We start from the raw sequence: 72,089 nt of genomic DNA, 5'->3' as shown, positions 1-72,089 counted from the left end.
TGTTATGTGTGGTTGAAGATCCTGAAATTCAAACATTTTTCATCGAATTCTATCGTACGTTCGGAAAAGTGAAGGCTGTTAAACAGCAGTTCCCATAACTGCGTTAAAAAGGTCAATTAAGAGAAGGTAATCTTCTTTGTTGACCGGCTTCCCTTTTCTTCTTAAAAGGAAAGGGAAGCCGGTCAACAAAGAAGATTTAAGAGAGACTATTGGAGACAATGTGTGAGGTTTTTTGGGAATCTTTTTATTCCAATATTCACTCAGATCTCTCATCTTAGAACTTTCTGTGAAGAAATATACGCAGATTAAAGTCGAAGTCGTGCTCTTTGGCATAAAAAATTTGCCATTCAATGATTTTGCAAAACAATTTTCAAAGCTTTACATGTTACTTGGGTTTAAATAAAAAGAATTTAATTTACCTGAGGTAGAGAAAGCATTTGACACAGAACTGAACCCACTGGATAGCCAACTGCTTTGCTTGAACTGAGGAGGTATTCTCGCTTCTCTCGCCAAACTTCTGCAGTCGTGGTCTTCTGCCAAACGGTGCTTAATGCAAACGGTCATTTGGCAATTTGGACACTTAATTGATGTCAGATCTCGTTTTTTGCAGTTCTTAGCAACGCATCTGTTTAATTTACTTCGTTTTTCCAGTGCTGGATCTGATCGACAATCGTTATCGATGTGTTTTCCAACTTTCAAATCCGGAGATTCTCCAAACGATATTGGAACTGGAACATTGCAAAGGGGACAGACTGGTACTTGGACATTTTTCCGGTGAGCTCCGTCACATTTGTGTTTTTCATATTGCATATGGTTTTCACAAAACACACCCGAACAAGCATCACACCTGATGGGTAGGAAATCGAGCATGTTACACTCTTTGAAATTGCAATGAGTACCGATTTCCATTATGATGAGGTCTGATTATTTCAAGTAAGAAATTAAACTTGGTTTATATATTAGTTTCAGTAGTTAATTGTCATGTATTTTTCAATTTTCAAAATCCGGAAAGTGAACATGTAACTCGTCTGAAAGACAAATTCAATAACTCTAATGAATAAGAAGTTAATTCTATGAACCGCACGATTAAATGAAAATAGGGAAATTGGAAGAAAACGCGCAGCTTTATTTCTGGTTGTATTCAAATAATGAATCTCTCGTACTGGAGTACGTTTATATTCAACTGCGCACACAAGAATTACCACTGAAATAGTGACCGTCACTGTTTGTTGACGTCATGATTATTTTAAGCGCTTCTAGAATATTCATTTCTGCTGAACTGTTCTATGGTATAAATTTGGTATATACAGAAAATTCAATAGACGAATTGAGAGAAAACTGACAAATACTGCCCGGCAAACAATGGCACTGCCTGTTAACTTGATACTGCTCTGGTAAAATATTTAATTTGATCTTATAACAATGAAAGTCTTTTATTTTAAGTAAAGTTTTTGAATTTCAAAGCACGAATATGAAATACAATGTATTGAAAACAAATGAAATCATTGTTAACGTCTATCAACAAACGCTAACCCAGGTCAGGAGAAATTTGAGCTGCAAAAAATTGCCTGGAACAAAAGCATAGTACAAAATCTGGATGTAGCTTCCTATGAATATGAGCAACTCTCCGTGTATAAACCTCCCCAACAAAGCACACGCAGTCCACTCCAGGGATTTGGAAAAATTAATTGTAATTGGAATAATTGGCAATTAATTGCTTGCAATAATTGATTGGTTACTCTATTTTAATTGCAACAATTGATTGGAAGGACAATTAATTGCTCAATAATTGGCGAAAACTGAAGCGCCATTTTGCCAGCTCGCAAACCCGCCAGTAGAGAAAAAGTTACCAGATCACAAAATTCTGTCAGAGATCTTATGTAATTTGGCAGATTTGGGTCGTTGAATATAAATTGAATTCAGATAATCTAAGTATTTGCGTACATTTTTGGGTAAATCAAGGCAAAGTTGTTTTTAAATCTACGAAAAAATAATAATTGATAAAACAAGGAATTCAATTGATCAGTAATTGCAATTATTACAATAATTGATTTTTATTTTTGCCCATTAAATTAATTGATTGCTCTTTTTTTGCCGAGTCAATTAATGACAATTAATTTTTCCAAATTGATGCAACTCCACGATTATTTTTGCAACATCAGTCAACCATAAGGCTATGTACAAATAAAGTTAAATTGCCGCGGAGATTTGATGCAACTGCTGAATCCGAAAAACTCAAAAAATGTTGTTTGTGTTTGGCGAGAAGTGATAAGAAACTTGAGTTCATCCTCGGACAGCCGATCCCAAGAAATTTTTCTTGAAAATTAAAACTAAAAAATTTTTGCTGCCACAATTCTCGTCCGTCACCCCGTCGCATGCCAGTTGTAATTGCAACTAAAACGGGAGAGAGTACTCGACAACAGTTCGCCGATAGAATACGACAGGGACTACAAATCGCCTCTGGCTCCTATTAAGCATCTTCACAAAAATGCACGTCATCCAAGATACGATCACCCAATACCAACGCAATGCACGACTAAAATTGAAAATTGAAAAAATATTATAGCATACCACTGAAACGTTACGTTTTCACGCTGAAAAGAATGGAATTACAAGAATTTTATTCAATTGTGTATAATGCTTGAAAAAATACACTAATTGACTGCCCTACTGGTGAAAAGTTTTCCTTAACACATGCTTTTCACTGTTCAAGGGACAGTGAGATCAAGACCACATGTGGCACAACAAAAAAGACAGGCTCAAAGATAATGCAAAACACAGCGATTCAATAGTCACTTCAGTTGCTAAAAAAGCTAAATCTTTTAAAGCATTAACACTAGCAATGTTGTTGTTGTTGTGACTTTTCGGCATCAAGCCGAGGGGATTGCTCCCATAAGTTTTGGTCTTGATTCAACTATTTTCTGCAATCGGAGCAATCACAGAAAATGGTCCTTGTGCACACTACTCTTTCGTTGTAGTTCAACATCAGACGGTCCCACATGAAAGACAGAATACGTTTTTTGAGTCCCAAAGGCTGGGAAAAGTCTATCTCTTTAGGCAGATTGTTGGCAACTTTGGCAGTTCGAAAGTAAAAGTTCTCTCTGAATTTCTCGGTTCTCAGTTTTGGAAGTTTGAATAATCTGCTTTTAACTCTACCATATTGGTGTTCATAGGTTTCTATCAATGGAAGTGCTTTTTCTTTATCATGGTACAGTTTAGACAATAGAAGTAAATCATTGAGTTGCAGAAACATAGGAAGCGGAAGTAATCTTAGGGATACCATATTTTCAAAGTACGATAACAAGTCTCTAGTTTCAGCTTACAATGAAATTCCGGGTATGTTGGGTGTCCATTCTCTTGAACGATTGCTAAAGACCAACAGTGATACGGTATTGTATATTGGTGCAAACTGCCTGGAAAATTTTCGAAAGCATTAAATCTTTTCTTTGTGGCAAGTTCTTAAATGTCATATATCTGCGTTCGCTGTTCGAGGTCTCAGCAATAACCCAGCTACAACAAACAAGTTGAAAGATTTGGATTTTTTAATTAAACCAGAATCAATTTGTTCTAAGCGAGATATTATTCTCTGGCACGAAGTAATCAGCAATTTTGCCAGCAACCACAAGAGCAACAACGACAGTGCCTGGCTCTAGCCGGCTGATCAACTTGATTGAGCACTTCAAAGGTAAAGTTGCTGCCATTATTTACCTGCAAACAGAAGGAGCAAAAAAAGTTTTCAACTCCTGAAAAACTCAAAGCTTCTACCAATAGAATCAAGAAGTCTCCTTGCACATAGAAAGGAGAAAAATTAACTTGGTCTTCACCAACTGACACTTAGTGAACTTTGAGTCATTCCTATTCAACATAGTGCACCACCACCGCAACAACTTACGGATACTGATTCAGTGAAAAAGATCGAACAATAAGAAGGGCATCAGACAGCGAAAGAAATTGAGAAAGGAGAATTTTGACGGGAGCGAAAAACGTGAGTATTGTATAATTGGGTTTTTCTAAAGCACCTAAGATTGATACGATGTTATTTATACTCGTAAGTATTTGAGGAAATCTCACAGTTTTTTGTTTGTTTGTTTTTCACTGCGCCTAAAGTAGATACTTTGTTGTTTCGTAGTTGCTGGCGAAAACTTAAGTTGCTGGCTTTCCGTATATTCGCCCGTCTAAAATACATTGAGATTCATCATTCTATTTTATGTCAAGAGATAATTCTAACGAGCTTGACAGAATTTAATTGGAATTTCCTGCCGTTAAAATAAACAATAACGTGCTTTCTCATCAGAACAATTAATATGTCTAACGTAGATCTCGCTGCAGAAAAATTACTTGAAACAGAATCGAAGAACTATTATCCCACGATTAATGAATTGATTGAAGAAGATATTAGCACTATCAGTTATCATCTAGACAAAATGCAAGAAAATTTGGTCGTTTCTCTCCTCCGCGATCTATTAGCCGAACGCAAAACCACACGTATCCTAGTCAACGAACTGCCAAACATTGATGACAGCAAGAAAACCGTACATGAGTTTGTTTTAAAACTTATTTGATTGCTCCGAAAAGAATGAGCACCTAAAAAAGTTAGCAATGGAAGGCTTTAGGAATGTTTATACAGAAAACTCATGTATGGTCGAAAAACGGAGTTTTAAGAAGAGGACGCCAGGAGGTCTGGTCATTTTCAACTAAAATTGCATCAATGATATTTCTTAAGCAAGATCCGATTCAACTGAAGACGTGCTCAACGTGGAACACAATCAAATTGATAAAAAATTATTTTCCGTGGTGATCAAACAAATGTACAACACATCAGGAGTTTTCGAAACAGATGCACCACTGGAGGCAGCAAAAAACAATGTTAGTAACTTTGAGCAGTCTGTGGGAAGTGACAAAGGTTCTTGCAAAAGGACAGAGATCGGTTGATTATGAATTTCCTGTCTTTCTGTCGACAGCAGTGATCCAAGAAAAATCCACTTCGAGAAGAATATTCTACACAGAGGGCGAGCCCTAATAACTCATGGAGTTTCAAAACTAGACATACGTATTGAAAACCATCAGCTATAAAATAAAGAACAAAATGTGAAAAACAGGTTTTAACTAGCCGAGAAGAAAATGATTCGAAGCTGCCGCATAATAAAACTCTCGTAGCTGCTTAGTTTTCAATACGAGAGGCCTTCTAGATTTAGTTCGTTAACGAAGGTTTGCTGTCGTTGCTGAAACCTCCAATTATGACATCATCACTTCAAATGAAACCTGATAGACACAAAACTCATCAATACTAAATCATCAGCTTTGCAGAAGAAAATGAGATAGTAATATGAAGAGCAAACACAGAGGTGCAATGATTGGGGAGCAGAACAACATTACTTTCTTCCCAATTGACGATAAAAATCTGACTGACAAACTAACGTCTGCGTTTGCAAGTTCGTTCATATTTGTTAATGATGAAAAGGTTCTTCACTTGTGTTTGTATAACCCTCCTAGTAACAGAAAAAAGCGCTTTTGTCGGTTTTCTGGAAAACGATAATTGGAGAGAGATAATGTTTTTAGTAGTGGGAGATTTTATTCTTTTTTCTGTCAATTGGAAACCTCTAGAGTCAGCCAACTTATATGAGAAACATGTGGTCGATCTATTTGAAATCCAAAATATAACTCCCGCTTTTTTCTCCACTCGTGGTAAAAACACTATCAAAATTTTCTTAAAAATGACAGTATAGTTATCGACGTCAAATGTGTCGAATTTTTGCTCAAAACTTTTAGTTTTTGTGATCACAAATTCTGAGACCTGCTAAAATCAAGAAAGGCAAAAACTGCTTAGAATTTTTAGCCTCGCTAAACGCAATTACGTTGGATTGAGAGACAATTAGAAACGCTTTTAACCCCATTTTTTATGTTAACTGTGATGAGATCCTTCCCGAGTGGTATCAATGGTAACTCCAGGTGATTACAAAATGCACGCCAAGAGAGAGTGAGCAAAGATCAAATTGTCCCCCTCTCTTGACCACGCCTGCGATATCCCATCTATTGACAAAATTTAACAAATTTCAGAGAAAACAGAAATAACTAGCCAACAATGAATCTTTGAGACTCAAGTTCGAGAAACAGTCTAGCCAAAAAAAGACCTGCACCAGAAAAACTATGAACCAAAGCTTTTCAAGTCAGGGAATTCTCAAGCTATGTACAGGTATTTTAAAAGCTTTCGGAATGGACCGTCAGTTCCGCCCCAATTTAAATGGAAAAAGGACCTAACAAGCTGTGAAGATCTTGTTTGATTCCTTGTGCGTTCCCAAGGTTTTCCTTATTTAAAAATTTTAGATCGTCAGCAACAAAAAAGGAGTTGAAAATGGTTTCAGTTAATTAATAAATGGAAATCAGCAGAATTAGGGGCCCAAATTCTGAGTCCTGAGCTACACTCGAGGTGACCGACAAATTTTTGAAGTTTCAGATTTTCAATTTTTACGTATTGCAGGCTGTTGCTGAGGCAACTATTTAAAATTTTGAAGAATCTGCCGCTTCTTTCAATGAAATTCTTTTACGTAAGAGTATTTTATGATCAATTGGGTCAAAAGCTTTGGAAAAATAATTTACGACATCTGCTTTTTATCATTTTTCAGAAAAATGGGCTAACTGCTCCTCTTTTCTTGCACTAGGATTAGTTTCGAGAGGCCTAAAATTCTTTAATAACCCAAAGATAGTTTTCGTAATTTCTTTTGAGAAATTCTTGAGGACAACCGCAGGCAACTTATCAGGCCAACATAACTTTGTTTCGTCTACCGGCACGAGAACTTCAGCTACTGCTTCTTCCATCACAGCAAAATCGTTCAAGTATTTGTTTTCATTCAAAAAGTTATTGAAGACCGATGACACGATGAACCTTTAACATAAATATTTTTTGAGAGGAGAAGTTTTTTAAGCAAAATATTGCGTTGGAGTTACAAAAACACAATTAGCTTCAATTCATTGAAATGCCATCAGATAGATCTTAATTTCAGGTCAAGACTAAGTCCAATTTTGGGTCAATGGTCACTGGAACAACCGAGAACTGTGGAGTTCCTTAGAATCACTATAACAAAACAGCCTCATCTGGAGGGAACACGTAGAATTGCGGACTCGTAAAGCCGAATTTTTTTTTAAACCAAATTGAAAGCAATACATAATATCTTCTAACAGTTGCTACAAAACTAAATATTTATAGTGCTACGCTTATTCAAATCTAATCTACGGATATAATTGTTATAAGCCTTCAAAGTCTGACATCTTCAAAGTGCGACTCTTAGAAAATCCCTAGGAAAAGATTTCGAAATTGGTCCTACCGAGACCTAATTATTGCGAACGACTTAGATCCCTGAACTAATAACCTCTCATCTTTTTCATTGTCCAAACGGATCCTCTCTTAATATCAAATTGCTGAACAATTAATATGCGTTCAGCATCAGCGAGTATGTTAAAATTGAGCTAAGACGGTCAAGTTATCGAAAAGGAATTTATACGGTCAAACATTTTCTATCGAACCAGATGCAGAGTAAACATCATTGATACAAATGTTAAATTCTTTCAACCAGTCGGTCTTATATCTCGACTTCTAAATTTGATGTTGAAGGACTTCAACATTTTTTCAGCGTCGAAATTTTGTGTTTGTTTCATTAGATTTTTCTGTTTCTGCAAAAAATGTCGGTCCTTATATGATTTAAACGCAAAAAATAGTATGATTCATATATATATATATATATATATATATATATATATATATATATATATATATATATATATATTTATATACATATCTTGCGAAGCACTCCGTTACGTCTGTGGAAGTCCTAATAAAAATTGTTATAAACTGGCATGTGGGTTTTAATTCAGTAATTATTTTTCTGACGGCAAAAAATTTTGTCCTTCGTTTATTCAGTTTTCGCCCGAAAAGAACCAATGAAGGCTACAAAATCATTGCATATTTATACGTCTGAATTAACCAGCAACTCTTTGTAAATTTGAAAACAACTTGTTTTTCTGCTTTCGTATTCCTACATGATGGCACATTGCTCTCTAAAGTGAGCGAAAGAAAAAGTAGCAATTCATTTCTCTGAGGATGCCGAGCGTTGTTGCATTGTAAGAATTGTCTGGTCTGACCGTTTAACGGTGTAGTTTTACTTCAACGGTCATATGTGGTTACTAGAGCGTATTTTCTTGCTGTAATTTTAGATTACAAATAGCTTCCACGGTAAATTCAAATGTGCTGCTCTGATCTTTCAAAGTTGGGGCTCAATTTGTTTAATAAAAATTAACCCAAGGGCAAACAATTGGAAATGCTGGAAAAAAAGGTTTCGTAGTTAATTCTTAAGATGCAAAATTTGTTTTCTATAATGTTAATTGCCAATAGTAACAAATTTCTGCTGTGCCACCATCGAACATTAGTGACTTCAAGTGTGAATCCTCAAGGTGACTCGCCATCTGTTACTAGCCATCGAACACTTGGGAATTGAACCTTAGTGACTCGACCCGAAAACTTCGAATATGCTTACTGTCACTCAAATCTAGATTCGAAAGCAATCTGAAGTCTCATATGGTCAACGACCTCAGTTGTTCTGCAAGCAATCCCACTTCTGACACCCAAAGTTGTCGACATAGAAATCTAAGTTGATAATCAAGACAAGTTACTCTATGTATGCAAATCTGGAAACGTCTAACTTTACAAGTTTTTAACTCCTGACGATGCAAATTAGGGCAAAAAATTTCAACTAATTCAACAGCTTTATATCATTTTGACTCTTTCTTCCAACAGCAGCAACTTATAGAACATTTTATTAGATAAAACGAGTGGTGGCTAAAGTAGAGCAGCTACTTTTTTATTCTGATGCCCACGTTGAGTTAAAGAAAAAACAAATTCAACAAGTTAAGTTTTCTTTGTCTGAATCTTTCACTTTTGTTCAAACTAGGCTTGGGATCAGTAAAATATTACTGCTACATTATAATCGATACACCATTGCATTTTGTTCAGTTTGGTGCTTTAACTGATGCAACCTTTTAGTTATAGCAAACCTCAATTGGAGAAATTAATTCATAATTGTCTCCTTTTCAATTTATTAGACAGTGAATCCCAAATTATTTTTATGTTAAGTTTCAATTTAATTGCTAATAAACTAAAAAGGTAACAATCACGATATTAACAGATTATATGGACTTTGCAATTCGCTTTGCTGGAGTTTTGCTGTTTGATACAGTCTTTTATCGTTGTTTGGTGCCTCGGAACACTCTTCATGAGATCTGACGGTAGTTTGCTTGTGTTCGGAAATCAACAAAGCGCCCAGAGATCTGGCAGATGCACTACAGACAACCTTTGCTAACAGAAAAAGCAACAACAAACTTTCAATGGAAAGATGTCACAGCTGCTGCCATTTTCGATGTTGAGCAAGCTTTTGACTCTGTATGGCGCAAATGTATCTTACACAAGCGAATTAAGTTGCATGCATTAACACACCAAGGTGGATCACAAATGGACTAGCAATTTCTTAAGTAACGGAAAAATCAAAGTGAAATACAACCAAGCAGTTTCTAACAATCAAGCATTTTACACCCGAAACAGGAGTCTCCCAAGGGAGCATTATCAAACTAATCTTTTTCAATATGTATTTAAGAAAACCGAAGTGTAAAGACTAATCAAATTCGCAAAATGCTGATGATGTTGCTATATACTACACACATGAAAAACAAGAAATGGCTACTAAACATCTACAAATTGGTACAAATCACTTAGAAAAATGGTGCAAAAATTCTACAACGCGGGAAAAACAATATAAACTCTCTTCAGTAGACAAAAACTGAACTCAAATCTGAGACTAAGACTAGGGTCAGAAATCATTATCGTAAGCAAAGAGGTAAAATTTCTCGGACTTGACCTCACTTATAAATTGACCCCGACAAATCATGTCCAAAAATAGTCACAAATATGAAACATAGGATCAACATGCTAAGACATTTTAAAGAAAAAAATATAAAACCTAATATTATTATGTACCTCTTTAAAACAATGGTAAGACCACTATACATTTATGCAAAGGCAGCTTGGGCAAAGGTAACAAAAACTGATGTCAACAAGATACAAAAAGAATCAAAAAGTATTAGAAATGCATATAAATTGTCAATCTGGACGAGCATAGATGAACTACATCAAAAAAGAAACTAAAAAACATTGAGCAAAAACATCCAAAAATTGAGCTCGGAATACCCTGCCAGGTATACAAAACGATAAAAACATTGAAAACATAGTAGAAAATTATTTGTTAACTTGGAGCCAGATCAAGATATTTCTTTAAATCTAAATAAAGGAAAAAAAGAAGAAGAAAAAAATGTGGATGCAGACATCTTGTGGTATGACTTAAGACGCTGGCTGAAGCTATAAAAAAACCAGCAAACTCTTCCAAAAATCTGAACTAAAGCAAAATAAAGGTAGGTGCGGACGTCTTGGGGTATGACTCGACCAAGCCTAATTTTTGGATGACTAGCTCAGCCATCCAAAAATTAGGCTCGGAATACCCTGCCAGGGCTACAAAACGAAATAAAAACATTAAAAACATAGTAGAAAATCATTTGTTACCTTGGAGCCAGATCAAGATGTGTTAAACTCCATTGCAAAACGTTTTATAAAGTGAAAAAATCATACAACGTTGGATGTGGTAGACTTGGGGCATGGCTCGAGACGTTAGCTGAAGTCATTCAAAATGAAAAAGAATAAAGGGAAAAGAGCAGAAGGAAGAAAAAAACAAAAATTTGGTCATAAGTTTAAAACAAATGTTGATGGTCTTGTGGTATGACTTGAGATCTTAGCTGAAGCCACCAAAAATAGCGGCGAATTTTCTAAAAATCTAAATCAAAGGGAAAAAGAAGGAAAAGAAAAAAGTGGATGCAGACGTCTTGTGGTATGACTTAAGAAGCTAGCTGAAGCTATCAAAAAAACTAGCAAACTCTTTCAAAATTCTGAATCAAAGCAAAATAAACGTGGATGCGGACGTCTTGGGGTGTGACTCAAGACGTTAGCTAAAACCATCCACAAATACACTGCCCGGGCTAAAAATTTTTTGTCATGTAAATGCCTTTTATGCATCCGATATGCCTTTTCAGAATCTGAAAAAACCAAAGAACCGATGAACACCACATCAAAAAGACCAGTGAGGGAGAATAGACTGATAACGGGAATCAGTCTGATGCTTGAAGCTGATCTGAATCAAGGATACCAGTAAGGGAGGGTATCATTAGCGTGGAAATTATGCTGAAGCCTTGACGCTGGCCCCACAATCTGTTCTCGCTTGGGAACAACCACTCATCCCCGCAAAGGCGAAAACACCCGCCTCATTAAGAGGCACAAACCGCACGCCGTTGTACTCTGAATGCACAAGCCTGTTGTTTTCCATCTGAATGGGAGGATGGCTGCCGGTGGTGCTCTGAGGGTGTCCCTCTTTCTCTTTCTCTAGTGAATTTTTTCTGCCTGCCACTCTCAATAAGCATCAACACCAAGGACACGTCGCTGTACTCTCAGTGCACACGCCGGTTGCTTGTCATCTGAAAGGGAACACTGGCTGCCGGTGGTGCACTGTGTGTGCCTTTCTTTCTTTCTTTCTCTCTTTTCTATTTTCTTTCGTCTTCTCTAAAAACTATATTCCTTCGCTCTGTCTCTCTCTCTCTCTCTCTCTCACACACACACACACACACTCAGACATCCTTCCTTTTCTCCCACTACAAGGCTCCCTCTATCCTCCCGTGAATAAACAAGAAAGATCCCTGAAATCCCAAAACCACGAACCCGATCCGACGCCAATCTCACTGCCTCCCTCCTCCAGACGAGCAATCAACATAAACCACCAGAAACAAACGAAATTACCAAAGGCAAATACAGACCAAAAGGTGGCGTAAACTACCACCTGAGCAATTGCAGTTAGCAGTTCACTGCTAATTGAGCACTTAAAAAATCAAATCAATCAGATTTGACGTCAGTTTGCCTTCTACTGTCCAGGTTCGCCGAACAAATGTAACGGCTGCTTTCTTATCAAAAGCAAGGGTAGCTTTACACCACCCGTTTTGTTTCAGCGTTTCAAATTCTGTACTGATGTTACATTTTGCGTTAACTTTTTGAACTGTTTCATACGCTATCTTGTTGATTACCGATGTAATAAAAAGCTTCTCGAAGAAGTTCAGTTTCAGGTCGTTAATGCACCGTAACTCTGTTTTAGTAATAGTTAAGGCGGTTTGAGTTTGACTGTTGGCTCTATAATACTTTTACCTTTTATACTCTTTGACTTTCGGCTGTCGAGAGGGCTGTTGAAGCATTTTAAACTTCTAGTATTTTTATAGAAAATTACTGAAGTTAAAGACTTTACTAAAATTGTGAAATAGAAGTCTTCAAGGGTTTTCACATTGTTAGACCAAGTTAGGGTTTCTGAATGAATATATAGAAAAAATATTAAGCATGCAAAGGTGGAATGTTTTTTCGCTAGAAAAGAGAAATAGTGCGGTTGTATGAGTAAAGTTTTGATTATGGCCGTTGGTTTTGGTCATAACATTGGTTATTTTATCTTAGGTTATATTTTTTCATTTCCCTAATGTGTTTCCTTAAGTTATTTTCAACCGAAAGTTATTTTCAACCGCATGTGCCCCTGTTAGTTAAACTAACAGATAACAAACTTACCTGATTGACGAATCCCGTCATGAACAAACGTTCCTTGATGCATGCAGTCAAGAACAAAATCTAAGTCGATTCAATCGTTACGTTATTTGTGATGCTTTCTTTCTTTTATTAACACTCAAGTTACTCTTGGCTACAATTAATTTTTGTTGTCTTTTTACTGTGATATTTTTGTATTGTGACTTCAGTTTGTATTTTACAAGCAAAACACATATTTTGCTCTAATGCGATACTACAACGTCTTCCGCTTAAAAAAAGTGAGTTTCACTAACTCAGAAGGTTGATTTTCCTAGTTCCTTTTTTGAGTTCAAAGAGCCTTCATCTCTTTAAATTCCATATTTGTCAAATAAAGGGTCTCCTCGTCCTCCCTGATAAATTTGCCTGCAGTATTCTTAAGGAAACATCCTGCCGAACACCCTTGTCCAGATGACACAGCAGTAATAAACTATTGGAAAGCATCTGAATTCTGCTTGTTGCCGCCTCATGATAGAGTTCTCTGTTCATGATTCTTTTTAATCCGTAGTTTATGTTCTCGGCATTTAATTCAGTCGACACATTTGTCTAGTTATTGTGTTCCTGGGATATTTAATTTTGTGTTATAGAAACATGAACGCTTAAATTGAACTGTGTGTTTTGATATCTGCGGCTTTCATTAACGCCTGGACATAAGTCTAGATTTATTTTCCGTTCATTTTCCGTTCGGTATTCTCTATCCATCGCTGGGATTAAAATAAACATAGACGCTTTAAATTTGAGTTTTTTTGTTTTTGTTTCGTTCCATTATGATACGCTTTTAAAGATTCATTTAGAAGATCACATTCTATGTGTCACAGTCCAATAGTCACTATCCTTTTGCGGAGTATATAAAGTAAGAGGTATTACCCAAGCGTTATTCTTTGAGGATGTTGAAAAAAAATTTTTGTCTTTGATTATTTTACACCTTAGTGTATCCTTGTTTAGTTCTAAGAGTGGGTCAATAAACTGTAGTTCAAGCATTCGTTCAAAAGAAAAATCTTTGTGTTTCTGTTTTTTCTAATTGAGTTGATGTGTATTCTGTTTGCTCTTGTTCCAAGCGTGAACTCATGTAGTTTCATTAATGTCTGAGACGGTTTCTTGAGAAGGGATCTTCTAGAACGATTATTGTCTACAGCAACTTGGCAGTTTTGGCTGAGAAATTGAGTTTTCATTGGTGATATTAGATGGTCTTGTGTTGTTTCAAAAATTATGTTGTCCTTTAATACGCGAGGGACTAAAATTCACCTCTGGCTGCTATCGAGCATCTCCACAAAGATGCACACCATACAAGATAGGAGCATCCAAGACAACTCAACGCACGACTAAAATTGACAAAACTAGAAAAAAAGACTCTCCACAAAATTTGGTAGACAAAAGTCTGGCCTCCAGATTTTAAAAAATGTAGAAAAACGAGGAGCACAAAAAAAGAGAAACGAGAAAACAAAGAACCTAAAAAACATACTTCTATTGATACGGTTTCACGAAGAAAAAAATCCATGAACTTCTATATAAGGCTGGAATAAACACACCTAATTACTATCCTACTGGTAGAAAGTTTTCCATCACTCTTGCTATTCACTTTAAAGGAGGGCGGCGAAGTTATAATCTCATGCGGTACAACAAAAAGGACAAGCTTACAAAGATAATGCGAAACACCGTGATTGAGCCGTGACCGCGATTGAGCAACAACAAGAAACCGTCAAGTGGGCCCTATTTCAGTAAATAACTTTTTTGACGGCAGAGTTGTTCATGCGTTGTTATTTCAATTTCTGACATAAAGGAGCCACTGAAGGTTACAAAATTCATGGTGAAAAAATGCAGATCATATAAATAAAGACTTTTATTGAATTTGTGAAAAGCTGTTTTTTTGCTTGTGTCTCATTTTATGATGACACAGCGCCTTCTGAGGGGAACAAAGGAACAAATAGAAAGTCATCCTTATCACAGGATGCCAACAATAGCGAATTGAAAAAATTTTAAGACTTTAATGGAATAAAACGTTTTATAGTTGTTTAATATGATGAAAATAAAAAAGAAATTTTTATGTATGTTTTTATTTGTCAAAAGTAGATAATATTTGCTCCTCTACCTCGATCGATTGTCATGGACTCGGAAAAATATTACTGTTGGTTACTTCAACTTGTTTTCTATCAGTTGCTAAATGAGTGAGATTTAGAACAATTTATTAGAGGAACAGAGCAATAGCTGGCGCTGAGTTTTGACTTAAAGTCTTTTAGTTGTCATTCCCAGGCTGAGGTCAGAGACCGAATGTCAATATGTCCAAACAGAAATGAACGCACAAAGGGTTGTCGTGAGCCCAAAATTACACGGTCTGGAAACACGAATGAACAGACGATAGTCTGGACAATAGGCAATTTTGAACGCACAAAAGTCCGGAAGTAGGCAACTTCGAACGCTTCATAGTCTGGACATATGTAACTTTGAACGCACGATAGTCTGGACATAGGCAACTTTGAAAGCTCGAAAGTCTGGACATATGCAACTTTGAACGAACGAAAGTCTAAACATAGCGATATAGTGACCCTGGAGCGGACGAAAATCTCTTGAATGGAAACAAGAATGCGAAAAAACGCGAGATCATGTTTTACTAAACATTTTTTTCTAGAGTGATCACTCAATTGAAAGTTTTCTACCAAGAAAACCTCAACTCACGTGAGCTCAAAAGTTACCATACGTCGAACGCAGGAAAGGTCGCATCCAGTTTTCTGCTTCTTTTTTTGGACAATTTCACGATTAGAATTATGGGTCCTTGCTGAAGTTGCAAAACAAAATCAAGTTTTAGTTACTTGATGGCTGGCACCCTCTTCAACCAATACTTTTTTCGCGCACTTTTATTGATTTAAAATATAATAACTAAAGGGGCGCTTCATCACAACCATCACCCTAAGATATCTATAATCGAAAGGGCGATAGGGCTCGACATAAACGCACAAAAGTCTGGACATACGGACTTCTGTACGAACGAAGAACGCGCAAAAAGCTTTTAACCTCGCAAAATCTGGACATGGGTGTTATTGAACGTCCGATAGTCTGGGCATGAACGCAAAATTTTGCAAAATTTGACCGCATAAATTTTGGTTTGGAACGCACGAAAGCCTGGTCATATTTGATTTTGAACGCACGAAAATTTGCACATAGAGATTTTTGAATGCACGTAGAACGCACAAAAATTTTTGAACGCACGAAATTCCGGGGAGGCCTAGACATAGGCATCTTTTGTCTGGAACGGTCTGGATATGTACTTTCACTCTGGGACCTCAACCTGGGTTACACGAATATTTCAGTATCGTTCAAACTATGCTTGGGAGCAGCAAATGATGATCGATACAATATATTCAAAATCGGTATAAATCTTCTATGATTGTGTGCTTTAATTGATGCAATTGTATTAGTGGGAGGGGAATTCTTTGGTTTGGAATACTGCTTAACAGTTGACTCCAATTCAAATAGTTCGATAAAGAACCCAAAATCATGTTCTATCTTAATTTTTTCAAATTAATTCTTAAAAAATTCCGAATGAATGAAGCACTATATTTACAAGATCATTTTCAGAGTTCAATTTCTTCTTAAACTTCCAGACTTCAATGCCTAATTTAACGAACACAGGTGTTGGAACACAGGTGTTGGATTTTGTTATGCTGTAATCACCAGGAAGTTCAAAAAGTTTGGAGTCACTCCTTGATTCCATAAGATCATAATCACAAATAAGGAATAGCAGAGCAACCAAAATTGATCCCCGAGGAAGTACTTTAGTTACAAATCTCAGCTTTTCTGTATATTACAAAAGGTCGATGCCTTATGACATAATTAATGGTGACTTCGTTCTAACTTTTTCAAATTTTATGTTCCCCGGGTCGAATGTCCTACCTAAAATCCTCCCATTTTGATGTAAGAGTGGGGGGTAAATTGTCTATTGGGGGGTAAATTGATGTGAGAGTGTGGGGGTAATTTGTTCAGAGGGGGTAAAATGATGTAAGAGTTGGGCTGCAATGGGGGGACTTTTGAGGAATTACCCCCCTGACTGATATTGCCATGTAAGAGTGGGCTGCAATGGGCTGCAATGGAAGGACTTTTCAAGAATTACCCCCTGACTGAAATTTCCATGTAAGAGTGGGCTGCAATGGGCTGCAATGGGAGGACTTTTGAGGAATTAGCCCCCCTGACTGAAATTGCCATGTAAGTGAGGGGGTAATTTGCTCAGAGGGGGTAAAATGATGTAAGTGTTGGGCTGCCAAGGGGGGTAAAATGGTGTAAGAGTGAGAGGGTAATTTGTTCTGAGGGGGTAAAACGATGTAAGAGTGAGGGGGTAATTTGTTGAGACGGGGCAATTCTAACAAGTAATATTCATATATATATATATATATATATATATATATATAGACCGTTAAGAGTTGGACAAGCTTTGATGGTCTGGAGGATAAGGCGACGCAGCTGAGGGTACAGAGGTTGTGGGTTCAAGACTGGCAGTCTTCTGGTATGGGGGCTAAAAAATGTAAGATTGAGGGAGTAAAATGATGTAAAAGTTGGGCTGCCAAAGGGGGTAAAACGATGTAAGAGTTTGGTTGCCAAGGGGGGTAAAATGATGTAAGAGTGGGGCTGCAATGGGAGGATTTTTTAGGAAAGTGCAGCTCAAAACTCTTACATCTTTTTGGGCTGCATTGGGGTTCCAAGGGGGTAAAATGGTGTAAGAGTGAGGGGGTAAAAGACAAATTAATCCCCCACTCTTACATCCTTTTCAGTCTGCCAAGGGGGGTAAATTGGTGTAAGAGTGAGGGGGTAAAAGACAATTTTCCCCCGAACTCTTACATCGTTTTAACCCCCTTGGCAGAACAAAAAAGATGTAAGAGTGGGGGTAATTTGTCTTTTAGCCCCTCACTCTTACACCATTTTACCCCCTTGGAAGCCCAATGCAGCCCAAAAAGACGTAAGAGTTTTGAGCTGCATTTTCCTAAAAAATCCTCCCATTGCAGCCCCACACTTACATCATTTTGGGCGGAAAAATTCAACCCGGTTCTTCTCAATTTGTTCTGATTTGTGTATTGTTTACTGAGAACATTGTCAATTGTACTCAGTAAACTGAGATCCTGCATAATTTAATTCTGATTTTCGTCATCATCACGTTTAGGATAAGATTAGCCCAAAACGCAAAATTTGAAATTTGACTGATCAAATTTTTTGAGAAAAAATCTCCCAGGATGGAGTCCGCGACCCAAGATATGTATTGGCCAGACCGATCATACCCAAAACAGGCATTCGCCAGACCGACAAAACCCAAAGATAGGTATTAGCCAGACCGAGCAGACTTTGGCCACCATGGCTGTTAAGACTTTAATAATGATTTTTTATAATACTTTTTGGACATTAAGCAATCTTAAGCTTATTTTCATGAACTGTAAGTCAGTCTCAGTATTAAAAGGACACACATCTTTTTTTTGCAATTAATAATTAGGTAAGCTGTTTTATCTGCTAACTTTTGCTTCTATGACTTCAATGCCACAAAATTTCAAAAAAAAATTGGTCTTTTTTTGTAATTTTGGTTCCTTTTGAAATCTTATCCCATTATCCCATTATTTATGGTTGCCATTGGCTTAGAGAATACTTCCAATGGATTGTACGTAACGTTTTTCAGAGAGAAGATTTTTGGTTAAAATGGCTTCGAAACTTTCTTCTCGCTTCTCTGCCTTATTTTGGTTTTTGCCTGTATTTGTTGTTTTCTTATTCAAAGGACCTATTAGGACGTCTTTTGATGACATATTGATGACATAGATCTTTGTCTTCCCATTGAGGTATAATCAGGAGTACTTTTTGATTTTCGTTGAAAGCTCTTGAATTTAATGGCTGTTAAGACTTTAATGATAATTTTTTAGAATACTTTTTTGTCATTAAGCAATCTTAAGCATATTTTTGTGAACTGTAAGTCAGTCTAAGTAATGACAGGACTCACATCCTTTTTATTGCAACCAATATTTAGGTAAGCTGTTTTATCCGATAACGTTTGCTTCTATGACTTCGATGCCACAAAATTTCAAAAAAATGGATTTTTTCTTTGTAATTTTGGTTCCTTTTGAAATCTTATCGCATTATCCCAATATTGATGGTTCCCATTGATTTTGGGGATTCTTGATGACTTCTGATTGACAAACATCCTTGCCTTCTCATTGAGGCATAACTAAGCGTATTTTTTTCGCCGTTGAAAGCTATTGAAATTAATGACGTTGATACAACTGGCTTTCTCCAAAAGTTTTTGTTTTTGTTCATACTTGTTGATTTTTTGAAGTGATATTGTTGAAAAGGAAGGACACCATTGCTGCTTAAATACTATATGAGGTTAAAAACTTTTCTACCAATAATTTTTTAAATTGGTTTCGACACTTTCTACGCTCAATTTTTTTTGAACTTGCTGTTTTCGCTTTTTTTCTTCTTCTAGTCGTAAAATGCTAACTGGTCATAGGCTTTTAATTGAGGATTAAATGAAGGATGTTACTCAGTGCAGTCAGTTTATAGGGAAAATTTTTGCAGTTTTTCGTTTTCAAACTTTTTTCAAATGATATCATGTCGTAACTGAAGTTTTGTTTGTTGGACAATAGGCGTTTTCATAAAAATTTTCTGAGTTGTCAATATTTGTGTTTCCTTTTCTTCTTTTATAGCACATTCGCTATTTTTTGTTTTCTTTTATTTTTTTGTTTTTTTTTTCCTCGTAATCTTTCTAATGGCAGATTTTTTAGCGCTGTAATTAAGCATGGTATTATGTAATTCAATTAGTAATTCGGTTGTGTAACTCAAATATCTGTTTTTGACTATTTCATCATTAGGTTTAAAATTAAGTCAAAAATGTAGATGAGCTCGGGTCGGAACATCATGTGCAAACGCACATTAACGAGCATTTTTGTTTAAATTTAAAAAGACACTCGCAGCATTGAAGGCGTCCCGCATTATTTTTGAGAATTCTTTTCGAATATCTGACTGACTATCGCCTTCACTTTTTCAAAACTTCTGAACACTAATCAACCCTGACGCCTACATAGTTAAAAATTTGATAACGTAATTGATCATTGTCGTTGGTCTATTCTCCTTCCGATTATTCAGTGTCTCCAAAGGCACGATAAAAAGCAGTAGGCTACAAACAGGTTCGAAAGTCAAAATTACAGATATTAAGCTTTTCCTCAAAGTAAGTTAAACGTTTACTCGAAATTTAGCTGGTCGGCCAGGCAAGACATAATCACCCAGATGACTCAAAAAATTTATCCATAGCAACTTTCTGACTCCCAGTTACAAATATGATTTACAGTGACATCGCCGAGATGGCGTGATAGCCGAGGATTAAGGTGTGTGATTCGGACGCCCGTGTTTGATGGCTCGCTCCACTACCTCGATAGATTCTGATTGACCATAGCCTTGCCAATCTTGGCTGCAATGATGGTATCACCTGAAAACAATAAGCAAAAAACGTGAACATATAGTTACTAAAAAAGAGCAATGGACATCCTCTAAGTTAAATTTTAACATTCTTTGCTTCAAATATTTCAAAATGATTGAAAACAAAAATTGAATTTTTTTAAAAAAATTTTTAAAACTTTTTATTAACTTAAATTGTTAATGATTTCATTAGTCAAAGCTGATTGCTCAGATTGTGTAGTTGAACTATTCTCTTATGGTCGTCATAGACAAAATGTTACTGGACGAAACCAAGCAGGTTATCATGCTACCGAACATACTTTCACTAACAAAAAATTTTGATGAACTCATTTTGGAAATTGCGTCTCTGAAAGAAAAACCTATAGCAATCTGCCTAACAGATACATGGCTTAAAGATAAGTTTTCATCAAATATTTTTCACATAGATGGTTATGATGAACTGGTTACAAGCAACAGGGAAAAAAGAGGTGGAGGCGTTGCAATTTTTGTACAAAAAAAATTAATGTTAAAATACGTGGGTCTGTAAACCTGGATAATATACAAGTGGTTAGTGTTTACTTCAGTTTTAGAACAAAAAAAGTTATCAATGACTTGTATTTATATACCACCCAATGCCACTACGATTGCTACTTTTGACGTTCTTAGTACCTACTTGGAACAACATATTAGCGATCCGCAAAGCCTGCATGTGCTGTGCGGTGACTTCAATGTGAATTTTCTATCTAAACGGAACAAACAATCATATTTAAGGGAACTGACCCAAACATTTGACATGAAATTGATAAGTGAGATTCTCATTACACGAGAAACAAAAAATTCAAGTTTTTATATTGACAAATTTGTGTTCTTTACAAATTTTGAATCAGAGGTTACCCGGCAAGGAACAAAAATAGCTGATCACTATTCGCTTTTCCTTATATTGAAGAATAAAACAAACTTAGAAACAGAATTTAATTTATTTTCGATCAAGAATTTGGGCAAAACTAGAAAATTCTTTCTACAGGAAAAAATTAGTTTCGTTCTATGGCAACGATTAAAACAAATTGATCTTACCGAAAGGAAAATTATTGATAAATTCAAATGTTCACAAAGAATTGTGCAAGAAGCGTTAGATCACTATTTACCTAAGAAAACAAGAAAACATGCGCAGAAGATCTGGATCGACAACGAAGTCAAAAACGCTGCCGCAAGGAAAAAAAAGTTGTGGAAGAAAGCACTCAAAGGTCAATCAATAACGGCGAATAACGAATACAAACAACAGTGCAAGAAGGTAAAAACTTTGATAAAAAACAAAATGAAGACTTTTTATCAAAATCAAATTGAAAAGGGTGCAGCAAACAAAAACCGAAACTTTTCTAAAGTTTATGGTGACATAACAGGCAAAAAAATTGAAAATCATGGAAAAATACCATATCAAGAAGAAGTCAACCATTTATATGATTTTTTAAATCAATTGGAAGGAAAATGAATGCGAATTTACCAACAAAATCATTTCTAAAAACAACCGATAAAGCAGAACATTCTATGTTTCTTACCGATATTACAGACAATCAAGTTTTTGATATCATAAATAATGCTCCGAATATGTACAGTGAGGACTGTTATGACCTCAATTGCTACTGCATCAAGAAATTTTCTAATGTCCTGAGTCCTTTTCTCTCAAAATGGTTCATTGAATGTTTCAATCTTAGCGTGTTCCCTGATTTTCTTAAATTTGCAAAAGTTTTCCCACCTCACAAATCTGGAGATAAAAGTATATCATCAAATTGTAGGCCTATTTTCTTATTACCAACGATAGGAAGGATCTTCGAGAAATTGCTTCAGAAAAAAATTATCTCTTTTTTTGGGAAATTTAATCTGCTCTCAAGCTCTCAGTTTGTTTTCAGGGCCAAAAGAAGTACAGTTGAAACTGTTTTGTTTCTGATTGAACTCTAGCAACAAAAATTATCTGATAAATCTGTTATGTCTGTCTGCACATTCCTGGATCTCAAAAAAGCTTTCGATACGGTAGACCATACAGTACTATTAGGCAAATGTTATCATATGGTTTTGAGAGGTCATGCTTTCAATATACTTAAATCATACCTAACTAACCGCTCTCAGTTTGTTCAAATTGCAGAAGTTGTTTCAAGTACTGCTTTTGTTGATATTGGAGTTCCCCAGGGATGGGTACTCGGTCCTCTGCTTTTCATAATATACGTGAATGATTTGAGCAATACGCAAGATATTGACAATTTAACAAATCTTGAAGTTAACCTCATACTTTTTGCAGTTGACACAGTGATTGAAACTTCAGCCAGAGCCGAAGAGGTTGTGATGAAACACAAAATTGAATTACAAAAATGTAATCAGTGGTTAACTAAAAAAAATTGGCAATCAATACTGAGAAAACAAAATCAATGTTTTTTGGGAAAATTATAACTTACTCCCAGAAAGAACAGATTAACATCGATAAAGAAAGAATTAAAACGTTCGCTCAATACGTTACCTTGGAATAACAATAGATAATAAATTGTCTTTCAAAAATCATATTGAAGTGGCTAAACAAAAATTAATAAAATTCAGTGAACTGTTCTATAGACTGAGGAAATTTCTTAGTAAAAGTCAAATGATTCAGGTTTTTAAAAATTATGTTCAGCCGGCCGGTAGTGCAATATGGTGTACTGATTTATAGAAATTCTGTTTTGTCAGATATTTCATTTATAGACTCAAAATTAAAGAAAAACTCATTAGGATATTTTTAAAAAAAAACAACGTTCAACTCAGTGAGCGATCTAAGGAGAAAATTTATTCTGTTTTTAGCAAAAGAATTACACATGTACGAAGTACTTAAACTGTTGCTAAAAATGCTAAGGGATGAAAGTGTAGTTAGTCACGTCAAATCCTTCTTGAATGATAACGAATTAAACAGAGTAAAGAAAAGGAGAAAAACAACGATGTGTCTTAATTGCGGTAATCGAAAAAATGTGACAAACCGATTGAGGTTTAAGGTTCGAAAAATGTTGAATTTGTTGGTTTTTCTTGAACCTTCCTTTGTAAATACGGTTTTAAAAATGACAAATCAGCAAATAAAACATTTTTGCCATATGTTTTCAAGAAATTATATAATTGACAAACAAGACTTTTCAAGTTATTTCTTTTAAGTACGTCTAATTGTAGCCCCCTGCACTCAATTATCGGTTTATTTTTTTTTGTTTTAACCATTCATGATTTATAGTTCAATTACTATAGTAATTTTCTTCCGGTTCGTAATCAAAAGTTCTTTGATATTCCTACATTGTGAGGCACCTGAAAACGGATTAACTGATGATTTAATGGTGTTCTCTTTTTTTCTGTTGAATTTCATTGTTCATATTTTTTGTGCACAGTAAATAAACTTCTTTTGTGTTGCTCAATAACAGAAAATGAAGAACTTATTATTATTATTATAATGCTCTTCATGAAAAGAACAGTCTGAAATATGGGGAATAATAACATAAAGTCAACCGAAAACAAGACGCAGGCTGCGGATGCCGTTCCCTTGCGACCATGCAGAAGCTGCAATAATTTTTGTCGTCGTCAAGATGAGATCTTAGCAACATCTGTCATATCTAAACATATGTGAAGACTGCCTTCGGTTTTACATCTCTTCGATTAACTAAATTGTCAGCTTAGCCCAGGATGAAGTCCGCGACCCAACACAGGTATTGGCCAGACTGACAATACCCAAAACAGGAATTCGCCAGACCGACAATATCCAAAGATAGGTATTGGCCAGACCGAGCAGACTTTGGCCACCATGGCTGTTAAGACTTTAATAATAATTTTTTAGAATACTTTTCGGATATTAAGCAATCTTATGCTTTTCTTCGTGAACTGTAAGTCAGTCTCAGTAATGACAGGACTCACATTTTTTTCGCAACCAATTATCAGGTAAGCTGTTTTATCTGCTGTTTTTGAAAAACGATCAATACAGAACGCTTTTATACAATTTGGCTCTTGTTTGGCTGGACCTCTAGGCCTTGAAATTAGGTATTGGCCAGACCGAAATATGGGTATTGTCCAGACCAAACAGACAGACATATGGGTATTCGCCAGACCGAACAGACTAAAATTGCCAGACGGAAGGCGCGACCCAAATTTTTTCCGGAACATTGTGGACGGTCGCACCGGAACCCCCTGTCCACGACCCAAGTTCGTCTGGCCAATACCTGTCTGCCAGACCTCATCCTGGGCTATTCTTTTTTGAATCTAAGTTTGCAATGATCAACGAGAAAACTCTAAAAGGCCTGAAACTTGCAGGAGCGCGACGTGATTGGTATGTTAAATGCAGACTTTTGATTTTTTTGTGAAGTAAGGAGAACTGTTAGATTTGAGAATATATTTGATAAAAATCCTTATTTATGATTCTTTGGAAGAGAATACCTATCAACTTGTATATCGGTTTTATACTCTATTTGAGAACAAAAATTAACAAACTGTCTTGGAACAAGTTTTTTGAATTCTAACAAAATGTGATTATTTTGCTTGATATCAACAAGAAACATGAAAATCAAACAACAACCGAAATATGAAATCAAACAAGAAAAAATGTAGGCATACAATACTGGAGATATATTTTTTGCTGTATCAAGGCTGAATGTTTTTGGAGGCTCAGACTGAAAACGCCGCTAATCACTCCTTCCCAGAAAAAACGGAGTGGGCCAGAATTGCAAACTTCGATTGGAACTTGTATTAAAAAGCTGGAACCGCAAGCGAATCTGCTGGCCACCTGATTGATGTGAGTTACATGTTAAGCTCCGGTAAAGGAAGCTAACAAGGTTTTCAAGCCAACCGACAGCTTTCCCGTCTCGAATGGCTTAACTCTACATTCAAACATACAAGTCTTTTGGAAAAAGCAAAAATGTCATCCTTGAACACACTTGAAACTACGCTGACGGACGAAACTACGTTGCCTCAAGCAGAAACCCAGTAGATGTCGTTATTCTTGGAATGATCGATGAGATTTTGCAATCATTTGGCGGGGTTCTAGGTCCAAATGATTTTTGGAATCAAGCATCTACCCTTTGACTTAAACATTGAAGCAGCTACAAAGAAAACACTTGCTATAGAAGCTAGGGAAATTGAAGAAACCAACACAACACATTACTGTTTGGCAGTACAAAAAATGCCATGGAGACTGATGGAGCCGAGCGTCATTCCAAGCATCTTGTGCAAAGAGAGTCCCTAATGCCGGAAAAAAGATTCCTACACAATTTATCCTTCTTGTCGGACAAAACGGTCTAATCGGATCGGATTGCCGCAACAAGTTGTGTGTTGATGTTGACTTTGATGTCAAACATCCTATCCCTCTAGACGCATGCCATATAATTTTTATGCCGTTTTTGCCGCTCAGCCACCATAAACGTCACCATTTTTGATAATCTCTGTTCATTGATCCAGGAATGCTCAACCACTCTTAGGCCACTATCCCCACTGCTTTCAATAAAGTACCACCACCTTATGTGCTCAACGCTCCACACTGCCACCATTCATCTCATGACAGCTGATTTCCCAGCATAATTCTGCTTTCTAGTCTATTCCATTCTTGAAAAACAGAGATGACTATTTCGATCAATTTTGAAGACCTCGTGCGGTTCATGTTGAAATCAATCCGTTCATAAATGCCATTTCATTTAATGTATAATTGGAGGAGAGCAACTTGTGTCCTGTCCGTCTTCACCTGCCTTGATCTGGATAGACGGTGGTTCTAACATTGTTGGAGCGGAATAAAGGATCAGCGATACTTTTAAAAAACTGAAGTTTTTGCTATAATTGGGACCGAAGTTGACCACAAATGCATTAGTTAAATGTTCAATTCCCCCAGTGCTTCATATACTGGTGGCATCTTGGAGAGGTTGACAGGTAGTTTTACGCGATTAAAAAACTCCATCCCATCCGCGACACTCTTTGCCTCACAGAAAACTTACTGAAATTTGTCCCGTTGGCAGCTTTTCTCGTTGAGTGCGCTCTTAAGGCGTGCCCGTTAAGACGGTCACAGCTCATCTGTCCAAAACTGGTGTTCTCATTTCAAATAAATTTCTTTTAGTCAAATATTCTGACGGTTTTCTGTCAGTTATTGGTACTGACGAGTTTGTTCGTCGAAAGGGGCACTCCCGTGCACTGTCTAACCGCTACAAAAATCTTAGAAAAGATTAAAGACTTAAAATTATCCATATTAAATTCAATTGAGAGAACGTTAAAGAGCACAGTTTCATTAGTTCGAACTGGCAGACTTTGAAAAAACAGGCATACAAGAAACAACTGAACAACTCAACATGGTGTTTGAAAAAAAAACGTTTTTTTTCAAAAAAAAACGTTTGCAAGTTAGCCCTTTCTATTACGTTCATTGAGGACTCAAACAAAAAAAAACTTTAATAATATCACGGGAAGAATTTATAACCAATATTTTTAGAATGATGCCCTTCCATCGCCCTTCTTTGAATGTTAATATAATTTTCTGAAAAAAAAATGAATTACAAAAAAATAATATTCAACGCTTCCTATGAATGAGGTTCTCTTCAAATAACGGATCCAGAAGACACTTCAAAATGCACGACTTCAAAAAATGTGCATTCATAGAGTTTTCAGAGAAAATATTGAACAGCTTTGCTTTTTTTTGGTTCAACTGAATTTTTCCGAAAAAAGGACAAAACTGAATTTCTGTACAATTTTGATCGAAAAAACAGACTATTTTATCTTGAGATATATAGCTTTTTTTGTACAAAAAAGAACAAATCACATCCTCCACTGAGTTTGCCCGAATTTTCGTAACTAAACTTCAAAATCGATCTGCAGAAATGATTAGTGGTGTTTATATACATTTGAGTGACATCGTGTAACAGTCAACCAGAAACATGAAAGTGTTTAAAAGCATTTACAAGCAGCAAAAGTTAGTCTCTGATAGCTCCAGAATCGATTTCGTGAAATAAATGAAAACTAAGAGCAACCATTTTCTCTCATTTATAAAACCTCAAACATTACAAATGCAGAAAACTAGTGACGAAATTGCCAATTTATCACTTATCCCAAATTTTGAAGGCTAGATTACTGAAAATTATGAGTTGGCGGATTTAAGTTTAACATTGGCTTCATAGATAACCAACAAAATGCTTTCAATGAAAAATAAATATCATAAACGGAGAAGACTTATTTAGAAACTGTTATGATGTTTCTGCCATTTTAGCTGCAGTGAAATTGCATAATTTTTTACAGACAAGTGATTAAATTGCCTTAAGAATCACATACCTACTTATCGAAGAATTTCAAAATCTTGCAAGAATTTTGCAAGCAATCGTGGAAGGAAAGACATACTACCTGCAAGCTGCTTGCAAGATTTTTGCAAAATTTGAATCATCTTGCAATTATCTTGCAAGATTATAAATTCATCTTGCAAATTTTTTCAGGGTTTTAAATTCTTCGATATTTTTTTTACCTGGTTCGCTGGCTGCACTCGGCGGTTGATCGATCTGAAATAGTTAGGCTACTGTCGGAAAATCTATCTAAGTCTAGTTAAAAAACCGGCTTTTTCGAGATTTTCCAGTATGATTTTTGTGGTTCATCCCTCCTCCTTTTTCATTCGTTGCCTTATGACAAAATTACTGATAATTTCGTTCTAACTTTTTAAAATTTTATGTTTTTGCCAATTTGTTCTTCATTTGTTTACGGCGCAAATTGCCAGATGTACTCAGTGAACTGAGATCCTGCATGATTTGACACTAGTTTTCATCATCATCAAGTATAGCCTGGTCATCAAAAACATGATGAACGGTGATTTGACTGGTCTTCATCTTCCTTGAACAATTTTTTAAAAAAAAATTGAAATTGGCATTGATCAAAAAGAAAGTTTTAAAATGTTTCTAAAATACCTGGAACTTGCAGGAGCGCAACGTGATTGTTATGTTGACTGCAGACTTTTGATTTTATTGTGAAGTAAGGAGAACTGTTAGATTTGAGATTAATTTCGATAGAAATTCTTCTTTGGAAGAGAACACCTAGAAACTTTTATATCGGTTTTATAATCTATTTGAGAACAAATACTAAAACAAACTGTCTTGACTGGTGTTCACGGTGTTGTTGTTGGGCCACAAATTTTACTAAAAATCCTCCCAGCTGTTTTAGAAAAAGATTTCTTGATCCATTGGCCGCAGAATACATCAAAAAACTTTTTTGCCTGGCATGTTTTTCGTAGAATCAAAATTTTCTCTAGGAAAAAAAATTTAGAAGTGTCTAATATATAAGATCTCAAGTGTTTTCGTTTTTTTTAGTTTAAGCTCCTAAATTTTTGCCATCTATGGGATAGCCTCTCCAGTCAATGTAAAAATACCATAAAATGAGGGGCTGTGAGCTTTCGGACGAGAATCAACCTGCAAAAACTGGTTTTTCTTAGAAAATTTCTATACGTTGTAAAGGAACATGATCAGCAAAAACATTGCAAAAAATTTTTGTATGGCATGTTCTGTTAATAACTACCTCGCAATTGGAATAAGTATTTTGAAGTTTATTAAAAAGTGATTACTTTATTTGATATCATATAAACAACAACCGAAACATGAAATCAAACGGGAAGAAATGTAGGCACACAATCCTGTAGATATATTTTTTCCTGTTTCAAGGTTGAACTTCTTTGGAGTCTCAGACTGAAAACGCTGCTGATCTCACCTTCCTAGAGAAAAAAACGGATTGGGCCAGAATTGCAAATTTCGATTGGGCCGGGCGACAAATGGAACTTGTATTTCAAAGCTGGAATTGCAAGCAAATCTGCTGGCCACTTGATTGATGTGATTTACATGTAGAGCTCCGGCAAAGGAAGCTAACAAGGTTTTCAAGCCAACCGACCCCTAAAACCACAGTCCCCTAAAATATCCCCTAAACACACAGTCTTTCGATATCTTCAGCTTTTCTCAAAATTTGCAAAACAAAAACAGAGTAACCGTTGCAGTTGTTAGCTTACCACAGAATCTACGGTAACGCTGATGGCAGTATATCACTCCAAGCATCTTGTGCAAAGAGAGTCCCTAATGCCGAAAAAAATTGCTACAAAATTTATCCTTCTTGTTGGACAAAATAGTCTAATCGGATCGGATTGCCGCAACAAGTTGTGTGTTGATGTTGACTTTGATGTCAAACATCCTATCCCTCTAGACGCATGCCATATAATTTTTATGCCGTTTTTGCCGCTCAGCCACCATAAACGTCACCATTTTTGATAATCTCTGTTCATTGATCCAGGAATGCTCAACCACTCTTAGGCCACTATCCCCACTGCTTTCAATAAAGTACCACCACCTTATGTGCTCAACGCTCCACACTGCCACCATTCATCTCATGACAGCTGATTTCCCAGCATAATTCTGCTTTCTAGTCTATTCCATTCTTGAAAAACAGAGATGACTATTTCAATCAATTTTGAAGACCTCGTGCGGTTCATGTTAAAATCAATTCGTTCATAAATGCCATTTCATTTAATCTATAATTGGAGGAGAGCAACTTGTGTCCTGTCCGTCTTCACCTGCCTTGATCTGGATAGACGGTGGTTCTAACATTGTTGGAGCGGAATAAAAGATCAGCGATACTTTTAAAAAACTGAAGTCTTTGCTAAAATTGCGACCGAAATTGGCCACAAACGCATTAGTTAAATGTTCAATTCCCCCAGTGCTTCATACACTGGTGGCATCTTGGAGAGGTTGACATGTAGTTTTACGCGATCACAAATCTCCATCCGCGACACTCTTTGCCTCACAGAAAACTTACTGAAATATGTCCCGTTGGGCAATTTTTCTCGTTGAGCGCGCTCTTAAGGCATGCACGTTAAGATCATCAGCGCTCATTTGTCCGATCCTGGTGGTCTCAATTCAAATAAATTTCTACTAGGCAAATATTCTGACGGTTTTCCGTCAGTTATTGCTACTCACGAGTTTGATCGTCGAAAGGGGCACTCCCGCTACAAAAATCTTAGAAAAAGACTTAAAGTTATCCAAATTAAATTTATTAGAAAGAACGTTAAAGAGCACAGTTTCAGTAGTTCGAACTGACAGACTTTGAGTAAACAGGCATACAAAAAACAACTAGTGTTTAAAAAACGTTTCTTTTTTCAAAAAAACGTTTGCAAGTTAGCCCTTTCTATTACGTTCATTGATCACTCAAACAAATAAAAAAGCTTTAATGATATCACGGGAAGATTTAAGAACCAATATTTTTAGAATGATGCACTTCCGTCGCCCTTCTCTGAATGTTAATATATTTTTCTGCAATAAGTTTTAATTACAAAATAATAATATTCAACGCTTCCTATTAATGAAGTTCTCTTCAAATAACTGATCCACGAGACACTTCAAAATGCACGACTTCAAAAAATGTGCCTTGATGTAGTTTTCAGAGAAAATATTGAACAGCTTTGCTTTTTTTTGGTTCAACTGAATTTTTCAGAACAAAGGACAAAACTGAATTTCTGTACAATTTTGATCGAAAAACAAGCTATTTTATCTTGAGATACATAGCTTTTTTTTGTTCAAAAAAGAACAAATCAGATCCTTCACTGAGTTTGCCCGAATTTTCGTAACTAAACTTCAAAATGGATCTGCAGAAATGATTAGAGGAGGTCATTTACATTTGAGGAACATCGTGCAACAGTCAACCAGAAATATTGAGGTCTTTAAAAGTGTTTACAAACAGAAAAAGTTAGTCGCTGATAGCTCCAGAATCGATTTCGTGAAATAAATGAAAACTAAGAGCGAAAATTTTCTCTCACCTATAAAACGTCAAACATCAAAATGCAGAAAAACTAGTGATGTAACGAAATTGCCATTTTCTCACTTATCCCAAATTTTGAAGGCTAGATTACTGAAAATTATGAGATGGCAGATCTAAGTTTAATATTGGCTTTATAGATAACCAAAAAATTGCTTTCAATTGAAGTTAAGTATCATTAATGGAGAAGAGTTAGCGAGAAACTGTTATGATCTTTCTGTCGTTTTAGCTGCAGTGAAACCACATATTCTTTTACCCGCAGTTGATTAACTTTCCCTAAGAATCGCTTAAATTAGCTAACTTGTGGAAAAAATCTATTACGCTATCCAGTAAAACAGAATACTTTTAAAAACCTTATCTGGTATATCGGATAATGGCCCAGAATTTAATAAGTCAAGAAGCTTTAAACAGCATTAAACAAATTCAAAGAAAATGGCACCAAATTAAAAGCGTGAAATCTGCTCAATAAATTAAGAATATATATTAAAATTATTACTATTATTAGTACAATTATTACAACGTCGAAAGTTAGCATTTCTTCAGTTTAATTTTCTATTGGCAATCAATCCTTTAATTTTCTATTGGCAATATTCACAAGCAATTATGAGAAATTTATTGTAGCGCACTAGTTCTGAAGAAAACAATGACTACAATGCCGTTTTTCTACGTTGTTTTACACTTTTTTCCGGTTTTACTTTTCCCTCTCTTCCTTGCACCGAAATATTTGGTCGCAGAGACTTTGGACAAGAACTTAATATTCTCGAAGTTGTTAAAAACTTTGAATTGCTCACATTATTTTTTGTGAGCAATTAGAGCAGACAAATTTTGAGGGACAGTTGACTATAAAATTTTGTTAAGGGCATTTGAAGTTTTGATTTTAAGAGTCTTCGTTCGAGTTCCCCAATTTTTTCTGCTTTACCTGAATTGAAGATTTTCCCCAATGTCTACAACTCTTTTCGCCTAATCCAGCTTTTACCTAATATACTACACCACATGACACAACTTCTGTTCTGTTCTCAAGTCTAATTAGAAAAAGTAAATTGTGCTATATAAGGAGGTATTTAAGGAGTTTTTGCACCCAGTTTTACGATTGCAAAATTTCTAAACCATTCATTCAAAGTTTTAAAAAATTGGGATGAGAGCCCGAAGCAGCATGTCCTTCTGATAGGAGTAGGTTTTAAATCCCAGCAACCCATTTAACGATTAAAATTTAGAATCATATAAATCAAAACACCTCAATTGAACTTTCTTTCAATATGTTCTAAGTTGCTTCTCAATTTGGTTTAATTTTTTCCTGCTGTTTTCAAGTCCTACATGGGTACAAAGATTTACTCCAATGCATGGAATTCTAAATCCCTCCATTGCGGAAATGAATAAAAGAGAGAGCATATAAATTGGACAGTAGTTCTATTTATATTTACACATACAAATCCTACGCTCGCCGCTTCACTAAACTCACTTCAAAACTGGAAGTTATGTATAGCAAACTCTTCAGTTTCGATCTGCGCCATTATTAAACAAAATGGTACAAACTGGAAATGCAATACTATAATATATACACATATCCAAAACCACAGTTGTGTAGCTCAATTTATCCTGAATATAATTTCCATGTATTTTAGTTCAATTTTCGTTCACTTATTGTTGTCCTTTTGCTTTTAAAAAGACGTGAAGCACTCTTAGCAGTCGAGAGAAGAACAATCCAATATTAGCAAGTTGCGCATCTGTTTGAGTTACAAAAGATTTCAATTTAATATTTATTTCGTTCATTGCGATAAACGGGACTTTACTGACGCTCTACAAAAATTACTCCCCCAAAAAAAGGTAGGAAAATATGAAAAGCTTGTTAAGTTAAAGTTTGGTGATCGGTTTTTTGACAGGTTAAGCAGCATTAGCTCATGCATTTTTTGTCAGTCAGTTGCACTGAAAACAAAAAAAATGATTAGTTGGTTGCCAAATTGTACATATACCTGCAGAACATGCATAGCATTGTTAAAAAATCATTGGCGATTTTGATCTTTTCCGCTGGCACCCCCCGTCCTATATAGCTGAAATTTGGAAACCCCCCAAACAAAAATTAATGATTTGCTCCCTTCTGAAAAGGTTTTTTTAATCTTCATAATATCGTTCCTAATTTACTAGGGGGTGGGGTGCTAGCGGAAAAGATCCGACAATTTATATGAGGTAACCTTAACGTCGGTGTTTTTTTGTATTCTTCTCTCTGTAATGTAAAAAAATTTTCGTGTTGATAATTAATAAATGTTCCATTTTTTTCATAAATCTCTAGGGCAGGCAAGCATTTTCAATCAGATTAAATACTTACACATCAAGCATAAAAGGGCTTAGGTCCAAGATTGAGCAGCTCAATTTTGATTGGGCAATTATTATGTAGCGCGGTATTTGATAGATTTTGAGCGATACATTGAAAAAAAACTTCAAGTTCTCAAATTTTATTCAAGAATAATTGAAATCTACTGCGATTGCAATTATAAAATCATATGACCGAAAAAAACTACAAAAACTTTAAGACGAAAAATAACATCAATTGAATCCAGTTCAATTATTTTTTGATTTCAATTGTTTCTATAAATATGTTTAGAGCAGGCATTTTTTTCTATATTATCAGCGTTTGATTCAACAAAAACAACACAAAACCAAAAGTTTTGCTCTACAGAACAAAATATAGAACTAATGTAGAGAACTGTTAGTAATTATGTATTGATTTCAAACTTTTCTCTGCATATTACAATTATCATCATAAAACTGTTCTTATTTAGTCGAGAGATTAGGTTTTGTAGTTTATTATTGTTGGGGTTTAATATAGAATGAGTGTAGGAGGTAAAAAGAAAAGATGAGACGAAACAACGATATTACACAGCATTAGAATATCAATAAGTTTAACATATGAATTTAGGAGTTCATCATTTTAATGCTTAACTTTTTCTTTGATCAAAACTCGAAATTGCTGCAATTGCAGGTAATTAAACCGGAATCTTCACATTAAAAATTAACAAATTTTATAAATTAATCATTTTTAATATCCCATTTCATCAAGTTTTTTCATTTTCTGACTTTAGTTTTTGTCAAACAACGAAAGAACGTTTCAACAAATATAGGTAAGCAATCCAACATATACAAGAACCAAACACAGGAGTATTTGACGTCACATTTTTGCAGCAAATATTAAAATTCTGAAAACTGTAAGCTCCATTTTTTTTAAATTCCTGCGCAAAACATAGGCTTGCTTTAGTATAAATTATTTTGTTTTTTCATATGCAGTAAAGAAAATGGTGAAAAAATCCTTTACCTTGTTTAAAATTTCCAAGCGATATCTCAAAAATTCCTCAAAGTTTCGAAATTTAGAAAAAAATTTTATTAAAAAAACTCATATGTTGTTTTGTAAAGAAAAATCAACCTAAAATCTCTAATTAGTTTGCAAAATATTTTTAGTAGCAATTTACTACATATTGTTCAATTGCTTCTTGGTTCCAAATTGACGAACTTGGTTTCCACAAAGTGCTTTGACGCTAAAAAATTGTAATTTTCGGAAATCCCATAAACAAACTGTTGGCATGACTATTTTTCATATCGCCAGATCATTTGCTCAGCAAATTTATTTGAAAAAAACAGATGATTGAAACAAAAAAATTGAACAATATATTTCGAATTTGATAGTTTTAATTAGTAAAACATATGAAACAGGAAAAGAGACCACTTTCGGTTTGATTCTCAAAAGTTTTACAGGATCAAAACAAGAACAACTGTTAACCTGATTGTCAAATTCGCTCAAGAATTACAATAACAATCAACAAATACACATCGATTTTTGTTCTCTTTATGAACTCTGGCGCAGGTTGTTTGATTAATGTTTTTTGCCAAAAAGTTTCAAAACCGCTGGTTTTGTACTCTTCGCCAGTTTTTACTTTGTTCTGCAGAAGTGACATCATTTTGAATTCAAGTAAGTATTGGAACTTTTTTGATCGCATGAAACATCAGAGGCATCTTCTGGGATCGGCCAGAAATATCCAGTCGGTTCATAATTACCTTAGTTTTATTTCAAAAAAAAATCCTTGTTTTCAGATGGTGATTTCGATTCTATTACATTTTAATTTCCAACATAAAGTGCGGTCACCTGTAATTTTTTAAACTATGTCATAGTTTTGCGTTATAGAGCAATATGGATTTAAATTTCTTTTTTTTGCAAATTATGTTGGCCTGCAGAGGTTACGTTTTGCCAAACGTTCCTTTAACAAGACAACGTTTTCCGTACCACCATGATATGATATTGTGTAATTTGACTTTTATTTAAACTAACAGAATCTAATTTTTCTCAGTTCTGAGAAATTAGAAAGGAAAATTCAAAGCCTTTTCTTTAGCGAATTCGAAGTTTATGCCAAAGTTTTGCAATGCTAAGGCCATTTATTGAACTTAAGCAACTATCTCAAAGTTATTCCAACATTCGAATGGTTACAGATTTGCCATCTTGAGGATTTGATGATTTTTGGAGAACAAAAATGAGTGAGTGGAAGTGATCGTATGATAAATTTAAAAAATGAGCGATTGCTAAGAAATTTAAAATGGAGGACAACTTGTATTGCTTTTCGTAAAATATATGATCTATACTCGTTTGTTTGGTTGCACTCAGAATCTTAAAACTATCCATATTTTGCATCATCCTTCATGTGTCTTTTTGAAAGAGATTGATTCTTTGTAGATTCTTTTGATGGAACTCATTTCTACTCTTTCAAAGTATAGTGCCTTACGAACTTAATGTACAAAAAGTTTCCAATTTTTAGCACACTTTTATAGCACATCTCTTGCGTTAGAGGCATAGAAACAGACAATTTGGTTGAACAACGCATCCTTGCAGATTATTAAAGGAGATTATTAAAGAATTAGTAAAGTTATTAAAACTGTGTGCAAATTTTGGGTACCGATTGTTGTGTCATTAAATGTTAATAGCACACAATTTATTTCATAATTGTTCTTTCCTCATTTTGATAGGTTTGTTCCGTCTGTTGAAAGTCTCAAGCCGAAAATTATAAGATATATAGGATATTATGAAAAAAGAGAGTTTGGTCATGTTCAATGCGCGGGTTACATCTGAACAGCGATTTTTTGCTCTCCCCCCAGCCCTATATAGCCGTTAATAGCACCCCCAAAATCTAAGTTTTTGTGAATTGTAAGAGTCATACTTGCATTTCATTGAAACAAGAGTGTCTAGGTAGATTGAAGGCACTTTTAGAATAGCTTCCTAATTTTTTTTTAAAAAAATCGAGCCCTTATTGTAACCGATTACACTTTATATGCATCAAATTTCCGTTGAGAAACGTAAAACTTTCAAACCATAGCTGTGCTAGCTTTTAATAAATGCATATTGTTCATATATGCATATGTATAAACTTACTTAAATTCAACAGTATGTTTAAACATGTATAAAAGGGGGTGCAAAACTAAGGGGGGGGGGGGCTAGCAGAAAAGATCCTTGAACTGAATGTACGTTGTAACATTTATTTGGTCAACTTTATGAGCAAAAACAATGCAGCTGTTTACCATATTAAAAAGCCAGTTCTGATAAGATTCATAATGAACATATATGATCACTGATCATCATAATATCACGTTTAAACAGCACAGCTGAGAAACTTACAGATATACTAGAGAACCACAGCTGTGTGTAATTTTCTGGCATAGTTGCTTTACAGTTTATAAAGAGATACTTTTATATCAATCTCAGTTTTGAATTCTTGAGTTTGATATCCTCGATTTTCGGTTAATGTTATTGTTCCTATCTGAAAGTTGTCTTTGACTGAGAATAAAGGTAAGCTAAACGGTAAGCTAGAAAGTCAGCTGGAAGAAGGTGACTATAATACTATGCTTTAACGTCATTTCCGGGCTGCTCTGCGTCTGTTTTCCAAACTAAAAATCGCGAGACCTAAAAATCGCTCCCAAACAAAGTCTTCAAATTGTTGGCATCGCCTAAAATAGTTACCAGGCGAACTTGGATTGGAAGCAAAAACTCTTACATATTTCCTAATTAAGTTAATAACTATAAATTTAACTGAGTAAATTCTCACGAACTGACCGATATTATTACAGAAATAACTTAAGGAGATAGATCATGAAATTTCCTTACGTTTGCTATTTTGAAAATCATTTTTGAAACAAAACGTGGATTGTTATAGTGCGCAGCTTCCCATCCCGCTCATTTTAAAATTAGTCATGGACAGAAATCAGAGCACAACAGGTTTGCGATAGCAGGATTCTGTCCTATCACACTTTGCAGGGATTAATAAGAAGTGAACGAAAATCTAACGTCAGTTCTAATGACAGTGAAGTTATTTGATTAAAAGAACTATGTAATTTTGAAAGTCGTTTTAACCATTTCATCAATTTTTCTCTCTTTTCATAACCTAGCATTTTTAATGACAATTCCTTTTTACCTTCTTTTGTACAAATTATTTTTTTCTTTTGGTTTTGTTTCAACCGATGCTTTTATGACTTTGACAGTATGTCTCTTTAAAAAGTGGTTTTTTATTCTTTTTTTATATTGCCCCTGCTATAAACTGGCCCTGTTCGTGTGTAAATAGGGCAAATGAGCAGACAAATAGACTTTTGTTGGTCATAAGCTTACGCTTTTTATGGCTTCAAAACCTTGTATTTTTTAAAAAAAAATTTAGTTCTGATTTTTTTAGTCTTCTCTATATTGGTTGTCAATTTCTAGTCTAAAGAGTCTCAAAAAAACGAAATACCATTGGCTTCTCAAGGAGTACATGTGAATCTGTCTAAAAGATAGTTGATGTCTAAAAAGTGATAGTTGTTTTGCTCGTTAATTTTCTGTTGTTTTATTTTGCTGTATGTCTTGAATGGCAGTCTCATTAATGATAGGTTTCTGATGCAGCATCATATAATAAATACAATTAGTGGTTTGGGTTCATAACAATTTTTTACTCATACACCAACTCTTTTCTTACAGTATGTGAAATTTTGAATTTTGTTTTTTTTTTCCTATCTGGTAGACAATTAAGTCAAAATGTCGATGAGCGGGGTTGGAACATTTTCTGCGAGCACCTATAACCGAGCCTCTTTTTCTAGAACCTATTCTTCCATTGAAATTTTGATGTTCATGCCATATTTGATCACTTCTGATGATTTCTTGCGAAAAGTGAAAGAAAATAATACTATGAAAAAATTTTTTTTTTCTGTTTTTTCTGTATATAATTATAGGTAAGTATAGAAATTGCATAGTTTTAACCGATAATTCAAAAAAATGAAATTTTATCATCTTGAAAAGCTCCTAAAAAAATTTAGTACCTACCTGTTTAAAATAACATGAAACGCAATAAAATTTCAAACAACCTAATTCTCTTGCTACACAGTAAGATCATTCCAAAGAACGAATTTTTTTTCCAGCTCAACAAATTGTTTTGTAATGGTCATTTCATATAAGATTGTTTGGTTAGAACTTGATAAACCGAATTTCAAACAATTAACAAAACGAAAAAGAAGATATTTTTCCCGCCTAAAATTTTCATCTGGTCCCCCGTATTGAGCAATTATATAATTGGAGTTACTCGATGTCCCACATTATGTCCTAATTACATTGCTTGATGATAAATGTACGTAAAGTACCTGAAATGAAGGACAAATTGGTATTTTGATCTTAAATAGCTATTATATTAGAGGAAAATATGATTGTGATGAAAGATGGGAATGAATTAGAAAAATGGCCCAAATATCAAGAATTTCCTTCCAATAAGTTCGTATGCCGAATACAGTTTATCTTTTAAAAAATTAGAAAGAGGCTAGGTAATGTGCGTTCGCACATATTGTTCCGTACCCGCTCATCCACATTTTCCACTTAGTTGTCTACCAAATGAGCAAGACATCGAAAATAAAAACACATATATTGTTCGAAAAGGATTCGCGTCTCACTTTTAAAAACCACTTTCAACTAAAACCACTAAACGAAATGATAAAGACCTCCATAGAGGGCCGATTATACCAGCCGTTATTGAAATTAAGCGACACGGCAAATAAAAAAGTGAAAAAGAATTAATTGGGACCAAAATTAAATATCTATATATTTAAAAAGAAGTGATAAGGGAATCAAGTAAAATCTTAACTAAATAAAAGGGCTTTTATTTCATCCTAAATTTTACAAATACACAAATCATAACACACAAATACAGGCAAAAATCACAAAATCAATAAACTTTTGTGAGAAAACGGCGTCAAAGCAGTAAAAATTATAATATATGAAAAAAACATCAAATAAAATCAATTCTATCTTATTCTGAAAATTATGATACTTGAATTGTTGTTAATTTGAAAGTGTGACAAGACAGCAAAAATGTTCCAATTGAATAAAAGTCAAAAAAAGTTGTAACAAGTAGTACAGCAAAAAAAGATCGGCAATGAAGACTGTAATTCAATTTTTTTGAAGCAGGATACCACCTCCTTTTTTACAAAAACTACGCTAGAGGGTGACAATACGACAAAAAACGACAAAAATGAAACGATTTTTTATTTATAAACTTTTATTGAAATATAAACCATATATAGATTTCAAATAAATAAATGGAAAAAATTTGAATTTTTACAGTCTACGTAGCCAATTGGAGCTGTAATTAATGAGACTTAGTCAGAAAACAACAAAATGACAACAAAAATAGGCAAAACTCAAAATTTCGCATACAATTTCACGCAAAGTGTGTTGAAGCCCAAACATTTGCTCAAGATTTTCACTGAAATATCGATATATATTTTCATTGGTCCGTTCAAGTTTAAATTAAAAACTGATTTGTTTTTAATTTTGAGATTTGAAAACATATTGCTCTTTAATTAATATCACTTTACAAAATCATTAAAGGGTAAATTTGTTTATTTTTGAAAACTATCAACATCAAGCTGTGAAAACCAATAGCTATCAACCGAATTTATTGAATAGCTTCTTTCATAGATAAACAGAAGGGCAAAGAGACCAGTCAATAGACAGAAAGCAATTAAATCACAAAAGGAACAAATAGAGTTATAGAAGTTCACCTCTTCACTAAAAGTTTTCATTGTATTCAATTGAACCTTCCCTTAAAAGTTTTTAAAGTGATATGCGACCTGCTTATTTTCACAAGGCAATAAAAAGATCCTCGAAAACCTAAAATTTCGCAAATTGAACAACATTTATGATAGCTCCTTATATCGAAGAAAGAAAACTATTTTCTGAAAGATAAAATAGCATTAAAAACTACCCTCTGCTTAATTTGTAATCAGATTTTTCTCTCTCCTTCTCTCTTTTTGTCTGCTGATATTGCGCTGCAATGTGACAAAAATTAGTTTAAGGGGTGGCAAAGCTGATAATTTTTTATTGTTTTCCAGAATAAACTTTATAAGAAGTCAACAACCATAGAATTTTAATAAAAACACAAAACCGTTTCAATTGAAACTGCATGGGAAGCGAACTGGACCTGTCATTCGTGAGATTTAGTCAAAAGTTTACAAAATTTTGAATGGATACAGACACAAATCAAAACAAAAAGAAACTGTTGAAGCTCTTCACCGAATTCTTATCTTATATATGTTGGCACTTATTCGCGTGTAACTTTAATCTAAATGTCATTTATTTTTACTATAAATTATTCTGCAATGGAAGCAAGAAATGCGGGAAAAGAAACAATGTTTCTCAAAGGATTGCAGCCTTATTATACTTTGAATGGCTTTTGGATTGTAAAAATCCAGGCCAAAATTATTCCGGCTTTTGCCCTTCGTCACTTAGCACACAATTGTTTCCAATGCTATTTAAAAACTGGTTTCACCTAAAAATTCAATATTTCAAAAATGAATAATCAGTTTTGGTTAATCGTCGAGCTATAGCAGCGAAAATTGATAATTGTCATCTGTAAACTAATGGCCACATAGATCGGGAAACTGACTTTCATATAATTAGAATCAGCCCGGACACTACAAAAAGGACTGTAAAAGCTGGCAACTTTTCAAAATAATTATGAAAACCTTATTTTGGAACCATATAAATTAAGGGTTTTGCTTAGAACACAAACATATATAAACATTGGGCTTCATTAGAACATAAATGAGATCTCCCATCGATTGAACTCTTTCAATAAATGAAAACCAACATGTCTTTAAATGGTATAAAAGTAGGAACAATTTTAAAAGGAAAAGAGCCAAAACACAATTTGAATTATTTTTTTCAGCGAAAATTAACTATGAGAGTTAAGTTGGCCTTGCTATCTCTTTGCAGTTTTTTTAAACAAAATATGATTGTTCCAAATATCTGCGTGAAAATGATTTTAGAAAAATCGTAGTATATTAAAAATCGCCGAATTATTAATCAGAGAACAATTTCTTAAGATCTGGGGCACAAATAACCTCCCTTCATATGAGTAAACAAAGTTTAATTCAGCAGTTTCCATGTCAGCACTACGCCTGAATTTGGACAAAGTGGGCTAAAAATGCATCATTGCTGCTAATTTTCAAGAAAAATTGAATATTCAGAGTTTTCAAAAAATTTAGCCAAAATTTTAACCAAATAGAGTCAGTTCAAAAAACTCTTTTTATCTTGTAAAACCAAAAACACTATGGTTAACATCTTAACCATATTTTAAACAAAATTAATCTAAAATTAAACAAAAATTACGAAAAATTTGAACAAAAAATGGAAGTGGCTAACGTTCACAATTTTTTAAATCTGCGTTACCCTCGAAAAATTTGAAACTAAAAAAAGTTTGGATTTGAAATTCTACGTTTGCAGAAGTTTCTGATGATAGCACTCAAAACTATGTACGGTGAAAATATCGATCGGCAAAAATTGAATGCACAGATTTCCAGTTGAGCATATAGTTCCTCCGCCTCTTGGTCTAAACAATCAAGGAGAGTCAACCAAAAGTTCTGAGTTTAGGTTTTCAATCGAGACAATGAGAAATTTTTCACTTGAGAATTCTTAGTAATAACTCCTATATCGATATCACTGTGCCAACCAAAAACTATTCTGGTTTTTTCTTTTTTATTGCAAATTTTGCACCTCTAGAAAAAAAATCTCTTGCCATTTTCAATCAGAGAAAAATATATAATTTTTTTAAGTGCCTAACTAAACTTCATATCCGGGCATTTAGTTCGCGGCCAGCCCGGCCGTTTTAGTTCACACTGCCATTACTTCGATTTTTACGGCCGTATAGGTAAGTTAGTTGCCAGAATGCATAAGTAACCCAATTACCCCTCAATAAAATTTGTTACCACATTCAAACCACCATTTAGCAGCTCGCCAAATTAGCAAAATGCTACATTACGGCGTAGCTTTTCAGTGTCATAACTTTACGATATAATTGTAATTTAATAGCATATTATTTAGTTATAAGAATATTTTTTCAGGAGTTTTGCTGAAAAGGTCTAAAATTATGGGGATAGTTTTATCAACCCTTCTTTTATTCAAAATCTTTCTGAAGCGTTGTTTCTGGAGCTCTGCGAAGAAATAGGTTTTCTTAACTGGACACATTTTTCGACGATATGACATCCTAGATTAACAGACGAATTTAGCCCAAAATTACCTTAGCCTTAACCAAGATAGGTTTATGGAGATGCTACAAAAGCATTGGTTCCTTCTAGCGACTATTAGCCTGAACTATTGCATGTGTGAGATGAAAATGCATTAGCATTAACTTGTTACTTATATTTTCAGTAATGGATTATCTTACAGCCCCTTTCCTCCCGCGTTCTCTCATTTTTAACCCATCTTCAAATTTTCAGCTCAATATAACAGGCTAAATACCTGTGCTGTGTATCGTGAAAGTTTACTCCTAGGAGAAAAACTGTTAACAGAAAAAAAAACAACTGGAAAGCAGTCAGAGAACAGAAAAATCGGTTGGTTCCCATTATATCCCCCTCCTCTAAAACGCCCACCCCCGTATCCCTTACCCCCCCCCCCTCCACCCCCCCCCCCCCCTCATTGCTGTATATGTCGTATGATCATGGGTTTACCTTTAATTTAAACGTGGGGGGGCTATAATGGGAAAAGACCCAAAATAATAGTAAAAAACTTTTTATAGTAATAAAGTTGCAAGAATTTGGCCACTGCGTACATTTCCCTGACATTTGGACGACGGTCGAAGAATCAGTCGTTTGATCAGACAATTTATGAGAAAATCCTATCTTTAATGAAGTTGTGAAGAAGTTTGAAGTCATCACTTTCGGTTAGTTTGTCTTTCGCTTGAGTGGGTGATTTTAATAAGGTCCCCTGGTAGCAATATATCTGCATTAAAATTAGGGAGTCATATTGTTAGATATATATACATACCCACTGAGAGTATATACTTATGCATGTATTCCATCCATCTACATACATAATAGTGAAACGTATGTTTATTTGCTAATACATGCATTGGTTGAAAAAAAAAACAGGAGGGAACCTTATGGTTAGGTTACCTATTTTTCTTCATTTCCATCATTTTTCACATTCTATTTTTCCTCTTTTTGTGGAAACCAAAATGCGTAACTTTCTATTGTCGCAAAGCTAACGGGAGTAAGGCATTGAATTGCCATTATCATATCCTGTTCAAATAAAAGAGCAAATTTAGAAATGCATTTGAAAATTATGTCAAATTGACCGTAAATTTTTTCCTTTGTCTTTTAAGTACTATTTTGGTCGCTTGTCTCAGTTTTTTCCAACCTTTTGAATTATTCAGGTTACAAATCGCAGTCAAAAATTGGTCGAAAATCGATACTTTAGAACCTAAATGAGAAGTTTGACCTAGGTTGAATATCGTCTAAACATTATAAACAGCTGGAATACAGCCTTTGGATCGCCAACTATCAAAGATTTTCGAGAAGCAACGGTTTACTTGTCACGTGACTTTTCCATATTTATAATTCGAGACTGAAAGACTGCTTACAAAATCAACAAAAATGACGTCCAACTCGGTCTCGAACGCTCGCTCCTCGGGTGACCAGGCGCCCGAATCAATGCCACTTATGCCTATTGACAACAACCGCTTGAACGACAAAGAATTATCGGATGCTGCAAAACGACTTTCGCACGTGGAGAGAGAATCACAGAAGAGTTCCGGAGATGTTTCGATTGACCTGGAAAGCTCGGGAGATGAAAAAGAACCTAAATTGAAGGGCAAAAAGAAGACAATATTTCCACCAGGTTTGATTTCTTATATGTTTTTCGATTTGTTGCTAAATTAATGTATACTATGGCCACAGTTCTGATAAAAGTGGCAAATGAGCACTAACTCTTATGTTCATATGACTTTCCAGTTCCTCGAGGGCATACGGTACAGAAAATAGGGCGTAGTTTTCAAGTTCTTACCGCTTTAAGTTCATTTTTTTAATATAAAATTAAAAACTTCAGCCACTTTTGTATAGTTTTGTAGCATTAATCGACTAGAAAATATAAAAGAGAAGCTATAGGTAATTTTGGCATCATTTCTCTATTTTTCGCAAAAAATCAGCTCTATCTTCAGAAGCTGAGCACAATTATCAGTTCGATATTTTTATTCATATGAATTATTAAGAACTCTTTGCGTATCCAAATAACAAAAGTATTATTTAATGTTAAAATGTCAATTAAATTGTCTTCTAGTACTTGATAATATTTGTAATTTTCGAATTTTAGTAAATGAGCAGAAATTAGGAAACATCTCTATCAGTTCAAATCTTTATGTTCACACACAATAACAATGATAACAAACTTTACAAAACTGGTTGTAATAAAATCCATCAGCGAATTTGTACAACTCGTCATTTGAGATAGCATCACCCAGCAGGCACATTGCTTCCATGAGGTTCGCTTGACCACTTATGGATTAAATTAATTAAAAAAAGTTTGCAGTTTCAAAAACAAAAACTGTTTTTTTCCTCATTTTAATCGACAAAGAACCTGATTGAATTTTTTCATCATTAAAATAGCTTTTAATTTTTTGACTGTTTTTTATTTGGCTACTAAATTGGCCATGGTCAGTAACACAGTGAAGGTTTTCAATGATTTGAAATGTAAATTAAATTTTGCACTAAAAATGTTCAAAACCTTGCTTACAATTATTGTGCATATCTACGAGACAGTATTTACTAAAATATTTTTATTAGCTATACATAGATTACATGATTGGCTGTGAATAGAGCTTGTTCCAAAACCAAAGAGAATTTTTTGTTGTCGTTATGTCTCATGACAACCAAATATGGCCCTGGTACAATCGGGTTCATAAGTTGTAGGTCAGTGGATGTTGAAATCAAAATTCTAGGGGTGGGACAATTTTCCTTCTGACATCTGATTGATAGGTCAATGAGATAATGATAGCGTCGAGACAAAATTAGATATTGTGTTAAAATTTGTGGCAATTACTCATTCTCAACATTCCAGAAGAACACATCAAAATTATTATATTGTTTTCAGTTTGTGGTTGCTCTGCAATTGATTTTGCTGCCAAAAATTTTGTATTGATGTGAACGTTCCACATCTGTGGTCTGAACTTGGAATTTGATTGAGATGTTGTCTCAAAAACTGCTGGTTAAGTTTCTTTTTTGTCTTCATCTAGTCTGGAAATTTGATTGTCAGAAATTTAAAATAGTCCGGGATGAGTTTTTGAGCTGTATGAAAGATGTATTCAAGCATTTGTAATGATGAAAGTCGCAGGAACAGTCTTTGTTTTTTCATGGGCCTTGAACAAAATTTGCTGAGAAAAATCGGAAATTAGGTTGCAGATGTTTTTTTGAAACCGTCACATGCTCCTTTTGAAGCTTGTTTATGAAATAGGGCCTCCAAGTGCGCCTGGTTGTTCTCTATTTCTTATTGATGTTTGCGAAGGCTCTGTTGATTCGGGTTGTGATTGCTCTGCATTTGATATTGCTGTAGAAGTCTGGTCTTGACGGGACCGTTCCGAATTTGTGTTCTAAACTTGTTCTTCCGATTGAGATATGTTCTCCTCAACTGGTGTTTAAGCTTCTTTTTTGTCTTCATCTAGTCTGGCATTTTGATAGTGGCTCACTAAAACAGTCCCAGTTGAGTTTTCAGGTTATATGAAATATGTGTGCACGCGCTTTGTAATGATGAGAATTGCTGGAACAGTCCTTATTTTCTGATCAGAGACTAGTTCAGTTTGCGGCCCTTACTTATCTACATACCAATAGAGTTAGTCAGGTTATTTTTTTCTGATGCTTCAGCAATGAATAGTTTTTAAGTTTTCGATGTTTTTTCGAAACCGTCACAAAGTTGTCAGGGAAGCATTCTTGTTCAACCTTAGTGGAAATCTTTACTTAAGTTTTTATTGCTTCATTTAAGATGATTTCGATGAGTTCAGAAGATTTAGTACTCAAAACTAGAATGGGATTCAGGTCTGAAAATTGACCTGTTTGATGCGAGATTGCTTTAATTAGATCCGTTCATCACAATGGATTTTTTCTTTAAAAAACAAAGAAATGGTTCTCATATGTTGGAAAGTGATTAGGTCTGAGATAACCAAGAGACCATAAAAAATCTCTTACAAATATTTGTAAAGGCTTGCAATGAATTACACGAAGTGCTTTTTAAACAAATTGAAAAATTTCGCAAGAATTTTAAATGAATATACTGTGTTTAATGTGTTTTTATGGGAACTTCTCATATATCTCATAAAAGCATTGATTTTCGGTTAATTTTAACAAAGAAGAATGTTTTTGGAAAGACTAGCAATATTGGCAAATTTATAAATTTTAGGAAAAGGAAACTGTTTGTTGTTCTAGCGCCCAACTTGTGAGTTTGGAACTTTGCGTCAGCGGAACTTTTTTGATGAGTCTTAAGCTGCGGAGCGACTTTATATGCGAAGAAGAAGGGCTCCAGTGGCATTTTTTCATACAACTGAATACGACGTACTAAGTTTTCATCTTTTATCGTTTTCTGTGTACTAACGTGAGTTTACTAGTGTAATTGATGCATGTGTGAGTGAATGAGTGAGTGAGTGTGTGTGCGTGTGTGTGCGTGTGTGTGTATGTATATATGAGTGTGGGTGTTTGTGTGTTTTGTGTGTTTGAGCGTGTGCTCTCTTTGCTGGGAATTGCGTATAAGATCGGAAAAAAATAGAATTAGCGTAAAGCAGAAAAAATATTTTTGGTCTTGGAAACATTTCTTAAACCGAAGAAAATTTAGCCTTTGATGAAAAAATTTTGATCAGTCGCTATTGTCTGATCAACCTATACCTATTTCGGCTTGTTTTTTTTCCTGGTGGAACTGGTTTTGATAAAAAGTATATATACCCACTGCATATAAAAAGTTGACCAGTAGCTGTAAGTCGACGAACAGTTTACAGGATTTCAATCATGATAGCAGAACATTTGTTTTTTTTTGTTTAAAAAGCCTTAATGATAAACATATTCGCTTTCTCACCAAAAGAAGTTCTTTGTCAAAAAAGAATATTCACTTTTCTTTCTTTTATTGACATCAAACTTTCGCCCCTTAAATTACCAGGAAAATTTATGACCCGGAGACGTATAAATTGCAGCTCTGATAATTACATGAAGCGAATCGAAAAAATAATCAGTTAGATAATCTTTGTGAAAATTGATAGGCTTCGACGTTGAGCAAACCCTGACTATGGGTAAAGTGACAGAAGGTGTCAGAAGGGACTCTTTCAGGAAGTTGTTTGCCACAGCCATCAGAGCTGCCAACATCGACTGTGCGGCGTAAGTACAACGAGAACACTCAGAACTGTTTAATAGTCGACTCTTTTTGTCGATCCAATAAATGTTAGCATTGAAAAAATTCTTTGTCACGAAGAAAATGAAGTTTGCAATTTCCATCAAAACAAAGAGACTCTGTACTATGCTTGATTTGTCCACATAATGTTCTGACCCTGCTTATCCGCTTCCATAGCTGCGAATTGTCCGCAAATGAAGTAGAGACAGGAGACGCTCAAATTAATACAGAGTGAGAGATTAACAAATATTCTTGTTGGATTCTCAAAGGTGATTACCATTGAGGTTAATTATTATTTCACCAGCATGGTCAAAATTTGAACAGGTCGAAGTATTTGGTTAAAACAAAAAAATCAAGCTAAACATTTTCTCCATCAGAAGAAATGTAATTTTATCAAGTAAACAATTAATTTTGCCAAACAACAAAAATGATAATCTGATTTATAATTCTTTCCTATTCAAACAAAAAAGTTGATTTGACTACTGATTTCTTTGCCAACACATTTACTGTTATAGCAGTTTTTGAGAATCAACGAAGGAAATGACCCTAAATACACGAGAATACACGCAGAAAGCAGAAAATATCCGACACAAGAATGTTTTCCTCTAAAACATGTTGACGGAATGCTCCCATTTGGAAATAACTGAATTGGAAAATTGGAAAAAACTGTAAACCAGCAACCCGAAAAAAAGGAAAACCGCAAAAATCAATTTCTTTTCAAATAATTAGTGACCTTAAAGTTTAGAGAACAAGTTTAACAAAATACCAACTCCTTAACGAGTTCAAACAAATCATTGTTAAAAAGCATCTAACATTCCTTTTTAGTTGTTTTGAGCGACAAAATTAGAAAAAGAAATTTAGATATATACCAATCAATAAAAAGCAGGATTCACAAAATCACTAAAATCAGTTTAAAAATTTAAAATCGGAACAAGTAATCAATTTCGAAAAAGTTTTTTGGAGGGGCGACGAGGTCTTTTTTAATGAACTCTTTATTATAAAGACAGCCAAATAGCCAACAATTTTGAAAAATTCAAAATTTTGCTATTTTGTATAACTCATTGATAAGAAGTATTACAGAAAAGAAAATCGTTAGAAAAAAATAAAGCCACTGAAAATATTTCACATTCGTGCTAGATAACAGATAATGCTAGTGGACTAAATTACAAATCGACGAAATTTAAGACTTCATTATAGACGTAGAATTCATTTGTACTGCGTGAGGAAATTCATGCACGTTCGGACAGCTTTTTAGTTTGCCAGAAATTTCTATACTGAGAATAGTAACAACAGGTAGGCTCGGTATTGTTTGTTGGCACATAATATTCTGACCCCGCTTGTCCACATTTTGGTTTAATTTTCTACCAAATGAGTATGGAAAAGAAAACTCTAAAAACTAGTTTTTTTTTCGAAATTATTTAGTGTATGAAAAAAAAATGCGTCCAACTGAAATAGATCAGGAGAATTAAAAAACGCCGTTTTGGAAGGCAAAGGGGATTTGCCATTATTAAGAATACGAGAAAAGACGAACAGCAAAATCAAATAACGAAAACAAACATTGATAAAATCAAAAAGTCGATGTCCATCTGTAGAAAAACTTAAAAGCAAAGTCTAAAAAGTGGCAGATCAAAACTAAACTAAAGAAAAAAACTAGTTCTTTGTTCTTCAATAGAAGAGATTTGGAACCAGTCTTTAATGAGATTTGGTATCAAGTAGACAAAAAACAACAAAAGCGGCTAACACAAAATTCCGCTAGTTTTTGAAAGCATTTGGTTCCAAAGTAAAGAAAACACTTAGATATGTACTGAAATCACTAAATACAAATGTAATACGATCATTTATAACTCCATATAATAAGGCATTGGGACCTATCTTCATTAAAATTTTTTCAGACGACAACAAAAAACAACAAGTACAGAAAAACAAAAAAAACTCAAATCAATTTTGCGAGAAAGAGCTATCGAAGTCATTAGAATTATAATTTATTAATTAGGAATAAGAAATGCGTGGCTGCTCGTTTTTGAACGCCAATAAAGTGATATGTGACCTCTTTTAATGAGAATAAGCAACAAGTAGTCAAGAAAAAAGCAAGGTTTAAAACAACGTTTTTTGATTTTTTTTTTCGGAAATAATTTATCTAAAGGTCATCAAAGCGATATGCCATACATTGAATTAAAAAAAATACGCAAAACCCCTAAACGAAACCATTGAGGCCTTTTGTGATCAAAATATGTCTTAGGTTTACAAAATAACGTCAAATTCAGACAGAAAAAATTCAAAACAAACTTTTTCCGAAAAACAAATTACGAAGCAATTAAAACAATATTGACTGCACGTAAAAAATTAGATATTTTCATTTTGTTTTCTTTTTATGCGAGCATTGTCATATTCTATCTAAGTTAGTGACACTAGGTAACAAATAGACAAAAAAGAACACAAGGCCATCAGAATTATAAAATACCTTCTTCAACAATTAAAATTAAGGTCATTAAAACAATCAGCAACAAATTCAAGTTATGAAACAAGTTCATTTAATTCCCCAAAAAAAGCCCTTGAGACACGATTGTTGTCCGAAAAAGGGATACGTTAACAAAAAAACTTCAAATACAGAAAAATACAAATAGAGTTCAAAGTACCGGTGTCAAAACCGTTATAATCATCATCAATTCGCTGAAAAAGTTAGATACGTTCAACTGCGCATTTTTTGGCACAAATTTTGTGATAAATGAATTTTAATTAACAAAAAAGGTATTTAACGAGAATAGACAAAAAATAGAAGACGCAAAGTTAAGAAATACTTAAAGTTTTTGAAAACAATTTTTTTCCAAGTCATGAAAACCATCAACTATCATTTTAATTCATTAAAGAATATTTTTCTTCTTCCAACAAAAAATTTGAGACCTGATTTTAATCAAAATATGTTAGGCCTTTACAAAAAGAATCTCATACGCGGACAAAAATTTTTTGAAAAAATTAATTTTAAGGGCAAAAGCCAGCATGGAAGCTGTTAAAGCCAAAATACAGTTAAAAAATCGTTTTATTCAAACGCGCCTCTTTTAGAGCCAAAATATGACATGTGATTTGTATTTATTAACACTGTGTAACAAAAAGACAAAAAAAGAGAGTCAAAGCTATGTTTTCTTAAAAAAAAACAATTCTTTTCAAAGTCATTAAAATCCATCAGCTGTAAAATGACAAATTTAAACATGTTTGTTTAATCCCTGCGGAAGCCTACAGAATTTGTTAAAAGTTTTTAAAATCACTTTCAATTACACACACTATTATTTCTTGAAACACGGTCTTCAAAGTTATCAAAGCCACAATTATCTCACTAAAAACAGATGTCACCAATTGCGTCTCTTTTCAACGCCAAATTGTGATATTAGACCTGTGATTAATGGGGCTAGGCAATTGATAGGCAAATAGGACAGAAGATGAATGAATCTAGAAAATCTTTTACATTTCTTGAAAAAGTTAATTATAAAGTCATGAAAAACATCAGCAAACAAATAAAATCAGCAAACAGGCCCATATCCCACTTGATAGCAAGAAGACAAACCCATGGAACCTCTTAATATTCAGAAATTTCAATACGACTGCAATAGCAAAGGAAATTAAGAACAAAATTGAAATAAATTCCGTTAATTTCTTCTAGAAAACGGTGTCGATTCTGTTAAAATCATTATATCTTCCTTGAAAAACAATAAATTGAATTGTGCCCTATCAATCTTTCATTATTGTAACAAAACCAGAAAAAAAAGGCCAAATGGTCAAAAATGAAAATATTTTTGTGAAACTAGTAGTTTTGGAGCCAGAAAAAATTTAATTGAATCGTAAAGCCGCCATAGAGACAAAAATTCAGATAAACTGAAGTTTCATTCTGTCCTGGTTGAAATTCAGTTGAAAAAAGACAATGTAGTGGCAAAGCTCTATAATCTCTTGTTTATTTGGAAAACAAATGAGTTTCTGACAAAACGTTGAAAAAACTTTCAACTATGGAGTTTAAAAACAGTTTTCCATGTAGACAGTTGGTCATAAAACCAATTGAATTTGTCAATAGCGAGCCTTCATATAAGATGTTGTGTCCTGTAATGAACACAAAAAATGGATAATTTTTGTAGAAAAAGAGACTGCCACTGCTTGTAATCCATTTTTTTCTGGATTTTAGAATTCCACAATGAAACAAAAATTAGCCTTGCAAGTTCTATTCGCACAACAAAACAAGCAATGAATCCCAGTTTATTGGATATAGATAATTTTGAAAGAAATCGTTTATCAAAGAAAGTTGATGTTTTTTGTATAATTATGAAGATTTATGAGCTAAATGACGGCAAAATATCCGACCCAGAAAATTTCCAAGAGAGCGGAGAGGAAAGTTAGACCTGTCCTGAGTTGAATCCATTTTTTCCGCAATTTTTAGGTGCTCACTTCCGGAAGATTTAAGCAAAGTTGACTCAAGAAGCTTTTTTCTTCCAATTTTTAATTTGAGCCAAAAATTAGACAAAAATTTTCATCGAACCTCTTCTATCCTTAGAAAACAAACCAACAACAGTTTTTTAAAATATTTTTTAACATATTTTGCAAAACTATCAATAATTTAGGCAAAAGCCTGAAAAACAACGGAAATCCGTCTGTTTTTCACAACTTTTAAACCTTGTTAACTCCCTGATAAAATGGAAAATTGAAAAAATCTTTTTAATTCCATATTCTAGGCTGGCGGGGTTTTCTAATGACACTGCTCACAGCTCTCTACGATAAATATATCGATCGGCAAAAACCGACTGAAGGAAAAAACCATGTGAGTAATTATATCCTCCCTCCCCCCACTAAAGTGGTTCGGAGCAATTAAACTGAAATAGAAAAACGCAGCGCTGCCGATTTCTTAAAATCTCACCGAAAATTGGCTCTCAAAATGGTAATGTAAATTGAAGATAATAACCAAGCGATAAAAAACGACAAAGATTTTCATATCTTCAAATAGAAGCCAAAAATCTGGAGAAACTAATCATTTTATAGCCGTCATTTTGACGGCAGCAATAGTCTTTGATTGTCCACAAAGCATTCAACAAGACATAAGCGATAAAAAAGATGGAGAAACAAACAATTTCTGTTTTAAAAAACGATAGTTAACATTACCGAACTCAGAATACAAAACGCGTTGCAACAGGAAGTAGACGCATTCATTGGGAAGTGTTATACTCGATTGCGACATATTATTCCAATCGAGTTGCGAATACTTATAGTTCTAATCAGTTTCGGCAGTTGCGCCACGAATGGCACTTCAATAACTACAATTAGATTTTCTAATTGTCAACTTGGCTAATCGCGGTGCGATTGGCGCTATTCTATTTGACGGAGTCCGATTGAAAAGCGATTTACTAGATTTTAATTGGAACTGCTGATTTTTAGCAGTTTAATTTACAGAATGATTAAATTAAAGTACAATTTAGGAATTGAAAGTTTTGTTCATAACATAATCACAAAACAGGAAGTAACTGCAAGATTTGTTTATAAGCTGAACAGACAGTTTCCTGCACAGACAGCATGAACAGAAAAGAAGTGATGAAGATTTGGATAAACTGAAATTAAACTAAATAACACAAGCACTTGCCCTTCAAATGGGTAAACTGAACTAAATACGGTTATGGATATATGATGATTTATCCATACCGTATGACATTTCCCCTTGTTGGGAGAAAAGGAAAGTAGCATATAAAATCAGAAAATTAATAAGTATTCACCGGTTATATAAGTAATAAAATATTAAATAATATTTAAAATATAAAGAGTTCATAAAGTTTCAATGAGTTTTTGATCAGATTCTGAGTTCTCTTCTTTTTCTGCCTGCAAGACCGTCATTTCTCTTGGAAGATTTGGGTTTGGGTCTTCTGTCCAACTTTCGTTAGGTTTCGTGGCAAAACTTGTCCAATAAAGTCGGTATTAAATTCAGGATTTTCCGTTGAGAACCCTTCTGTATTTCTAATTTTCTCCACTAACGACTGTGATGACTTCTTTTGTTTAAGAGTCCTTTTGCTTTTTCTTACGGAAGACGTATCAGAGTCTGATGTATCACTAATAGTTAGCTGTCGTTTGCTTGTTTTTCGTAAAATTGGAGCGGGTATTTGCGGAGTGGTCATTTGTACCGCGGATGGCCCTGCTTCATTTGGATTAGGCGGTGGCGGCGCAATTGGAGCAGATGTGCTGAAATGTAATATTTGAGTAAGATCAGGTCTATTGATGAAAGTTTCGTCATGTTTGGGATTGCGCTTCGGAGTTCTCATTTTTAGAGAGCTTACTTTTACATTACTAGCTTAAAAGATACAAGATCGAATCAAGATAAGTGGATTGATTAATTCCAATATTTGCATGTATGAATCATTATGACACAAATAACATTTTGTAGCAACTGCAAGAAAACCAAGCGAAAAAAGACGAAAAATGGTTTGTTTTGCCACAGCAGCAAAAATAAAAAAAATCAACTATTTATTCAAACACAATCTTCTTGCTACACTTCAAAATGTATTGAAAATTCACTTCTCAGAGTTACTCCTCCTATCGCTGTTTTCGCTCTTCGTGTTTGATTTAAAAAGTTAATTTTTTAAATTTCTGGTTTAAATCAAGAACTGGAAAAATGTTTGAAAAAATTTTCGAAAAGACATCACCCAAGATTATTCAAAATAATTATATTGTAGTCGGTTAACATTGAAAAAATATTATGTTGATTTTCGTCTTACAGCTATTATAAATATCTAGTGCCTTTTTATCTTAGAAAACTTCAAATTAGATCAAAAATGATCGCGCTCGAATTGTACAACATTACTTTACATTGACTCAAATTATGGAAGAAATCAAAATTACTGTTCCAAATGGTTTGCTGTTTTCCAGGAGTGCAGTTAGCTATAGTATTAATAATTGAAAATTTTCTGAGCTGGCTGTAGCGCAGTACTCGTGAACATTTTAGACAGCTTTTTTCAAAAATGTTTAGTTTTGGTGCCGCTTTTCGTTTTAAAAAAATTTAAGAAATATCTGAACAAGCAGTATTCAAAAAATGATTAAATTCAAAGATTCATCGACCAAATCGCAAAGTTCAATGTGAAATTTATATTACCATTGAGCAAATTTTAATTTGATTAGCGAGTAAACAGTTTGATCAAAAATTGAGAATTTCAAATTTAAAATAAAATTGAAAAGAGCAGCTAAGGTTCACAAATTTCAACCCCTCAAAAAACAAAATTTTTGACAAACTCTTCAATTTCTTTTTCTGCGCTTCACGGGCTTTCTAATAGTATAGTTCCCTCTGTGAAGAATATGTAGATCGTCCAAATTTGACTGAACAAAAAAATTGTAGTTGAGCATACTAAGTGGGGGCGGTATAAAAAGTTTCTTTCCTACCAGTGTTCAGGTATAATTTTTTTATATAGATCTTGTAAATTCGGTGTCTGTTTTGATGAATTAAGTTCAAAATGCTAAATATTTAGCAACAAACAGGGTACATGATAAAATTTTTCTGATTCAAATGAGCAAACTTATCTGGTTTGTTGGCTGAGATTGACAGTTTTTTTTTCAAAAGAATTCAATTTTAAAATTCTAGTGGGTTGTATAAATTTCCTGCTTTATGTTAAACAAGCCTGTTCCGATCATTTCAAATAAGTCACATCACGAATTCTATCAAATTGTAAATTGGATGCACTCCTCTCCTAAAGGTACTTAATGACATCAGAGAGGATTCGAGGAGAAACTTGTGTCCACGGAGATCGGTAGGATGGTCCCTTAATGATCACTAATCTTCGTTAGAAAGTTTGTTGTAGCAGTTTTCTTTCTTGACTTTTACTTTAGCAATAGCGCTTCTTTTCTTGATCAAAACAAAATAAACGCCTTAATAGGACGGAAACTTTAATTGTACGTTGAGTTTGTTCTACAATTTTTTTTCAGGAACAAGTTCGAGGCTACTGACATGGAGATAACAGACAGAGCAGCGGTTCAGATGATAGAGCAATTGAGGTTAGCGTCTAATTTCCCAGACTTCATGAAAAAATCCCAGCGATGACATTCAAAGATGTTCGACTTTTTCACCCCTATTTGCTTCACCAATCTATCATTCGACTCTTTTTTAAATCATTTTAACCCTTTTTATGATAGGTACTATTAACTCAGTAAAATAATTAGTTGGCCATGTCTCGTGGTACATGGTCATGCCCAGCAGCCCGTGGGGCTTGATATCAACCTAACACAACTATTATGAGAAAACATGTTTGAAACGTCACAAACGCACATAACCGTCAAACAATTCACAGCAAATTGCTTTCTAATGACACGCATTAGAAATTGCTTTCTTTTAAACTTGATGTCATGCAACAATTTTTTTCGTAGTAATTTTTTTTTCGTTGTACAACCTTTTTCAAAATTCTTTTTTAAAAAAGACCGCATATAGCTACTGCGGTGATTATATAAAAACAGTTTCTTCTGGCTCATATAGGTTTATTTTTCCGGATTTGATTCATCTGAAAAAATGATGTCGCTATCAGATTTAAAAACTTTTTACGTTTTGAAATGAATTCAAAACTTTTTTAAGGCATACAGACTGATCGAAAGGAATCATAGCACACCACACCAACACCTTCCATAGCAAACCAGCCACGCCCATTAGCATTGTTGTTTGTTTATTTGTTTACTTTAACAGGAAAGAGACGAAGAAAGGATGTTTGTCACTTCTGCAGTGGAGTGCAGTGCTTGGACTGAACAACTTAGTTCCTCTCTTGATAGAATTGGAATCAGATGTCTCTCAGATGGTGTCCAAGAGTGAGAGGACGGTTCCTATGATTGCAGCTCAGTTCGGACATCCCCAGATAGTGCTAGAGTTACTAGGAGCTGCCAGCAGTCAAAATGAGCTACTCAAAAAGGTTTTTTTTTGTCATCTTAAAGTTCAATTGTTTAAATACTAAATTGAAGCTTATTCTCCATATGACGGTTTAGACTCTTACACTCATATATATGAGTGTTTTTACACTCATATATTGATTTGAAAAACAAAATCATTGCTTTGTATTTTGCCTTAATTGCAGATTATTAGTCTATGAATACTAAATGATTTTATGGAAACTTCTTAATAAGCTCTTGCTGTTTTTCAACAGGGTATTGTTTTCATTTTTTTAAAGAAATGCTGGATATAATCTGAAAATTTGAATAGTAAAATTTAAGGAATTTTATCAAATTTTTTTAATGCTTTGTATAATTATGCTGATAGTTTACTGCTTTCGGTGTATTTTTACAGACTTAGTCGCTTCCCTGTCTCAATTAAGCGCAGCTAATCGGTAAATATTGATAGGGTAAACAGTACAAAAACATATTGAGTAATTTTACTGGTGTTTTAAGTTTAAAAGTGAAATCCAGTGGCTTTGAGACCAATGTTTGATAGGATATTAAAATTGCAGAAACTAGTTCATCAGTAGTCCTAACAAAACTACTTCCTTTTACAGGAGACGAGTGAGTTAGACAGTCTGATTGAGATTGCAGCCTCTGTTGAAACGAGTGGAGATAGCATTGGAGTTGATTTGGTGAAAGAACTGCTGGTGAAATATGAGACATTCTTCAGGAATGACCCTAAAGGTTTAAACCAGTGTCACAGGGCACTTTCTGCCGCCGTCAGAACAGGTGAGACGAACTATCATACAAAAAATTTCCCACCTATGATTGATTCGTAAATTTGGTGACTGTAGGCAGATCAATTTCTGCAAAAGTTTGTTCTAAAGTTAAGCACTGATTGATAAACCTGAACCTCTTGACGGCATATGAGTCAAAATTATTTGTTTTATTTTCAAAATTATGGATCTCTAAAAATCTAAATCTTGCTAATAATCATCCAGAATTTGGAAAAGTCTGGTCGAAGCAAATCGGCGAGCCATGAAGAGACCCAATAATTTTCAGATTGAAAAATTTTGGCACTAGAATTGAGAAAACTGAAGAGCAAAACATGGAATTCCGTCAATTATTTTAATTTCTATCTAAATTTACGTACGTCATTTCAATAGGAAAGGTCGGGTTAGGATTCAACTCTACAGAAATTCAACAAGGTTGAGGACTGCAGCACCAAAAGTATATAGACGAATTAAAAAATGAACTTTTGTTTAAGTGCATTTTATTACACAACCGGGCTCCTTAATTAATTTTGGCAGATCATAGGCGAGTGGAACCTCTGATTATTCTACAGAACTCCTCCACGGAAAAAGGTCAAAAGAACTAGAGGACGTTTTTGAATAACGACATTGAACTGTTTTTTTACTTGTTTCAAACTTTTGAGCATTCATTACAAAATTTGAAAGCGCAAAAATCAAGCAGGTGCGGTAAATGAGCAACATTTTTTTATAAAGTAAGTTTAAATATGATAATAGCCGATTATCCCCTAGTCTATTAACGACGGCTATCTTGCAAGATCTAGCAAGAATCTTACAAGAGTCTTGTAAGATCACGCACCAACTTGATAGAGCTTGCGACATTCTTGCAAGATCTTGCAAGATAGCCGTCGGATATGCAAGAATCTTGCAAGAAAAACGTCGAACTCTTTAGATTCTTGCAAGATACGCGTCAAACTCTTGCATGATTCTTGCAAGATAAGAAATATAAAAAGTTCTGTTATGAATCGAGATATTCAGTCAATCTCAAATATGATCTGCGAGTGAATCAGGATTTATAATTGCACCTTTTTAAAACCTTTTAGACGACTTTCTTATAAGAACTTTTAAGATTCTCGCAAGACAAGCGTTATTTGCAAGAATCTCTCAAGATTCTACAAGATAAGCGTGATTTGCAAGAACCATCCAAGATCTTGCAAGATAAGCGTTGCAAGATAAGCATAACAAGATAAGCATAACAAGATAAGCCTTGCAAGATAAGCATAACAAATTCTTTAAAAAAAAATTTTGGGACACCAATCCCTTTTATTCCCTTGACACCCATAATGTCATATTTGACTTGTAATTAACTAACGAGATTAGGTAACAAAAAGAAACAAAATTGCGAAGTTAAAAAGTTTTTTTTTAATTTTGGAAAACGATTGTTTTCAAAGTCATGAAAGCCATCAGCTATCTACTAATATCAGAATATCGGTTCTTCTGTTCTTCCATGAAAAGACAATGAAAGCTATCACTATACAGGAAATTTCATACGACCGAAACGACAAAGTATAAATGACAGTTAAGAGACAAAATTAAAAAAAATTCAATTGATTTCAAGAAAGAGGCGTCAAGGCCGTTAAAACGATGATGTATATCTTTCAGGATTTTATTATGTTCAATTGTGCTTTATTCTGAATGCTAATAAGGTGACAAGAGAACTGTCAATGATGTGACAAAATTAGAAAACGTGAAAAACTCTCAAATATCAAAACAAAGAAAAATCTGAAATCTTGTAGTATCAAAGCCAGAAAACAATAACTTCAGGCTTAAAACTGCAACCGAGAAAAAATGCTAAATCAGTAGAAAGAAGAAGCAGTCTTTTTTGCTGAAAATAAGCTGGAAATTGAACAAATTGAGAAAAAAATAGAGGAAAAGTTAATTAAGCCATTATTTATTGAAGTCATTTTTTTTTAAAAAAAAGAAACGACCATGAACTTTGAATTAAAAAACTAAATGCATTAGCTTGGAGCTGCTTAGCAAGCGAATTGGTTGGTCCTATCACTCCTGAGCTTTGATTTGATATGTTCTGTTCTTTTATATTAAAAAAAGTCTTTTTTTTTTTAAAAAAAAGATCGACTGATTACAACCCGATTTTTTTTTGGATTGTAACAGTCCAACAATGGCCCAAAACTAGCCCTGCTAATAACTATTGTCCGTTAAGAACAATTGATTTTTCGAATGTTGTAGATATAGATAATTTTTTAGTTGAAAACTCAAAATAAATTCTGCATTTTTGATAATCAACGAGTAAAGTTAGCAAAAAACGGCAAAGTTTTAACTACAGTGCACTCTCAGCGGACTCTGAAGTAGAAATAGCCCCCCTCTGAGTCCACAAAGATTGTATGAGTGTTGTTTGGGGGTGTACTGTCGGCAAATTTAATCAAAATGGACTAAAGTAGCTTATTTCGTGCTGTTTTTGATGAAAAAGGCTAAATTTTGAAATGTTTATCCAGATTTTTTGTCCAAAAAAATTAAATCAAAACAATCAACAATGCTTGTTCGTCTTCAAAAATAAAATCAACGACACCATTATTAAAAATTATAACAAATTGTAGCAAAATTGACGAAAATTTAGGCAAAAATTCCGGAAAATGTGAATAAAAACAACGTGAATTCACTCTTCTTTTCTCAGAAGTTTAAACCTTGATAACTCCCTGTAGAAAACGATAATTAAAAAAATCTTTTTAATTCCTTATTCTACGCTGGACGAGCTTTCTAATGATACCAGTCTCAACTCTCTACGATGAATATATCGAGCGGCGAAAATTCACGGAACAAAAAAAAACCCATTTGAGTATATAGTTCCTCAAGAGGGTCGGAACAATACACATTAGCCCAAACAATTCTCTTCGAGCGGTTGCCCAAATGAAATCCTAATATTCAAAACTTCTAAATTTTGTTTGTTTTCTAGCTGGCTTGTATAAATTGGGAGGCAGTTTTGCTTATATTGCAGATTTAAGTTTTGTATCCTGAACAAAAGCATTTTCAAACGCGTAATTCAAATTCTAACAAATTTCACTTAAATTGGGCGCAACTTTTAATTTTCAATGCATGAATGGATTAAGAAAAAAGTAACGAGTTGGAATTTGTAGATCTCATAGAATGAAATAACTATGTTAAATGAAATAAATGATGACAAAACTCTATTTCGTACAATTGTCAAGTTTTTCCATTGCGGATCGTTCAAGAACAGATTTAAAATAAAATTCAAATTAAATATTGATAATTTGTTCGGTTGTGATAGTTCTATATCAGGTCCCACGCACCGCTAAGGCATGGCTATGGCCAAACGCGCTCAATGCCTAGCTCGTTGAAAGTCAAGTGAGTTTATTTCCGTGGGTTTTTTTTTGCGAAACCGATTTAAAATGACGCAACCAAAATTTTACAAAATTAATTATTTATCAGTTTAAAAAACCTGGTTACTCGAGAAAGTCAAATCAACTATAAACAACAATTAGGATTATAAAAATGAAGCTGGAACAATACTTTCAATTTCATGTCAATTACGTCTATTTTTGGTCAATTCACCGTTTCGACGAAGAGAAAAGGCTACTTGTTCTCTTAGCAGATGCAGCCGTCTGGAATTGAAATATCACATTGTGTCAAAAGGGACAGATTAATGATAGCAAGCACCAATCAATTTTTCGAATGTAATGAAATCTTATTAACGTCTCGCGTTCTTCTGAGTTTTAGTCAAACTTTAACTCAAATCAAAACTGGTGAAATTATGGAGTATTTAGAAGCACTACCTATACCACCCACTTCTAGTTTTCCTTACTAAGGGTGCGCGTATCATACAAGAGTTTATTCCCTCGGCTATAACTGTATCTAACTCATTTCTACTTATATTGCCTTTCACTGCACTTTTTGTGTAGTTGAGGTTGTTTGTATGTAACAAAATATTTTCCCTGTTTTGCGTGATAGCATACCTTTAGCAGCGGTGCGACAGAAGCTGCACGCTTTTCAGCGTTGAGCATTTATGATAGCCATTATTATATAACAATTATTCGATAGAAAACATTCTTACCGCCTTTAGCTGTCTTGTTCTACTTATCGTTTTGAGTTATAGCGGTCAATTTAAAAAGCTTTAATGCGCCTCAAAGAAAACAGATTTTCTTTTGATAATAACCTCTCATTAATCTGAAACTATTTATAAACTTGCGTTTATCCTAAAGAGCTTTTGACTTTAATATTGTTGAACTAAGTGGTGGAGTTTAGCTGGTATACATTACAAATTACAAGTTATTCAGAGGTTACTCAGTTATTACATGTTATAAGTCACCCATAATCAATTTAATTTTCTTATATATTGCATTTGAACTTGCCTGGTTATTAGAGCAGTAAATTGAACTTTAAACGGGCGAGTCGTGAAAAAAGTGACCTCTGTAATATAGTGATAATCTGCTACAAGTTTTCGGGAATTCAAACGTACGAATAAAATCATTTGTTCATAACGAAGTTTCATTTCGGTAGTTTTTCAATATTTTCTATTGAGATATTTGAGATTTCTGAATTTTCAAATGTTTTTAGAGATATTTCCTCTCAAATTCAAAATTTTACTCAGTTTTCTCAACATTGATTTTTTACCGAGTGCAATCTCTACTCAAACTTTCAGGTAATTTCCCGGCGGTGAAATCATTGATCGAGAATGGAGTTTCAATCAACCAATCAGACAACACAGGAATACCACCCTTAGTTCTCGCTGTACAGCTTGAACAGATCAACATCGTAGAGTTCCTATCCTCTATCGATTCCTGTGACGTCAACATCGAATCCGCTACAAAAGACACGCCTTTAATGGTTGCAGCTAGATGTAAATCTCCTGAACTTCTCAAAATTTTACTCAAAAACTCAACAATTGATCCCAACAAAATGACATCGACTCTTATACATGGGCCAAAAACTGCGCTGAAAGAAGCTGCGCACATGGAAAATAACGAACAATTGGAATTGTTACTCGAAAGCGGAGCAAATGTGGTCACAACTTCTGGGAATAAAACTTGCAACGCACTTTTACATGCAATCGAGAACGTCAAAAACACTTCGGCAGAAATACTGATTAAAGAATTTTTCAACGAGTGTTTATCCGAAAGCGCCATCAATTCTAAATTCTTCGAGGACACTTTACTGGCTTGCGTGTTGACGAACAACAGTGAAATCCTACAGAATATTCTAGAACATAATGACTTCTATAAAAGTCTGCATAAGTTTGGGGGATTGTATGTGTTGTGGAGATGTCTGATGTTTGCTTCCCAGAAGGGGTTCAAGAAGTCGGTTCTAGTTCTGATAAAGTACCCGATGACCCCAAAAGTCACGTGCAGGGCTGATTTGACTGATCTCGCGTGAGTTATTATATTGCACTTATTTTTGCTATCCCAAGTTATCAAAAAGGAGCCAAATTTGCTGCATACCAAAACGTGTGCTATTTTTCCCGGTCTTTACGCCCAGAAATCATAAAATAAATTTTCTAAGTTTCAATTTATCAACCCAGGTTGAGGTCCCAGACAGAAACTCGATATGTCCAAACCCAGATAAACGCACGACGGGGTGTCGTGCGTTCAAATTTACATAGTCTGAAAACACGGAAAAACGCACACAAGTCTGGACATGAACGCACGAAAGGTCTGACGAACGCACGAAAGTCTCGACATGAACGCTAGAAAGTCTGGTGGACGTACGAAAGTCTGGACATGAACGCACGAAAATCAGGTGAACGCACGAAGGTCTGGATATAGGTTCCGACTTTCCGTCTGGGACCTCAACCTGGGAAGCCCTTAGAGAATAAAACTAGATTTGTTGATATGTTGACATGTTTGTGATATTGTTGACACTTCTAGTGTTTTTGTGATTTTTGCTACTTGTGAAAAACTGCAGTACATGTACCTCAAACCTCAATGAACAAAAATTTGATTAAGCTAAATTAATTTTCCAAAGAGTTGTTAGCAGGTATTTTTTGTTGGAACTAATATCTAACTTTTGTTGGAACGAACATCTGCCTGCTTTCATTTTTTGCATCCGATAATCATAAGCAGTCCTTCTCACAAAATTATATCAATTATGTAGCAACCCATTTTTTCATAGATGTTATTAAGTTTACTATGGAATAGGAAAAGATTGCTAGCGGAACTCCTTTATAAACATTGTTGCACGATCTCAAAATAACAAAAATAAGGAAGGTCAAAAGACGATCATTGTATTTGTTAATTTATTTCGGCCTTACTTCATATCCAGTCAACCGAAATCTGATGTTCTTGACGCATACTAAATGATGATAAGTCTTTCCACGTTCTTGACATGGTACAGAGTGATAATAGATAAAGATGTGTACGAACTTGCAATATCTTTGCATAACTATGCAGAAACACAATCTTGGCAAGATAATCAAGGACTAGTAGCAATAGATTCTTTTACAGAATCATTATACTTTTTTGCCCAGTACTCAATAATCTGACAATAGTAGTTTTGAACGCAATATCAAAAACCTTGTAAAAAAACGAAGAACATTTTTAGCTATTATGTTTTCATTGTAAATAAGTTGTTCCAACTGTCATTGTCCCTCACTTACCAAAAAATGCTTAAAGAGTTGTTTTTGCTGCTGATTTTATTGATAAGATTTGCGTATCAAACATTTATTAGTCCGGTTCTTTTTGCTTTCAATTTTTGAAATTCTATTCTAAAAACACATTTGTGTGTAAAATCAAAATTCAGCGTCAAGTAAAAATTAAACCAAAACTCAGACTTTGATATGCGTGGAAATCAAGACATTATAATCTTGCCATTGACTTTTTTCTTATTCCAACCCAATTATGTTGAATTTTTGAGATTTTGGCATAAAAAACATTAGTTAGCATACGATTAACGACGAAGTTAACGTTTGATTTACCAAAAAATGAATGTGACCTTCTGTATAATGAGCCTAATCTTTAATTGGAATGAAAGAAGAACAAAAAATGAAACTTCAAAAACGTACCAGTTCTTTTCGAATGAAATAACTTCAAGGACATTAACACCAATAGCTATCAACTTAAGGGATCAAACAGGTTCACATAAATCTCACAAAGAAGATAATTGGATTTAACAATGAGCAGAATATTCTTTACGACTACATAAAGATCTTCAATCACCGATAGGATCGGTAACAAAATATTCCAACTGGTTGTTTCTTTATAAGTAACTTGTTTGATTAAAAAATGAGAGGAAGCATTAGAGTGTTCGTTTCGTCGTTTTCTAGAGTAGTTTAATTAATGTTAAAATAGACGGATTTAGTTGACTCAAGATGTCTCTAGTTATTTGTCGAAAATTTCTTTTTGAATTCAAAATCTTGCAAGAAATTTGCAAGATTCTTGCAAGATTTCACATTCAAAAGGCTTTTACGGAAAAACTCAAATAGGTTCATTTCTGCTGATCAAGAATTTTTATATCAGTCATTTATTTTGTTTTTCAGTTATTTTGAGCGACCAAAATTACAAACAAAATTTCCAGAAGTCAAAAACTTGCAAGATTCTTGCAAGATTCTTGCAAGATTTTGAATCCGGGCTAAAAAATTTTTTATTGAATTCGGTTTTGTAATTTGTTCAATAAACAATAATTTGCTTCAAAGATGTTTTCTAAAACATTTTTAACCGGATTTATTTTTTTGCCTTGATTGATATTTTGCAAGATTCTTGCAAAAATCTTGCAAGTTTTAAATCAGCTTGCAAGATTCTTGCAAGTTTTAAATCCACTCATCACTAGGGTAATTCCTGTTTTAAACAAAAGTTTACCAATGCAAAGACGAGAAAATGTAATAATAAATTTTTACCCCACCAAGTTTTTTCTGTGAGGCATTTGTTTTATACTGCTGATTGTAAATCATAATAGCCGTTTCAAGCATGCTTGGAAAAAAATTACTCTAAACATTCGTACAAAATACACTAAATGAATAAAATCGGTCAATTGCTACCTCAGCCCAAGATATTACTTCATTCGGTGGATGTTAAAAGTAGGCGACGTTGCTCCGCACCCAAACGGAGCACTATCAATTAAATATATTAATCAATTAAATAGTCAAAAATATACTACAATTTTACAGAATAACTTGAATCAATCTCGAATTAGAATTTTTGATACTCAGCTGACGTGGTCTCAAATACCAGTGCAACGCATCTTCAAATTTTTGCAGGGTAACAACAGATGCTCAAGGGCGTACTCCACTGCACTGCTTGGCTTCAACATGTCTGGATGAGGAAGTGTTAGAGTGTATCAAACCAGAGGATGGCACTGGCATCAACACCAACTGGCTCCTCATCAAGAATGAAACTGGCAAAACTGTTCTAGAACATTTTAGCAAAGAGGAAAACCTCATCTCGTTTCTGGGTTAGTTGCAACAAGGTGTGGCTCGCAACTGTTTATCAGTTCTGTCATTTTTTCATTCAAAGGTATTTGCATGTGTATTCTGTTCATGTGAAATAGACTTTTGAAATATGTTTGAATGGAAAAAAATGTATGTAAATTATAACCAATTTTCGCGAACAGCTTTTAATTTCCGCGTTGGAAAACGGTTGTTTTGAGATTGTGATGAGATCAAGACTATGAGTCAAAATCATAATCTCAATTATTAGATCAACAAGGAGGCTCGTTAATGTGCGTTCGCACATGATGTTCCGACCTGAGCTTATCAACATTCTTAATTGTCAGCCAAATGACGATATAACAAAAATAGATATTTGAGTTTGAACAATCTAACCACTAAGTGAAATGCATAATGCCATGCCTCATTACAGCTCCAACGAGATCTGTTGTTAAAGAGACTACGAGAAAAAAAAACAAACAACAAAATTAGCAAAAACAAAAAATTTCACGGCGAAAACTGAATATCAAAATTTAAAAGAACCAAGTAACAACGTCAAAATGCAGTCAGACAAAACCTTAACCACACAAATTTACTTTTTCCTAACTATACAGCAGATGGAAAATTTTCCTAATGAGAATAGGTAACAAGTCGACAAAGAGAACGATTAATGAGGCGAAATTCAAAAAATATTCAATATTTTTTAAACCAAGAAATTTCAAAAGTCTTAAAAAGCATTAGCTTTCCAATAAATAAACCTTGACAAACTACTAAAAACTTATTACAAAACCAAAAGAACCTGTCTTTGGTTGCACTAAGCCATAAAAACGGACTAAAGATGCAGAAAAACTCGAAAAATTACAAACTATTAGCGAAAACAAAAATTATTGATACCTTTAAAATCATTAGCTATTATCTGAATATTATGTACTTTTAATTCAATTGTTATGTCTACTATTTCAGCTAAAGGATTGATAATGAGCTATTAACTAAGTTTACCTGGGCCACATTTGAAAACCGTTGGGATCTGTTATTACGCGATTGTGTTGAAAGAAGAGAAAAAGAAACACAAAACTAACCACTTATAAAACCTTTAAAAAACGCATATTGTCACACAAACAAAACGTGAGTGACAAATCAAATACGTATATATGTTAATTTTTGAAATAAAAGAAATTGGACGTGACTCCTCAATGATGAAAATAGGTTACAAGTTGACGAAAAGAACAACAAAAACTGAAAAGTTTTGAAAAAAAATTTGAAAACGTAAATCATAACAGTTAAGACTATTCGCTGTAAACTGAGTGCTTGGGGTAACATTATTCACTAAATCTTCAATTTCATGCTTACTTATGCGCCCGGTCAGCATTTTACGGCTACCTAAGGAACAAAAAACAGGAAGAAACAGCAAATTCAAGAAAAAAATTGAGCGAGAGAAGTGTCGAAGGCATTAAAAAAAGGTATTTTCAATGAAAATTTTTCTAGTTTCAAATAATTTTTTAACAGCAATGAGATTTTTGTTTTTTAACAATATAACTTCTAAAAATGGTCAAATATGAACAAATACATTAGAACCACGAAACTTTTGAGAAAACTCGTAGTATCAACACCATAAAATTCAATACGCTACAGAGGCCAGTAAATACGGAAGCCAGTTTCAACGGAAGCCAGTAAATACGCTAAATTAGTGGGACGACAAGGTTGTTTGCCATTCATTTTTCAAAAAATGAACCATTACAACACATCACTGACTATGAAAACAACAACCATTACAGGCAAAAACAAAAAAATCAGCCTGAAGAAAGTGTCGAAGCAATTTAAATCATAAGCTGTACTCTGAAAACTTTATCTATGATGTATTGAACGTCTTCATTAAACCAATGGGAACTATCAGTATTAGGATAATGTGATAAGTTTTCAAAAGAAAAATTAACCAAAAATTAAAAAATTATGAAAACCCGTGACATTGAAGTCTTAAAACTATTGGATAGAAGATAAAACCAAACACCGGATTAATTTTGTTTGCAGTAGAATAGAAAGGGTCCTCTCAATACTGAGACTGATTAACAGTTCACGAAAAAAGTTTATTGGTTAATGTTTAAAAAAAAAATTGAAAAATAATTTTTAAGGACTTAACAGCCATTTAATTCAATAGCTTTCAACAGAAGTCAATAAATAAACTCCGATATGCCCCAATGGGTCAATATGTATGCTTGACATGCATAGTTTCTCAATAAAGCATCCGAAAAAGTCATATGACTATGAAAACAATAACAAAAACAGGCAAAAACCAAAAATTCAGTAGGAAAACGCAAGAGGAAAGTATCGGAGCCTTTTAAAACATAGGCTTTTCTCTGAAAATTTTATCAGTGATCCACTGAAAATAATTTTAAAGCCAATGGGAGCGATCAATTTTTGGATAATGCGATATGAGTTCGAAAGTAACCAATAATACGAAAATAACCACAAAAATTTTAAAAAAATTGAGATCTTGAGTCATTGAAGTCATATATCCAATAGTTAGTAGATAAAACCGCTGACCAGATAAAATTTGGTGGCAGTAGGAAGAATGAGGCTCCTTTCTTTACTTAGACTGACTTACAGTTCACGAAAATATTTTTATGATTGGTTATTGTTCAAAAAAAAATTTCGAAAAATTATTCTTAAAGTCTAAACAGCCAATAGCTGTCCACTCAAACCTCTAGATATGTTCTCTTAATGCTCATTACAGAACATATTGCACCTTTAGTCAATGATTTCATGCCATAGGACTCAAAAAATTAGTATATCCTCACAAAAGAAATTAAATTTTCATTCAAAATTACGAAAACTGCGTGTCGAAGCCAAAAAAAACATGAGCAATTCCTTGAAAACAAATTCTTTTATTTATTGGGCTTCAATTGACTGTAAATGAGGCTTGTAGTTAACGGAACCTTGATATGAAAAGTGATTAGTCTCTAGGTGACTTAAAAGAACAAAAAAGAAACTGGTAAGTTTTCTAAAAATAAGAGCTCTCAAACTGATTTCGATTTTAGCGAACTTCCATAAGAGACCAGAACTAGCCTTTTTTATTGCCTTCAGTCTATTAAGAACGCAAAAATGGTTCATTTTGTGGCATGAAATGTAAATTTGAACTACTTTTTTGTAGAAAATATCTTAATTTGAAGAAAATTTGCACTAAAAGTGAACAAAATCATGCCAAATATCCCGTGTTCACACAAAACTTCGATCCTCGATAACTCCTCGAAAAAAACGAAATTCAAAAAAATCTTTTTAATTTTGAATTCTACGCTGGAAGAGCTTTTTAATGATACCACTCACATTTCTGTACGATGAATATATCGATCGGCCAAAATTGACTGAACAAAAAAACACATTCTAGTATATAGTTCCTCCCCCCACAAGTGGGTCGGAACAAAAAGAAGATTGTACCATACTAATGCCGTAAAATAAAAAAAACAGTCACAACCTATACCGCATAGTAATTGATTTATTTTTGCTCATGGCCGTTATCCATCACAGCAGTTTAAACGATGCAATTGAAAAAAAAATGTATCAACATTTCACTATTTTCCATTTCGAGAGCAAAAAAATGAACTCATTTTCACCCCGAAAAACAGTGACGTAAATTAAAATATAGTAACGACGTATCACCATCCAATAAGGACACAAAACACCCAAAACGGTTATTAGCCATGTAACGACACATCAAATGAAAAGATACTTCAAAATAAAGCACTTCAAAAATAAAGAATCGCAAATCTCTTTTAGATTCAAAATAGCTCATCAGTTGGGCAAACATTTGGACACTTTAATTATTTTTTTTCAGGACTTCAAGACGAACCAGATACTGGAGTTCGCTGGGTCGATTCATTTCCCAAGAAACCGCGAGATATTTTCCACCATAAATACTCCAGCATGGAACGGGACATTTTGAAGTTATGTGTGGTTCGATTCCCGAATGTTGCAGAAGCCATTATCAAATCAATGGTCGTAGCTGGTGGATGGGGTATACATGACGATAATTTGCAAGTAGCCATCAACTGGCAAATTGTTAACGACACGTTACCATCGGGCAAAATGTTTTCCAACAACGAGGATGAAAAATATTCTGATATCTTACGCATAGCATCCGAGCATAATCCTGAGTTGTTGCAAAATCCTGTCATGAAACTACTGCAAAGATACCACTGGCGAAAAATGCCCATTTATGTTTTCCGAGTTCAGTTTATTTGGGCATTTTTGCTGGCTTTGTTCACAACTATTGGAGTTTTAGAATGGAAATCTGGAAGTTTTAACACGCCCATGTTCTCTGTGACGCTCTTTATGGGCATAGCATCCCTTTTCTTTCATTTCTTACACATTTTTGGGGGGCTCAGAGCTTACATGACGTCATTTTATAACTACATCCAATTTCTACTCTATCTTGCAATTATCTTTGCTGCATTACTAGCTTTCAGGCAAAATTGCCAACCTAAGTACGAAGATTGCGAGGAAATACCGGAGATTGTGAAGAAAAATTTCCGTGAGAAGTTTTGCTGGTTCTCATTTCTCATTTTGGGTAAGTGTTTTGGACAAAATAAAAAAGCTTAAAAATCAAAATGCTTTATTTGATGTCGTGATTTTGTTTTCAGTGTTAAACTATATAATTTTTACCTTAACAAAAAAATAATAATTTAGTCGAGTTGAAAGTTTTGTAGTCGCTTCCGTAAAACCAAAATACAAGCAAAATTTCAGCATGTAATACAAAATAAAACGGTAAAAACATCTAAGAACGGAGAGAAATTTTTTAGTTTTTGAAAGAGTCATTTTAAAATTTATCTCGATTTATTAGACAAGGTTCACCTTTTTTGCGCTCAAAAACTCGGTCTATTCATATTCAAACCATTATTTGCGTTCCAAACTTCATGGACCAAGCATAAAATAAAGCTTTTCTGTACGCCATAATTTTTATGTTTCAGCAACATGGCAGAACTTCTTCAAAGTCATTCAGCGCAGCACACTTCTCGGCCTCTACTCCATCATGTTTCAAAACGCCTTCATCAGTTTCCTAGGAATCCTCATCCCACTCTGTCTCTTAGTCTTCTCATTCGGAATCACATTCTACGCACTCTATGCAACTGAAAGTCAAACACTAGAGGTCGACGATTTCCAGGGATTTCTTATGAAAATTGCTTCGATGACGATCGGTGGCGTAGAGTCGACAGAGATGGGTTACGATACCAACTCGGGTCAATATAACCCTCGGCTGATATTGGCCATATTCTTTGTCGTCATGATCACAGTTATTACATTCAACTTACTAACTGGTCTGGTTATAAATGACGTGAACGAAGCTCTGAGCAAATCGAAGCTGTTACTCATGCAACTTCGAATTGAGCAAATATCTGAAACGGAAGTGATTGCTAACATGGTATCCAAAATTTTCCCGAAATTACGAGAACATTTGGTGTTTTGTGCCCCCATTTCTCTACTGCACCCTAATGACGTGAAGAAAGGCAAGGGCTCATTTCGACATAAACTTGATAAAAAGTTAAACGGTTTTATGTCACTAGCAACTATCAATGAAGAAATTATGGACATGTCCAAGCCCTTTTGATTTTTGTTGTGACGTGAGTATTTCGAGTTTGTCATTAAAAAGGATAAAACTTTTATTTTGAAAGACTTTCAATTTGAATAAATTTGTAAATTGCTTCAATTTTATAATTAATTTGCAAAAATTTAATACAATTCAAAAATTTTCGGACGCCTATTCATTTAAAGTCTTACGTAAATCCGTTCAAATGAACTGCGACAAAAAGGCAAAATCAGCACTTCTGAAAGGCAATTTTTACGCCATCAAAATTCTTTAATTTTCATGAAAACGTCAATAAAGATAAGATGCCTCCGTTAATAGAGTAGTCTGTCATTTTAGTGAAGCAAGTCAACTCCTATATACATTTTCGAATATTCTGCGAGCAGTAAAACGTCAAAGAGAAACGTATGCAACATAAAGGTATGATATATGTTTGAAGGAATGGGAAAAAAGATTAACTCGAGATCTGAATCGAGATCTGAACAAAATTTGTAGGATTTATAAGTCTTCTTATTGTATATACATAGCTATGGTATGCTCATTTTTCAAAAAATTGAACATAGCCGTTGTTGTATGAGATTCTTAAAATGAATCTCATCATTAACTAAATGAGAATATTTAAAAACGTACAAATTTTATAGTTCAGCGTAGAATTTTCAAATTGTTCTATTTTTTTGCTCATTTGAAATAAGCATTTTCCTTGTTGCCATTTTAAACAATTTTGATCTTTTGGAGGCAAAAAAGAAAGAAATCTTCCCAAGTCAGTTTAAAATCGACGGTGCAAATTTTGCATTACTATGTGATGGCATGTTCTTAAGTAACAAACATCATACGGTTTATGTGCATTTGAAAATTGAATGCAGTTCAGCATGAAAATAACGCACTGCAGTGACTACTTTAATGTTTGTCAAAACCGTGGAAATAGTTACAAA

At 34.2% G+C, this 72,089-nt stretch overlaps 2 protein-coding genes across 3 annotated transcripts in view; one reads left to right on the top strand and one right to left on the bottom strand.

Annotated features, from left to right (window-relative positions):
- LOC142345846 (AN1-type zinc finger protein 2B-like) overlaps positions 1-1,704 on the bottom strand; it is a 2,574-nt gene extending 870 nt beyond the window's left edge. Inside the window, exons 1-2 of the mRNA XM_075398255.1 lie at positions 420-1,704; positions 1-21 (exon numbers count right to left, since the gene is read on the bottom strand). The exon at positions 1-21 is cut by the window's left edge and continues 870 nt beyond it. Coding sequence (XP_075254370.1) covers positions 1-21; positions 420-909 — 511 coding nt within the window. The 5' untranslated portion in view covers positions 910-1,704. The remainder of the gene's footprint in view (positions 22-419) is intronic.
- A 30,736-nt stretch (positions 1,705-32,440) lies between these two features.
- LOC142345845 (uncharacterized) lies at positions 32,441-71,334 on the top strand. Of its 2 annotated transcripts, none has more exons than XM_075398252.1 (10): positions 32,441-32,725; positions 43,666-44,060; positions 47,455-47,569; positions 55,515-55,583; positions 56,263-56,482; positions 57,059-57,233; positions 61,869-62,595; positions 65,415-65,608; positions 69,412-70,143; positions 70,544-71,334. In XM_075398252.1, the coding sequence occupies exons 2-10, from the start codon at positions 43,817-43,819 to the stop codon at positions 71,179-71,181; spliced, it is 3,114 nt and encodes a 1,037-aa protein (XP_075254367.1). In that variant the 5' UTR covers positions 32,441-32,725; positions 43,666-43,816; the 3' UTR covers positions 71,182-71,334. The 2 variants fall into 2 exon arrangements, with proteins under 2 accessions (XP_075254367.1, XP_075254368.1); XM_075398253.1 differs by lacking the exon at positions 32,441-32,725 and adding an exon at positions 36,568-36,722.
- Positions 71,335-72,089: the final 755 nt, after the last annotated feature.

The sequence above is a fragment of the Convolutriloba macropyga genome, chromosome 9 (assembly GCF_964194025.1).
Source record: "Convolutriloba macropyga chromosome 9, txConMacr16.3, whole genome shotgun sequence".
NCBI classification, from domain to species: Eukaryota; Metazoa; Xenacoelomorpha; order Acoela; family Convolutidae; genus Convolutriloba; species Convolutriloba macropyga.
The sequence above is the reverse complement of the archived record's forward strand: the minus strand, read 5'-3'. Positions and strand labels throughout refer to the sequence as shown.

What these genes read in the sequence shown, in the direction of transcription:
- LOC142345845 (XM_075398252.1), top strand. Translation starts at nt 43,817, where the DNA reads ATGACGTCCAACTCGGTCTCGAACGCTCGCTCCTCGGGTGACCAGGCG. An exon ending in GCCAACATCGACTGTGCGGC is followed by an intron (nt 47,570 to 55,514) that starts GTAAGTACAACG and finishes ATTTTTTTTCAG; the next exon opens with GAACAAGTTCGAGGCTACTG. An exon ending in GTTCTCATTTCTCATTTTGG is followed by an intron (nt 70,144 to 70,543) that starts GTAAGTGTTTTG and finishes TTTATGTTTCAG; the next exon opens with CAACATGGCAGAACTTCTTC.